This window comes from Telopea speciosissima, chromosome 5 (genome assembly GCF_018873765.1).
Source record: "Telopea speciosissima isolate NSW1024214 ecotype Mountain lineage chromosome 5, Tspe_v1, whole genome shotgun sequence".
Lineage (NCBI taxonomy): Eukaryota > Viridiplantae > Streptophyta > Magnoliopsida > Proteales > Proteaceae > Telopea > Telopea speciosissima.
In genome coordinates this window covers 58,205,576-58,270,259 of record NC_057920.1, presented here as the reverse complement: position 1 = coordinate 58,270,259, position 64,684 = coordinate 58,205,576, and the positions used below count along the sequence as shown (strand labels likewise).

At 38.8% G+C, this 64,684-nt stretch overlaps 2 protein-coding genes across 5 annotated transcripts in view; one reads left to right on the top strand and one right to left on the bottom strand.

Moving 5' to 3' along the window:
* Positions 1–3,943: 3,943 nt before the first annotated feature.
* On the bottom strand, positions 3,944–35,527 carry LOC122661356 (zeaxanthin epoxidase, chloroplastic-like). Of its 2 annotated transcripts, none has more exons than XM_043856722.1 (16): positions 34,923–35,527; positions 34,341–34,503; positions 34,055–34,129; positions 33,568–33,668; positions 33,306–33,425; positions 8,402–8,609; positions 8,041–8,132; positions 7,128–7,242; positions 6,927–7,030; positions 5,958–6,003; positions 5,785–5,849; positions 5,603–5,692; positions 4,785–4,839; positions 4,583–4,671; positions 4,417–4,504; positions 3,944–4,114 (listed from the first exon to the last, which is right to left on the bottom strand). In XM_043856722.1, exons 1-16 carry the CDS (start codon positions 35,444–35,446, stop codon positions 4,031–4,033), a joined length of 2,019 nt encoding a protein of 672 aa, XP_043712657.1. In that variant the 5' UTR covers positions 35,447–35,527; the 3' UTR covers positions 3,944–4,030. The 2 variants fall into 2 exon arrangements, with proteins under 2 accessions (XP_043712657.1, XP_043712656.1); XM_043856721.1 differs by having other exon boundaries at positions 8,402–8,613; positions 33,310–33,425.
* A 26,887-nt stretch (positions 35,528–62,414) lies between these two features.
* LOC122661512 (bZIP transcription factor TRAB1-like) overlaps positions 62,415–64,684 on the top strand; it is an 8,356-nt gene continuing 6,086 nt past the window's right edge. Inside the window, exons 1-2 of one of the 3 annotated variants that reach the window (XM_043856923.1) lie at positions 62,415–62,468; positions 62,891–64,271. In XM_043856923.1, coding sequence (XP_043712858.1) covers positions 63,060–64,271 — 1,212 coding nt within the window. In that variant the 5' untranslated portion in view covers positions 62,415–62,468; positions 62,891–63,059. Of the gene's footprint in view, positions 62,469–62,697; positions 64,272–64,684 lie in introns of those variants that run through there. The other 2 variants (XM_043856924.1, XM_043856922.1) reach the window with 2 other exon arrangements.

The following is a 64,684-nucleotide window of genomic DNA, read 5'->3' as shown; positions in this document are numbered from 1 at the left end:
GTTTTTGGAACTTCTTCCTCCCCTATAAATACAAATCGTGGAAGGGTGTTTTGGCATTCCAAAATTCTTCAAAAAAAAAGGACAAAGTCTTCTTTTCTTTGAGAAGTTGCTTGTGAGTTCATCACTCGGCCTAGGTGGGACTCCTATGGTGGGACACTAATGGAACTCTAGTTGTCTGAATTATTTATTACTATTTTAATTTTTTAATTATCAACTTCAACAGTTAATCTTCAAGTAAGTTATTCATGCTATCCTTTAATCAATTCCTACACCTTTCTTTCTTTCTACCTCTAAAACCTATTCCCTATCAGTATTCGTTCTTGGCTTGTAGACTCTTTCTTGTCTACATCATATGGCCCTTTTACTACCAAACGAAAACAACACTTTAAATCTTGAGGATTTTTTTGTCTTTTCGAAAAGCCTCATCATAAGCTTTGACACAAGTAGTTTAGAAACAAAAGTCATTCTTCTAAACTCAAATGGAGATATCTGACGAAGAAAATGGTTCACGGAAAGACATTCTGATATGTGTTGTTTTTTTGCGAACAACGTAGTCAATTTGCAAAAACAAGTCCCATGGAGACAAGTTCATGCATATGCTTTCTACTTTCCAAGACTTTAATTATCTCGGTGAAGATGATGCGAAGTCTGTATTATCTCTTTATGAGAATCTTACAGACACTACTCTCTTTGCCATTGGTTATCCTGAGGATATCTCTTCTGAATCTGAGTCCGAGAAATTTGATTCCCTCTACCAATTAATTAGTTCCATTTCACCAACTAGAACCCCCTGTATATACACCTCCTCCTTGTACCTCCATTAATCTACCTTTCGCCCTTATCCATGATATTCCTGAGCCCTATGGCAAGCCTCTCAAACTCATAGCCTTTTTTGACATCGGTGTTGTAATGACCATTATGGCTCCTTATATTCTCTCCCTCATTTCTGGAAACCCTATAAACAACCATTCAGAGCCACAAATGGACAAACTTTCATTGCTGATCTTATCTCCAAGTTTCCCATCCAAATCAAGCTCCTTCCTATTCTTTTTGTCCACCATGGAGTGAGGTTCCTCTATACCCAGTAAAGATATTTTAATTGAATTTGATATTCTTAGTCACCTTCTCTATCTTCGTTGGACTCCAACAAGTTTCTTTCTTGCAAGATATCTAGCCTAATTTGATCAATTCAAAGAACAGTTGCATACTACTTCATGTGCTAACTCAAACCTTAAGTTCCTTGCAAAATATGCCAATCCTCTTTGGCAAAATTCGGAGTTATTTATCCGTCTTTCCTAAAAAAAAAAAAAAATGAAGATGTGAACCCAACTAAAGTTAGTCATTTGGAATGAATCCTGAATATTTGACTCTGACAACTTAAAAACTCCACCAGGTTCAAGAACAGGGCCTAATTGAGCCCACTCATTCTCCTTAAGCATGTGAAGCCTTTTATGTTAACAAGAGGACAGTATAAATTAGAGGAAAATTGAGATTAGTCATCAATTACCAACTTCTCAATGCATTCCTGACTGATGACAAATTTCCTTAATCAACGAGACCTATCCTGCTCCTTTATCTTGCAAATGCCATAGTCTTTTCCAAGTTTGATCTCAAAGCAGGTTTTTGGTAACTCGAAAGTGCACTAGAATATTGGCCGAAAACAACTTTTGCATTCTCAGCCATCATTATCAATTACAGTCATGCTGTTTGGCTTGAAAACAGCTCTGTCCATCTTGCAACAGGCCATGATGAAAATCTTTGCCTTAATCCAGGCCAATGCGTTGATTTACATTAATGGCATTCTCCTCTTCTCTAAAGGTGTTGACATCTTCAAGTTCTTCAGCAATTTCACCAGCTTGTCCAACAACATGGCGTTATGCTCTCTCCGAAAAAGTTATAAGTCGGAGTACCTCAGATTGAATTTCTTGGAGTTACCAATCGAGATGGCAAGTACCAACTCCGACCATATATTGCAACTTCACTGCTCAAATTCTCAGATGGACCATTAACAAAGCACCATGTGAAACAGTTCCTTGGAATAGTAAATTACATTACTGAGTTCTTTCCGAACTTAATTGAGTATACTGCTACCCTACACCAGCTACTTAAAAAGAATGCTCCTCCATGGTCCACCGGCACACTGAAGCAGTGCAGGCTTTCAAAAGTCTTGCAGCAAATTTTTCTCTACTACAAATTCCCTCCACAGGTCTCCACATTCTACAAACAAACGCCAGTGATACTCACTGAGCAGCTATTCTGCTTGAAGAAAAGATTAGAAAAAGATCTGTTTGTGCATACTGCAGTGGTAAATTCAGTCTTTCTGAACAACACCACCACTCCATCATCAAAAAGATCTTAATAGTAAAGCATGATATTGAAAAGTTTCAATTCCATCTCATAGGTCACACATTTCAGGTTGAAATGGAAATGAAATCCTTTCCCAAGATGGTACATTTCAAACAAAAGGTCATTTCCCATGATCAACTACTCAGATGGGCAGAATGGTTTTCTAAGTGGCTTTTCAAAGTGAAACACATTAAAGGATAAAAAATATATCTTAGCAGATTTCCTCTCCCAATCCCTTCTATTTCCTCTCACACCAGGAGCCTCATCTTCTAGGTCTCCCTCATTACTTTTTCATCTTCTAACCCCATAAATCTTTGCCATTATTGACAATAAGACCATGCTCTCCAACAACCTTCTTACTTTTCAAAATACCCTACAACTCATCATTTGCAAATATGGCCACAAGTATGAATCCCTTGTTTGCCATCCAGATCTTCCCTTGCTTATCCCTTTTTCATTAACAAGTTCGTCTTTGAAAAAGAATTTTTTTGTCCTTTTCTAGCATCTCCTCTCTATGTTCAGTATTACCTTGTGCTTTCTCTTGCACTGTCTCCACCATTATCTCTATAGGTATTCCCATAATTTCCTCCCCCCAACCAACAATACTTCTGCAAATTTCTCTCTTCCTCAGTGGTGAGGCATGGCTCCAATTTCTCAATCCTTTCATGACTACTGCTACTTACATCCACCTTAGCTTCCACATGTCTCCCTCTCATTGGTTCTTTACACCACACTGATTATGATTTATTATCATCATTCTCACTCTGACGAATGTTGGTCAAGTGCTCACTTGCTGAACGTTTGGTCACGGGTTCAACTCCTGGAAACAGGGGTAATGCTGCATACATTTGACCCTCCCCAGACCCTGCTAAATGCGGGAGCCTTGTGCATTGGGTATGGCCTTTTTATTCTCATTCTAACGAATGGAAGGCTTATATGATTCACATGTGCCACCATACCCAACAGTTACTCCAGTTAATTTTCCAATAACGAAGCACAAAGGTCATTCATCTATCATCGATCAACTGTTGATACCAAAAAGCTTCAGAAAATAAATCATACCTCCAAAAAATGTTGCACTCCAATTAAAAGAATTCTATCGATCTGTTACACCAATCATTTCAACCTCAAACCACAATTTTTTCAATGGCATTGCATTCATCCCAGATAATTGGACCAATTCTATAGTCCCTATGGATGATACTGATCACCTCACTCAAAATCAAATTCCAGAATAGTTGTGCATGTCATTTCACACATCATTCGAACAGAAAGGTCATCAATGGTTGACAAGAACAAGTAAAGATGGATTGTACAGTACATACATCAGAAAACAAGCATATTGGAAAAGGGTTTATAATTGTATGTTATGAAACATGTTTTTATGTTTTTTTAATGAAGAACAATTTACATTGTGAGTAAGTGAGAAATCATCTCCATAAATTCCAACTTGAGTCCACTTGAGAAATAGATAAGGGAAGCTAAAGTTTGGAGAAACACAATTTTATCCTTTTTCTTTCTTCATAGATTTATCTATTCATTGTTCAACAAAAGTGACAAGAAACAGATCTAATCAAAATCCTTTTTTTACAAAGAATAAAAAAGAAAACTAAAGCAGACTTATAACTTCACTGGAATGAATACATGATGTACAATTTCTATAAGTCAACCATGTTTGTTGAACTCATACGGCAGAGACGAGTTGACTCTCTTCCTTCTTGCCTTCAATCTTTGGAGGGACCTTCTGCACCTTTACACGAAAGGCAGCCTGCACAAGCACTTGGGTCTTGAGATTTAAAAAACAGAATGTGCTATCATATCTCTGAAGCAACAAAACTCCATTCTATTACATTATCTGAGAGAGAGAGAAGGCACATGCAGTAGCAATCTAATTATCAATTCCAAGCAGGCACCAAGTTAAAATTGACATATGATAATCAACATGAAATGACAGACTAAGATTGATATTTCAGGTATTTGCGCCCATCTCTGACAAGACAGATGTGGCCAATAACTAAAAGAAACCAAGAGTCGTTTACAAGAACTAAATGAAGGGAACACTTTTATCACCTTCCGATCAGAACCAAACCCAATGACGTCAGATGGATGAAATTGGACTGGAAAGTTTGGGGGCACCCGATACTGCCTACCTTCATTACTGCACGGAGTCATGACAATCGAATTTAGGGAATGCAATTCAACAGGAAGTGAAAAGATCTCTCTTTATGTTACTTACTCAGTGATCCAGGTACCATGTTTACTCCGCAAATCAGTCAGGTAGAAAGCACCATCCTTATAACTGATACGAGCATGTACATCAGAAACCTGGAAAGAGAAGCCCAATTGATGAATCAGTAACACCAGAGCATATGATAAGGGAGGAGGAAAAGTCCTTTGTTACAAGGGAAATAGACACTTCTCCAGAGAGAATTACTCACCTGAGGTGAAGGTATTGTCACTGATACTACTGGGAGACTGGAAGATGGAGCATTCCTGAATTGCAGAATAGTCCACACATCATATGAAGCACTTTTACATAAAGAGATTAGAACAAAAGGAAATCTAAGGTACCCAGCTGGTAGACCACAGGTAGACCATAAGGAAAATGATTGTCATCACACTGGGCACACAATTGTCATTCAAATGGATGTTTACCTCCCAGAGTGCAAATCAAATTAGAGAGAATACTAGAAATTGAACCATTAGGATGTAAGAGCAATAGATCAAGAGGATTCTAGTCCTTGGAGAAAAACCCACCAAATAGTAGACCCATCGCATGTCCACGTGTGCCATATATACCAGTGTGTAGTGCATGAGATGGAGCTGACCATAGTGGAGTCCAGCGTAATTTGATAGTCTTGGAAGGCTGGAAGCAGAAAAGATTACAGGCAAGGGTATTTTGACCCAAGCGACAATGGCTGGGTCTGGATCAGGGTCTTTGGCCCAACTGGATTCTTGCTATATGGCATGGGAAAAGTACAAAATTAAGCACAAACTATCCTGATCCAACCTGTTCTTGATACATGGATGGTAACCATTTGGAACTAAGGTCAAGAATTTCTCCTTGAACATGAATCCAAATCCACCTTCATCTGTAGTTCCAGACATTACTTGGATAAAAATTCAAAACCCACCAGAACTAACCATTTCATGTCTGATTAATTTGCAATATAACATTTTAGAAGTCTGCTAGATGTGGTAGCTCAGCTTACTAATAGAACAGCATAGAAAACTGAAATTATTCTCACTGACATACCCAACTATGCAGGGTTTGTTCTCATCCCTAATTAAATGTATAGGTTGTATTGCCCCACTGTTTTCTCTCTCCAATGGGAAAAGAAGCCATCTTCAAAAACAAACCAGATGGTTAGAACTATGAGTCATCTGTAGCTAACTAACCAAGAATATAGTGATAATAAAAACAGCAAAGAAACATACTCTCCACCAAGTGCACGCTCCAATGCGTCATCATCCTCAAACCATCTCTGTAATTGGTCATTTGCCTTCATTGAAAAATGAACAATTTTAGCTTGCATACAACAAAGATCTCAGAGCTTCTAGTTCTACTACTACAATAATACATGCAGTAAACTGTGTTGGAATTAACATACTCTGTCTGAGAGCCGGCAGCTTTGCAGTCTTCCTTCAAGTTTTGTGCTGCAAGAAAATGATTCTTTTCAGTCCAATCTGAGATAAGAAATTTTATAACCAAATAATGAGGCAAAGGAAGAACTCATAAAGACATTCCTTTTAACCTCTGTGCACCATGCCGACTAAAGGAATGCTACCCATGGCACATTGGAAATGAAAACAGAACAGTCTATGGAGATTGGACCCTCATGGCACATGCAATAATGTATACATGCATAGGGATTTTAACTAATTTTCATCCCTTGCATATAACAGGATAAATTACTAAAGACAAGTCATAATAATAGTACCAAAAATTGTCTAGAAAATATCTTTCTTATCTTCTCCCTTTTCTCCCCTTTCCTTTCTCCATGTTATGGCAAAATGTGCGGTAGTTCAAACACTTACAATCAATCACAAATGCTACACAACCCAGAAAACATTATCCAGATTCCTGACTACTGTGGTCAGCTGCAAAAATCCTGCTTTCCCATACCACTGTATCTAGGATCATAATTCCTGTTCAATCAGTTTAACATTTTTGATATCTTCAAATGTACCTATATGTTTGTGATTTCTATCATTTCAATGTGTATAACACTCTCACCTAATGTCTGACCCCAGCACTCATGCCCAACATACAGAAAACTTAGCCGCACTGGTTTGAGACTGTGAAAGCAGAACAAATATGCTTCTAGCATATGTTCATTACTGGTTTAGAAGTTTTAAACTGAGGTAAAGGAAAATTCTGGATAAGTATTTCAAGCAAAGCTTTATTTACTATTTATACTTCATAATACTTCCGGATACAAATAAAGTAATAAATACTGAAGCAAAAACATTACTTAAGTTCCAACTTATGGCACACTATTTTATCATCGGAGGAAGTAAGTTGACACACGGTGGAAAGGAAAGACAAATGATAAACATGCAGGATCCCAAGGCCCCACCTGTTACCACCTAAGACCCAATTCAACATTAAGGGCATTGCAATGTCAATAAAAAATCTTCCACCAACTCTTCCTGGATGTGGTATCCGGAACTTTGTCAAGAACTGCATTAAGACATTTTCATCCATGATAAAGAGATGAAATAAATTCTGCTGAAAGAATAGCTATTAGAAAAGTAATTAAAAAATTTTGCTTTCATACCGACAGTGGCCCAAGCCCAACACCTAAATAGGGTTTGTAAGTGGAAGCCATTAATGCAGCCATTCTTGCCATTCCATGGATAATAGCGACACGCAATCTTCTTGCTTTCTCATAACTGAAACAAAATGTAGTTATGCATCATGTAAAGAAATATTGAAAAAAATAATTGGGGGGGGGGGGGGGGATGTCAAAATACAAAACTGCAACCCAGTCATAGCCCCAAATATTGCAATTTTTATGGGAAAACTCGTAGAGTCAGTTTTATCTTACCCAAATAATGATCAGGACGTATCCACATATTAAACATTTAAAATGGACTACTCACCACATTCCAGTACATGGTACAAAAGCTAAGATGGTGAAATCCACCACTGGTTGTCCTTTTTTTTTTTTTTTAACCCGAATATTCTCTGGGACCCGGGGCAGCCCCTGAAATTTTATTGATAAATCTCAATGAATAAAAAATACACTGGGGGGGACATGCCCGCCTTACCCCAAACCCTGGCACCACTGGTTGTCCTCACTAAAGACATTTGAAGACAAAAATCAATCCAAATAGATGGCCCAAACCATCAAATGTTTACTCCTTAATCATCCCTTTTAAAGATTGATTGAGCACTATGATTATTCTGGCCATTCAAACAAATGACAGAAAAAGGTTGTGAGCATAATCTAACCATGTCATTTTCTGGTCAGGGTTTAGATCTGTCAAATTATGTGTGCAACCCCCCTCCCTGCATATCGCTAATTGCTATCCAATGGGTTGACCATTTTTATGGTCTAAACACTCAATGGTTAAATTTTTTCCCCTTCTTTCTATAGTGTGCGTATTTGGAACTCAGGAGTAAATTTTAGATTGGAAACTTAAAGTTAATTTTGGTTTGAACTGTTTGACATGAAAATGAAAATTTACCGCTTTAGAGAAGATGCAATATCAAGTGGGGTTCCCAATTCAACACTTTGTGTCCAAGCTTTCTCAAGCTCTAAAGCCAGTTCGTAGCTATCCTAAAATCATACAGTGAATAATCCAACATGAGAACCAGAGTATTGGAAATCAGAATAAGAAAATTAAGAGTCACTCTACATTAGGATACTACAACATGTGGAAACTAAAATGTGTATAATCCTAAAATTTATAAAATAAAAGCAAAATAATTCAATCTAATTAATGCATAAAATAATTCTCATACCATTGATATTACAAGGATTCATAATCTAGGGAAAAAACTACTCCTAGGGGAGAGTCAAGGAATCAATCAAAGAAACAAGAATACCTCAATAGCCATGCATCCACCTTGACCCATATTTGGCTGCATTGCATGAACAGAGTCCCCAAGCAAGGTTACACAACCCTTTCCCCAAGTTAAAATGGGTGTTCGGTCATATATGTCACGACGAAGAATGTCACCCTCATTTGTAGCGACTATCAAGTCAATTACACCATCGCACCAGCCTTGAAATATTTTAAGCAGCCTTTCTTTTTTACCTGCCAAAAGAACACATGAAGTACATTAAAAAAAATGATAGAATACCACCCATAATTATTACCCCCTCCGCCAAAATAAAAAAGACCTCAAAATTGGATGATTCCACTCTGTTAAAAAGCATGTATGTAGACCTACATTACCAGGATAAACCAAGTCAAACTGACAACAATTTAAAAGGCAACAAGAACCTGGCAGCCAGCTGGTTTAGATTATTTTGATTAATAATATTAAGGCAAGAGTTCTCTGTGGGGGAGCGTGGCCCCAGCTTGCACACAGAACCATCATGGGGGGATTTCCACCTTTCATTGGGGGCGGGGCGGTCATTTCACCTTCACTGTCTTGATGTGGGCAGTACACTCCCCCATAGGAAACTTTTCTCCATACCACTATTACCATTTTCCCCCATTCTCAGTGATTTTTTTTCCCCTGATCCTTGGTAGATGGAAAAGAAAAGGACAAAAAAATGAGAAATAAATCAATAATAAATGATGGTTGTGGGTACCATCCCTAATTCAAGTGACGAGAACACCCTCAAAAGGAAGTGCAAAATCTTCTTCCTGGATTGTAGTTTTTTTGGGATGCAGGGCATAGCACATTTGGGTTCCACCTCCTCAAAACCTTTTAAATTTGAATGCGGATGGTAGTTCATTGGAAAACTGGGACCAGAGGGTATTGAAGGAGTGTTCGCAAATAATGAAGGGATTATCTTATTAGTTTTTTCAGGTCCTTTTTCTGTTTCTTTTTCTTTTGACGGTCCTATTGGCTTCTCAGATTCTATGACAGCAGAGCTTAAAGCTTTCATCAAGGGTATGGGCATTTTTATCGTTAATGGCTGGTGGAATACCATTGTTGAGGGAGACTCCAGCACAATGGTTAGGTGGCTGTAAGAGTCTGATGGTGTTGCTTGGCACCACATGAATTTAATCCGTAGAGCTTGCAGTCTAGATACATCTGTTCTATTTCATGTCGACTGAGGTCCGCTAACTCAGTTGCTGAAGAGTTACTACCCCCGGGAGGGGGGCTCGTACACTATCTCTGTATTTGGGTAATTATCTGATTATGCACTCCCCTGGGTGAGCTTTTGGGCTTCAGCCTACTGTCACTGTTATTTTTGTACACTGGTCGTTGTGTTGTATACCCTGTCCTGTGTATCCTTTTCATTTAGCAATAAAATCTGTTTGTCATTCATCAAAAAATACAAGTGCAAAGTCAATGCTAGTTTCCTACATAAAATAAACTATATTGGACCGGTTGATCATAACATCAAGGAGAAAGGACAGCCCATTAGGTTTTATTCATTGGGTAGCTAAATGTTCAAAACTCACTTAAATAAACTGTACTGCAGAATCAAACACATCTTGACGGAAACTGTAACTAGAGATAGAACTTAATAACCAGTCAGTCAGATATTAGAGAAGAGAGAAACAATAAGAGAACCAGAGAAAGAGACAATGGAAAGAGAAGAAGGTGAAGAGAACCAGTTCAGCGATAGAACTCATATGTATTCTATCGCTGAACCTTTGCCTTTATTTATAATAAGTCAACCAATCAGAATTACAGTCCAATAAGGAATCACAAGAAAAGAAGGAAACTAAGTACCAAGCCAGGTCTATCTAAACTAATCCCACGATGGGGATATTGCAACACTACTACCATCAACACATTAGAAAGTCCAATGGTTAATAGGGGCCCACAACTATAGGACAATACTTTAACACTCCCCCTCAAGCTGGAGCATATAAATCTCCCATGCCCAGCTTAGAACACTTTTGGAAAGCAAGACCAAAAAGAGATTTAGGAAACAGATCAGCCAACTGGTCAGCAGATGAAACAAACAGAGTAACAATCAGCTTCTTTAAGACATCTGGTACAAAGTGACAATCAATCTCAATATGTTTGGTCCGTTCATGAAACACCGGGTTCCTAGCATACGACAAGCTGCCTCTCAGTGAACTTTCTTCGGTGACTGCATTAATTGGCTAATCACACCCACAACAAAGGAAATGCCAGGGCAAGTAACAGTCAGATAAATAAGCTTCCTAACTAGTCACCTGTACTGGTGTGGATCATCAAATACTTCACCATTATCTGTGCCAAACTTCTGACGAGGATCCATGGAGTATCGAATGGTTTACATCCAAGTATACCACTGTCAGATAAAAGATCCAACACATATTTCTGTTGAGATAGGCTAATCCCTTTTCTGCTTCGTAGTACTTCAATACCAAGAAAATAGTTAAGAGAACCCAAATCTTTCATTTGAAAGTTTTGACGAAGAAAGGATTTTACCTCTACAATGCTAGATGTATCATTCCCAGATACAATAATGTCATCAACATAAACAACTAAAACAACGACCTTAGAACCTCGGCGATGAACAAAGACCGAGTGATCAGAGTAGAATTGTTAAAACCCACACAATCGAGTTAAATTTGTCAAAGCAGGCCCTAGGTGACTGTTTCAATCCATAAATAGCTTTATGTAGCTTATATACTCTATGTGAATTCTCCCCCTGAGCAGCATACTCCGGAGGTTGCTCCATATATACCTCTTCTTGTAAATCACCATATAAAAAATGCATTCTTGATATCCAACCGATAGAATGGCCAATCCAAATTTACAGCTAAGGAGATAAGAACTTGGACCAAATTTAGGGGAGCAACAGGAGAGGCCTTAAAGTAGTCCACGCCATAGGTCTGAGTGAAACCCTTCACAACCAAACGAGCCTTAAGCCATTCAACTGAACCATCCGGATTATACTTAATGGACATCAAGCGACAACGTACAAGATCCTTACCATGAGGTAAGTCAACAAGGATCCATGTTTGTCGAGAGAGTAAGGCATCTGTTTCTACGCCCATTGCCACTTTCCACCCAGGATGAGATAAGACTTCTTGATAAGTTTGAGGAATGGAGTTAGTAGATATAGATAAGGCAAGAGTATGCAAAGGAGATGGAAAGTGAGATATAGACACATAATTCTCAATAGGTTAAGTAGTTGGAGCTTTACAAGAACGAGTACCTCTGCGAAGAGCCACTGGTAAGTCAGTTGGAGCTTCAGCTTGAGGAGTAGGCTGAGTGGTGGGCGGAGCAAAAATGGATGGCACTGTTCTCTTACGCCGCTGATACACTTGCAATGGTGGAGGAGTAGAGACAACCTGGACCTCATCAAATGGTACAAGTACAGGCAAAGGGGGTTCACAATTATTATTAGTCAGAGGTATAGAACTATGTACCAGAGGAACAAAATAGTGTATTTTCAACGAAAGTAACATTAGCACTAACAAATTACCTCAGAGTAGTTAAGTTATAACATCGATAGCATTTCTAGGTTTAAGAATACACAAGAAAAATACATTTACAGCCCTGGGAGACATTATCAACCTGAGGGTGTAAAATGTGAGCAAAACACACACAGTAAAAAGCCCACAGTGGTTGAGAGAACAAGGGTAATTTGAGAAAAACAATGGAACGATTATCTACAACAAAGGAAGGCATCCGATTAATCAAATGCCATGCAATAAGAACAACATCACACAAAAAATGCTTGGGAACATTCATGTGGATCATTACAGAGCAAGCGATCAATAGTAGTAGTAGTAGACTGAATTCGCGAAGTATTACAAGCAGGAAAGGATGATCGATGATGTTTCCCAAGTTCACAAGCTTCACAATCCAGATGACTCGTAACTTAGAACCATGTGTTAAAGCTTGGATAGAGATAAATGCCCTAATCGAAAATGCCACTGGAGAAGAGAAACACTAGTAGTAGTAGTAGTAGTAGTAGTACTAGACTGATTTCGCGAAGTATTACGAGCAGAAAAGGATGATCGCTGATGTTTCCCAAGTTCACATGCTTCACAGTCTAGGCAAGACATAAATTCACAACTTGGAACCATGTGTTGAAGCTTGGATAGAGATAAATGCCCTAACTGAAAATGCCATTGGAGATGAAATACACTAGTAGTAGTAGTCTAGTAGAGGAACCAGAGCCATGGAGATAGTGGAGTCTGGCCTGCTCAAGCCCGTCACCAATTGTCCTCCTTGTCTGAAGATCCTAAACAACACAATGGGAAGGAAAAAAAGTGATAGAGCAGTTAAGAGACTTGGTCAGTTGATTAATAGATTGCAAACTTGACGGTAACTGGGGAACATGAAGAACAGAAGACAAGTTCATAGATGCAGTAGGGGAAACTACACCATGACCAGCCACATTGGTAAAGGATCCACCAGCAAGTATAACAAGAGAAGAGTTGAAAGCCTTTGTTAAGGAAGAAAACAACTCAGACTTACCGGTCATGTGAGTAAATGCTCCGGAATCAATAATCCACAGGGTGGGAGAGGTGGATGTAAGGAAAACTGAAGTACCTGTGTGGGCTAGAGTGAGTGGATGAAGATGCATTAGAGGATATCTGAAGACATTATATAAGATGAAATAAGTGATTGTAGTCATCTCGAGACACAGATCTTGATGAAGACCCTCAAGATGAGGATGTAATATTAGTATCGTCAGATGACACCTTCCCAATACTACCATCAAGCACAACAAAATTAGTTGAAGGTGGAATCCACTCTGGTTGTCCATGTTTATCTCAACATGTTTCAATAGTGTGATTGGGTTTGCCACAAAAAATATACAGTCTAAAGGGTTGATCACTCTGTTGACCACCTGTACTTCAGCTGTCACGTCCACGACTTCCCCATGGGCCACGCCCCCTCCTAAAGAGGTTAGATCCTTGACCACGTAATGTAGTCCTAGGTAGGTGAAAGACCCACTAGGAACCAACACTGTAGGATCTGCTGTGAACAAGCAGTCCGATTGGGGTAAAATATGAAATTAGGGTTATCGTTAGGGTTAGGTGAGGGTTTGAGGGTATGGTTATGCTAGGCAGGTATAGGGGAGTCTATCAGTGAAGGTCCAGTGATGGTTTGATGAGTGGAAGTGTGAGAATTCAAGGGGAAGCAGGTTAGGGTTTCGGGTTTTGAGTTTTTTTAAAAAATGGAAGTGATGGAATCTAGGGTTTAGATGTGGAATTAGGGCAAGGGGTTCAGGTTAAGTTCTCTAGGAGTAGAAAGGGACACTCGGCCAAGGTATGATGGTCAGGTAAAGGCTGGATGTTGCTGGACAGTATTCTAGGGTTTTGGGTTTTAATGGGAATTGCCGGAAGTTAGGGTTTTGATGCTAGAAAGGGGAAAAGGTCTGGATCGAGTGGAGGGGGTGTCTTGAGGGTGATGTGGTTTGAATTTGGAAGGATTCTGATGGAGGATTAGGTCTGTGAGTGAATTAGGTTATGTCCTGATTTTGACTATTTCCGGGGAAGAAATAGGGACTAAAAGGTTGGTAGGGAGAAGGGGTGAATTCTGCTGTGGTGGTAGGAATTCGTATGAAGTCAAAAGCATGCCTTTGGGTAGGAGATGCTGCTGCTATAGTCTGGGGTTCTCGTATGAGGATTCCGCCAGGACGGGGGATAGGGAGTAAGCCTTTGGTGGCTGTTTTGCGATTGCGATGTGGTGTCGTAGACGCTTTACCTTTACCTTTATCGGGAGGACGGTGCGGATTCATCTCTGCTAAGATAATCAGCAAGAAAATTGTCAATTCCCTTAATATGTACAATTTCAAAAGAATATTGATTAATGATATTGTACCAATTAATCCGACGAGAGTTAGTTTCTCATTTTGTTTTAAGAAAATCTCGAACTGCCTGGTTGTTAGTGCGAATAAGAAATTTCTCAGGAAGTAGGTAAATTCGAAATCGTTGTATCTCGTGCTCATAGGGTCGCAGTTCAAAAAGTTCCACAAACTTTTTATCAAGAGGTGTCAAAAGTTTAGTAGAGGTAACGTTGGTTAACTCATGTAAACATTTCCAACTAACTGCGAGATTATGACAGTCAGCTTTCATGCCGATCCATTGGGTTTTTATCTTTAAAACCACTGAATCACAAAGATTAGGGTCATGAATAGAGATAAAGAAATTGGGTTTGAGCTTGAACCAAACCGAACCATTAACTAGGTTGGATTCGATTCCACTAATAAGAGCGTTGAGTGGCTCTTGAAGGAATCTCTTATCGAAAATTGCAACGACAACAGGGGTGTCGATACCTTGTCGAAAAAAGCAGAAGTTCAACCTGGATGAGACCAATGTGTATGTATCTCAACTTTGGGTGTTTCTTAACCAATCGCTTGATTTGGTGTGGTTAAACAAACAAATTTCAAGACTAGCGTCATCGTGGGGCGGTGGTATTACCACAAGCTTGGTCAAAATAACGTCGAGACCGAGATTACTAAGCTTGGATAACTTGTAAACCTCGTCATGAGTAACCTCTTTGAGTTTGTTAAAGAGATTAGGGTCAAAAGAGACGTCTTCTCTCACAAGATCATTGAGAGCGGCAGATTCAAGTTGAGGCCAAATGGGCGTAATCTCGATATGGGTAGATAAGGTGAAGGAGGGGGTTCCTTTGTCTCATTTTCCATGAAAACAAATTCGAGTCGTCATCGGACGTTCATCGTCGATTCGAGACTAACTCATAAAGAAGTTCGATTGGGTCCAAACTTGAAAAATAATAATACCTCATAATTAAATTCGCTAAGAACCGAATCATTTTACGGGCATTCTTGGTTTTGTTTGGACATTCATTGGCAAAATGTCCTTTCTCATTACACAAATAACAAGTGCAATCAGCCTTGTTCTTTTTTGTTTGTGTAAGGGGATTTTTTCTAATAAATCGTTTGTGGGTAAACGACTTTCTAGGTTTAGAGGGAAAATCCTTGGGATTGTAAGATTTCCATCGATACCATTTGGTATGTTTGGGCTTAGGTTTAGAGTGCCTAGAACGATGATGAATTGGCTTTGTACCAAATTCAAATTCGTTGTTGAAGCGGATCTTTACACGACATCGTGGGAGATCTTGTGTTTAAGAGCTTTGGCTGCTCAGGCTTTAAGGCAATGGTCCAGAATATGTCAAAAAACAAAATTGATTCTGTTTCCAAGTGTATCAATGCTTTTGGAGTTGTTGATAAAAAGCTGGATAGGTAGTATGGCATAGTTCATCCCATGGTGGTGGTAACTTAGGGAAAACCTGGTCTTTCCAATATGCAGATTTTAAGGAATCTAACATTTGGTAAAGGCTCATATATTTTTTTGCAAAAGCTTTAAACTCGAGGAGATTGTTAACCTTAATTTTAGTTAAATTAAAACTGACATCTTCTGTAAGTTTTTCAGTAGCATGAAAACCACAAAATTCATTTTTTATGATTTTCGAAAATTCGACCAAAATTTTTTCGAAGTTCTTTTGATAGGTTAATAACTCTGTTTTGGCTACTTTGCCGTCTTCAGTTTGGTCAAACTTCTTAATAAATTGCAGGACATCTCCTTGGAGGGAACCACTTAGATATTCTAAGAACTTGTCCCCTTGCCAGGTGGCCATATTATTTGCAATTAGAATGGCAAAGGTTTGTGCCCATTCATTAATGGCTTTATCATAGTCCTTTATAGATATATGGGTAAGATCGAGGTATGTTCCTCCAGATGCTAACCCATACTTGTGAAGGTCATCTTTGCGGGTATAGAAACCCTCTGTTTCTGTGGAAAAAACAGTGTCGTGACCAAAAGATTCACGTTGGCCTCTCTGAGGTTGGAAATCCTCATCAGTATCCAGATGGTCATCTACGTCCATCTTACGCTTGGAACTTTCACCGACAGTGGGGGTACTATGGGAAAGGGCTTCTGATTCTGAGTCTGTCGAAGAGTCAGAAGAGGAAGATGATTTTCTGTGAATCACATCTTCGTCATCAGAAAAAACAACAAAGTTATGTGCTACAAACCTCTGTTGGTTGTCAACATAGAATTGTTGCATCATACCGAAGAGTCGGTCTTGGTCCTTTGGGTCCGTAGTAGTTTTATAACAGTTTTTCCAATGGTCCATAATTTCTTTGAGATAAAGAAAATTCTCATCCAAAACTAAGTCTTCAATAAGGGTGCTAATACATAAGAACGTCGCCCGGGGAGGGAGGTCAGGACGTGTGACCGGTCGGTTGTCAACCAGATCAGACAGAAGAGTGACAGTATCATCTAATTTTTTTGAGATTTTTTCTTGATTATCTAAAGACATATCAATTAAATAATTTAAATCACCACTAATATCGTCTGGTAATGCGTGTGTGCCATGTAGATATGGAAGAGATGGATCACCATAATAAGGGGGAGGGGAAGCCATAATAGTGATTGTTAATAAAAAAGATAATTTCCGGGGGCTAAACCCGTTCTATAGTATCGGCAGGACAAGGGTCCAAACACTCTTGGTTTTTCAAACCAGTGCTTCACAGGACATCACTACCACTACAGAATATATGGCCTTGGAAATCACAATTGATATGAACAATCAAAAATTAAAAATTTCGTACGCCACCACTCGTTAGCGGATAATCCGCCCTTGAGGGATAGTACCAGAAGATGTGTGTGCAGAGCAGGTGCTGTTGATCCCGATAAGGATCCATTTTCACACTCAAAGGGGGCTAATCCTTAGTGATCTACCGATTTGCAGGTAGTCTTCTGCTGTGAGATATGTAGTTGCCGGTAACGGCAAGGTCTAAATAAAAAAAGAACAGAATATATGAAAAGAAAATTTCATATAACCAGAATACCTTGAAGTACAAACAGTTACAAGTAGTCGGAGATGAGTTCTCCTCTTTCACTCTGCTGCAGATTGGAGAATAGAAACGACGATTTGGAGTAGATCCTCGGTGCTATTCAACGTTCGTTAGCAAATTCTATTACTCTGGGGTAGAGTAAGGTTACAGAAGATCAAGAGCGTACCAAAGCTCTGATACCAAAATTAAAAACAACTTCTTAAAGAGATAGAAAGACTAGAAAGACAAGGGAGAGAGAGATTAGAGCGGAAGAGAGATCTATCTGTATTCTATATCCTTCAGAGAAGAGAGGAGCTTCTCTTATATAAGGGACGGATCTCAATATTAAATTTAAAATCCGAATCTTGCTGACGTAGGGGGTGACGTCAGGGAATAGTGACCGATGCTGACGTAAGCCATGACGTAGGGCATCAGAGAAAAATATCTCCTGGGGTCCACAAGTGGGATCCACAAACTAATCGGATCCGTTGTTGAGTTCATCGAATCCATTTGAAAATCGGAGCGGACTGGAGAGAGGTTTTCAGCAGCCACTTGGTCAACAATTTCTTGGGCAGCCATTTCTTCCAGGGCTTCTTCGACTTCAGCAAGGAGACCAGCCGGGACATCTAACAGAGAGAGTGTCTGTAGGTTCTGGACTAGTTCATAGGAGGCGGCAGCAATGTCGCATGGGATCTCGTAATCCATGAGAAATTGAGTGACGAAGATTCGTCGGCCGTCTGAGACAAGATAACGGTACTAGGAAAATCCGTTAGGGAAGATAAGTGTCAGAGCTTCTTTGTGTAGAGCTATGAGGGGCTGCTTATACAACTGATCAGCATGGATGAAGTGGTTAGCTATGGTAGCTGCTTCGTCTTCATCGGTGATCAGAGCCGGTTCCTGAACTGTGTAACAGGACGCTGGTTGGAGGTGCCAAATCTGATATGGCTGAAAGAAGCGTTCTCTATGTCGCCATCCCAAAGTACTGGTAATGGTGAATTCGAGTCCACCAGAAAATCTCCAGTTTGCTGTTGCATGAACGACCATAGTACGGATCATCATGGGCAACTGGTCAAGAACTTGGGTACAGTCGCTTAAGAAGACTACCTGTCCAACGAGTCCCCATTCAACAGCAGCAATACTCCAGGGTTCATGTCCGGGGTAAAAGATAAGACGGTGCTGTTGATGATGTGTTCTCGTAATATTTTTGGGAAACTCCAGCATAAAGCTTTTGTAGCGCTGGTATTGTTCTTCATTACAAGAATTTTGTATTATTGGGAAGACTTCGCGAGGCAGAAGTTCCCGTACGCATTCATATAAACAGATTTTCTGAATTTTAAAAAAGAGGGGGTCTTTAAGATGGTCCTCAATACATTCAGAAATCTGAAGAAAGCTGTGTACTTTCTCCGGGGAAGTAACATCGTTCCAATCAAGTTGTTTGATTGAGTCGAGTACAAGAGTTTGCAAATTCAGTTGTCTTTGGTAAAACGTGCTGAGAGATTTGGAGAAGGAGGTGAGTGTAGTCCGGAAAGGTTTCTTTTGTCCGGCTAACTGTATTCGCCAAAGGGTATTAATGTGATGATATCATTTGGTAGGTACACCATCATGTTTGAAGAAATCAGTAGTGTTGGTCACTGATTGAGCAAAAGAAGATGGAGCAATAGCCACTGGTAGTTGTTGTACTACCTGGGAGCAGCTGGCTGGGGTCATGTTCCATAGATAATAAGGATCCTGACTGTCCTGATTTTGACTATTTCCGGGGAAGAAATAGGGACTAAAAGGTTGGTAGGGAGAAGGGGTGAATTCTGCTGTGGTGGCAGGAATTCGTATGAAGTCAGAAGCATGCCTTTGGGTAGGAGATGCTGCTGCTGTAGTCTGGGGTTCTTGTATGAGGATTCCGCCAGGACGAGGGATAGGGAGTAAGCCTTTGGTGGCTGTTTTGCGATTGCGATGTGGTGTCGCAGACGCTTTACCTTTACCTTTATCGGGAGGATGGTGCGGATTCATCTCTGCTAAGATAATCAGCAAGAAAATTGTCAGTTCCCTTAATATGTACAATTTCAAAAGAATATTGATTAATGATGGGTAGGTAATGTGATGATACCACTTGGTAGGTACACCATCATGTTTGAAGAAATCAGTAGTGTTGGTCACTGACTGAGCAAAAGAAGATGGAGCAATAGCTGCTGGAAGTTGTTGTACTACCTGGGAGTAGCTGGCTGGGGTCATGTTCCATAGATAATAAGGATCCTGACTGTCCTGATTTTGACTATTTTCGGGGAAGAAATAGGGACTAAAAGGTTGGTAGGGAGAAGGGGTGAATTCTGCTGTGGTGGCAGGAATTCGTATGAAGTCAGAAGCATGCCTTTGGGTAGGAGATGCTGCTGCTGTAGTCTGGGGTTCTCGTATGAGGATTCCGCCAGGACGGGGGATGGGGAGTAAGCCTTTGGTGGCTGTTTTGCAATTGCGATGTGGTGTCGCAGACGCTTTACCTTTACCTTTATCGGGAAGACGGTACGGATTCATCTCTACTAAGATAATCAGCAAGAAAATTGTCAGTTCCCTTAATATGTACAATTTCAAAAGAATATTGATTAATGATATTGTACCAATTAATCTGACGAGAGTTAGTTTCTCGTTGTTTTGTTTTAAGAAAATCTCGAACTGCCTGGTTGTCAGTGCGAATAAGAAATTTCTCAGGAAGTAGGTAAATTCGAAATCGTTGTATAGCATTAACGATTGCTAAAATTTCCTTTTCGTATATCATATAATTAATTTGAGCAGATGTAAATTTACCAGAATTGTATTCACATATTTGCTCATCAGAGGGACTCTTAAGAGGGCGTGCTTAACACATCCCCAATGCTCATTGCTAGCATCTGTTTCAAGAATGAGAAGATCACCAGCAAGAGGGAAATAAACTGTTGGACAAGAATTTTGTATCTCATCCTTTATGGCTTGGACTGCCTGTGTGTCTACTTTAGTCCATGTAAATGCTACATCTTTTTGTAATTTAGTTAAAAGACGTTTTTCTTTGGTAGAAAGGTCTTTGATGTAGGTATGGCCATAATTAAGGATTCCAAGAAATTGTTGGAGGTGTTTCTTATCCGTAAGTTCGGTAGGAAAATCCCTAATTTTGATAAGAATATGATCATGGAGTTGGAGTCCATGATCAGTTAGGACTAAACCTAAAAATTCGATTTGGGTTTTTTCCAATTCGACTTTCTTAGGAGACATAATTATTCCATGTTGTAGGAATAAGTTTCCAATGATGCAGAGATGCTTGGTGTGCTCTTCCCGTGTTTTGGAAAAGACAAGAATGTCATCAATGTAAGCAACACAAAAGGGGAGATTTCCAAAGATAGAGTCTATCCATCGTTGAAAGATCTGTGGGGCAGTACAGAGTCCAAAAGGCATAACCTTCCATTGAAAATGGCGGTTAAAGGGAGTGGAAAAAGCCGTAAGAGGTTTGGATTCTTCGGTTAGCTTAATTTGCCAAAATCCTGATTTACAGTCAAATTTACTGTAGATAGTGGCATTCTTAGCTCGGTGAATTAGGACATCTTTCCGGGGAATGAAGTATCCATCGAAAATAATGTTCGAGTTTAAATGTTTGTAGTTTATAACCATTCGAGCTTTACCTCGCTTGATTTCCGCATGATTGCGTACCATGAAAGCGGGACAAGAGTGTGGACTTGTAGAGGGTTCTATGAGTCCTAGGTTAAATAACTCAGGGAGTTGTTGTCAAATTCTTCAATATTTGTTTTGAGATAGAGAATGGGTTTGACGCGGATAACCTTGTGTGGATCATCCAAATTAATAGAACAAAAACGCGGACTTTTATCATAGTCCTTTATAGGTATATGGGTAAGATCGAGGTATGTTCCTCCAGATGCTAACCCGTACTTGTGAAGGCCATCTTTGCGGGTATAGAAACCTTCTGTTTCTGTGAAAAAAACAGTGTCATGACCAAAAGATTCGCGTTGGCTTATCTGAGGTTGGAAATCTTCATCAGTATCCAGATGGTCATCTGTGTCCATCTTACGCTTGGAACTTTCACCGACAGTGGGGGTACTGTGGGGAAGGGCTTCTGATTCTGAGTCTGTGGAAGAGTCAGAAGAGGAAGATGATTCTCTGTGAATCACATCTTCGTCATCAGAAAAAACAACAAAGTTATGTGCTACAAACCTCTGTTGGTTGTCAACATAGAATTGTTTCATCATACCGAAGAGTCGGTCTTGGTCCTTTGGGTCCGTAGTAGTTTTATAACGGTTCTTCCAATGGTCCATAATTTCTTTGAGATAAAGAAAATTATCATCCGAAACTAAGTCTTCAGTAAGGGTGCTAATACATAAGAACGTCGCCCGGGGAGGGAGGTCAGGAGGTGTGACCGGTCAGTTCTCAACCAGATCAGACAGAAGAGTGACAGTATCATCTAATTTTTTTGAGATTTTTTCTTGATTATCTAAAGACATATCAATTAAATAATTTAAAGCACCACTAATATCGTCTAGTAATGCGTGTGTACCATGTAGATATGGAAGAGATGGATCACCATAACAAGGAGGAGGGGAAGCCATAATAGTGATTGTTAATAAAAAAGATTATTTCCGGGGGCTAAACCCGTTCTATAGTATCGGCAGGACAAGGGTCCAAACACTCTTGGTTCTTCAAGCCAGTGCTTCGCAGGACATCACCACCACTACAGAATATATGGCCTTGGAAATCACAACTAATATGAACAATAAAAAATTAAACACTTCGTACGTCACCACTCGTTAGCGGATAATCCGTCCTTGAGGGATGGTACCAGAAGATGTGTGTGCAGAGCAGGTGCTGTTGATCCCAAAAAGGATCCGTTTTCACACTTAGAGGGGGGTAATCCTCAGTGATCTACCGATTTGCAGGTAGTCTTCTGCTGTGAGATATGTAGTTGCCGGTAATGGCAAGGTCTAAATAAAAAAAGAACAGAATATATGAAAAGAAAATTTCATATAACCAGAATACCTTGATGTACAAACAGTTACAAGTAGTCGGAGATGAGTTCTCCTCTTTCACTCTGCTGCAGATCAGAGAATAGAAACGACGATCTGGAGTAGATCCTCGGTGCTATTCAACGTTCATTAGCAAATTCTATTACTCTGGGGTAGAGTAAGGTTACAGATGATCAAGAGCGTACTAAAGCTCTGATACCAAAATTAAAAACAACTTCTTAAAGAGATAGAAAGACTAGAAAGACAAGGGAGAGAGAGACTAGAGCGGAAGAGAGATCTATCTGCATTTTATATCCATTAGAGAAGAGAGGAGCTTCTCTTATATAGGGGACGGATCTCAAAAATTAATTTAAAATCCGAATCTTGCTGACGTAGGGGGTGACGTCAGTGAATAGTGACCGATGCTGACGTAAGCCATGACGTAGGGCATCAGAGAAAAATATCTCTTGGGGTCCACAAGTGGGGTCCACAAACTAATCGGATCTGTTGTTGAGTTCATCCGAATCCATTTGAAAATTGGAGCAGACTGGAGAGAGGTTTTCAGCAGCCACTTGGTCAACAACTTCTTAGGCAGCCATTTCTTCCAGGGCTTCTTCGACTTCAACAAGGAGACTAGCTAGGACATCTAACAGAGAGAGTGTCTGCAGGTTCTGGACTAGTTCATAGGAGGAGGCAGCAATGTCGCATGGGATCTCGTAATCCATGAGAAATTGAGTGACGAAGATTCGTCGGCCGTCTGAGACAAGATAACGGTACTTGGAACATCCGTTAGGGAAGATGAGTGTCAGAGCTTCTTTGTGCAGAGCTATGAGGGACTGCTTATACAACTGATCAGCATGGATGAAGTGGTTAGCTATAGTAGCTGCTTCGTCTTCATCGGTGATGAGAGCCGGTTCCTTAACTGTGTAACAGGACGCTGGTTGGAGGTGCTAAATCTGATATGGCTGAAAGAAGCGTTCCCTATGTCGCCATCCCAAAGTACTGATAATGGTGAATTCGAGTCCACCAGAAAATCTCCAGTTTGCTGTCGCATGAACGACCATAGTGCGGATCCTCATGGGCAACTGGTCGAGAACTTGGGTACAGTCGCTTGAGAAGACTAACTGTCCAACGAGTCCCCATTCAACAGCAACAATACTCCAGGGTTCATGTCCGGGGTAAAAGATAAGACGGTGCTGTTGATGATGTGTTCTCATAATATTTTTGGGAAACTCCAGCATAAAGCTTTTATAGCGCTGGTATTGTTCTTCATTACAAGAATTTTGTATTATTGAGAAGACTTCGCGAGGGAGAAGTTCCCGTGCGCGTTCATATAAACAGATTTTCCGAATTTTAAAAAAGAGGGGGTCTTTAAGATGGTCCTCAATACATTCAGAAATCTGAAGAAAGCTGTGTACTTTCTCCGGGGAAGTAACATCGTTCCAATCAAGTTGTTTGATTGAGTCGAGTACAAGAGTTTGCAAATTGAGTTGTCTTTGGTAGAACTTGCCAAAAAATTTAGGGAAGGCGGTGAGTGTAGTCCGGAAAGGTTTCTTTTGTCCGGCTAACACAAAGGGTATTAATGTGATGATACCACTTGGCAGGTTGGCAAGAGATGGATCACCATAACAAGGAGGAGGGGAAGCCATAATAGTGATTGTTAATAAAAAAGATAATTTTCGGGGGCTAAACCCGTTCTATAGTATCGGCAGGACAAGGGTCCAAACACTGTGTTGCTTACATTAATGACATTCTTGCCTTTTCCAAAACTCGCGAAGAGCATACCAAGCATCTCCGCATCATTGGAAACTTATTCCTACAACATGGAATAATTCTGTCTCCTAAGAAAGTCGAATTGGAAAAAACCCAACTCGAATTTTTTAGGTTTAGTCCTAACTGATCATGGACTCCAACTCCATGATCATATTCTTATCAAAATTAGGGATTTTCCTACAGAACTTACGGATAAGAAACACCTCCAACAATTTCTTGGAATCCTTAATTATAGCCGTACCTACATCAAAGACCTTTCTACCAAAGAAAAACGTCTTTTAACTAAATTACAAAAAGATGTAGCATTTACATGGACTAAAGCAGACACACAGGCAGTCCAAGCCATAAAGGATGAGATACAAAATTCTTGTCCAACAGTTTATTTCCCTCTTGCTGGTGATCGTCTCATTCTTGAAACAGATGCTAGCAATGAACATTGGGGATGTGTTTTAAAAGCACACCCTCTTAAGAATCCCTCTGATGAGCAAATATGTGGATACAATTCTGGTAAATTTACATCTGCTCAAATTAATTATATGATATACGAAAAGGAAATTTTAGCAATCGTTAATGCTATACAATGATTTCGAATTTACCTACTTCCTGAGAAATTTCTTATTCGCACTGACAACCAGGTAGTTCGAGATTTTCTTAAAACAAAACAACGAGAAACTAACTCTCGTCGGATTAATTGGTACAATATCATTAATCAATATTCTTTTGAAATTGTACATATTAAGGGAGCTGACAATTTTCTTGCTGATTATCTTAGCAGAGATGAATCTGCACCGTCCTCCCGATAAAGGTAAAGGTAAAGCGTCTGGGACACCACATCGCAATCGCAAAACAGCCACCAAAGGCTTACTCCCTATCCCCCGTCCTGGCGGAATCCTCATACGAGAACCCCAGACTACAGCAGCAGCATCTCCTACCCAAAGGCATGCTTCTGACTTCATACGAATTCCTGCCACCACAGCAGAATTCACCCCTTCTCCCTATCAACATTTTAGTCCCTATTTCTTCCCCGGAAATAGTCAAAATCAGGACAGTCAGGATCCTTATTATCTATGGAACATGACCCCAGCCAGCTACTCCCAGTTAGTACAACAACTACCAACGGCTATTGCTCCATCTTCTTTTGCTCAGTCAGTGACCAACACTATTGATTTCTTCAAACATGATGGTGTACCTACCAAGTGGTATCATCACATTAATACCCTTTGTGTTAGCCGGACAAAAGAAACCTTTCCGGACTACACTCACCGCCTTCTCCAAATCTCTCGGCAAGTTCTACCAAAGACAACCGAATTTGCAAACTCTTGTACTCGACTCAATCAAACAACTTGATTGGAACGATGTTACTTCCCCGGAGAAAGTACACAGCTTTTTTCAGATTTCTGAATGTATTGAGGACCATCTTAAAGACCCCCTCTTTTTTAAAATTCGGAAAATCGGTTTATATGAACGCGCACGAGAACTTCTCCCTCGCGAAGTCTTCCCAATAATACAAAATTCTTGTAATGAAGAACAATACCAACGCTACAAAAGCTTTATGCTGGAGTTTCCCAAAAATATTATGAGAACACATCATCAACAGCACCGTCTTATCTTTTACCCCGGACATGAACCCTGGAGTATTGCTGCTGTTGAATGGGGACTCGTTGGATAGTTAGTCTTCTCAAGCGACTGTACCCAAGTTCTCGACCAGTTGCCTATGATGATCCACACTATGGTCGTTCATGCGAGAGCAAACTGGAGATTTTCTGGTGGACTCGAATTCACCATTACCAGTACTTTGGGATGGCGACATAGAGAACGCTTCTTTCAGCCATATCAGATTTGGCACCTCCAACCAGCGTCCTGTTACACAGTTCAAGAACCGGCTCTCATCACCGATGAAGAAGAAGCAGCTACCATAGCTAACCACTTCATCCATGTTGATCAGTTGTATAAGCAGTCCTTCATAGCTCTACACAAAGAAGCTCTAACACTCATCTTCCCTAACGGATGTTCCAAGTACCGTTATCTTGTCTCAGACGGCCGACGAATCTTCGTCACTCAATTTCTCATGGATTACGAGATCATATGCGACATTGCCGCCGCCTCCTATGAACTAGTCTAGAACCTACAGACACTCTCTCTGTTAGATGTCCCGACTAGTCTCCTTGCTGAAGTCGAAGAAGCCCTGGAAGAAATGGCTGCCCAAGAAGTTGCTGACCAAGTGGCTGCCGAAAACCTCTCTCCAATCCGCTCCGATTTTCAAATGGATTCGGATGAACTCAACAACGGATCCGATTAGTTTGTGGACCCCACTTGTGGACCCCAAGAGATATTTTTCTCTGATGCCCTACGTCATGGCTTACGTCAGCATCGGTCACTATTCACTGACGTCATCCCCTACGTCAACAAGATTCGGATTTTAAATTAATTTTTGAGATCCGTCCCCTATATAAGAGAAGCTCCTCTCTTCTCTAAAGGATATAGAATACAGATAGATCTCTCTTCCGCTCTAATCTCTCTCTCTCTTGTCTTTCTAGTCTTTCTATCTCTTTAAGAAGTTTTTTAATTTTGGTACGCTCTTGATCATCTGTAACCTTACTCTACCCCAGAGTAATAGAATTTGCTAATGAACGTTGAATAGCACCGAGGATCTACTCCAGATCGTCGTTTCTATTCTCCGATCTGCAGCAGAGTGAAAGAGGAGAACTCATCTCCGACTACTTGTAATTGTTTGTACTTCAAGGTATTCTGGTTATATGAAATTTTCTTTTCATATATTCTGTTCTTTCTTTATTTAGACCTTGCCGTTACCGGCAACTACAAATCTCACAGCAGAAGACTAGCTGCAAATCGGTAGATCACTGAGGATTACCCCCCTCTGAGTGTGAAAATGGATCCTTTTCGGGATCAACAGCACCTGCTCTGCACACACAGCTTCTGGTACTATCCCTCAAGGACGGATTATCCGCTAACGAGTGGTGACGTACGAAGTTTTTAATTTTTGATTGTTCATATCAGTTGTGATTTCCAAAGCCATATATTCTGTAGTGGTGGTGATGTCCTGCGAACCACTGATTTGAAGAACCAAGAGTGTTTGGACCCTTGTCCTGCCGATACTATAGATCGAGTTTAGCCCCCAAAAATTTTCTTTTTTATTAACAATCACTATTATGGCTTCCCCTCCCCCTTGTTATGGTGATCCATTTCTTCCATATCTACATGGTACACACGCATTACCAGACAATATTAGTGGTGCTTTAAATTATTTAATTGATATGTCTTTAGATAATCAAGAAAAAATCTCAAAAAAATTAGATGATACTATCACTCTTCTGTCTGATCTGGTTGACAACCGATCGGTCACACCTCCTGACCTCCCTCCCCGAGCGACGTTCTTATGTATTAGCACCCTTACTGAAGATCCAGTTTCGGATGATAATTTTCTTTATCTCAAAGAAATTATGGACCATTGGAAGGACCGTTATAAAACTAACTATTACGGACCCAAAGGACCAAGACCGACTCTTCGGTATGATGCAACAATTCTATGTTGACAACCAACAGAGTTTTGTAGCACATAACTTTGTTCTTTTTTCTGATGACAAAGATGTGATTCACAGAGAATCATCTTCCTCTTCTGACTCTTCCACAGACTCAGAATCAGAAGCCCTTCCCCACAGTACCCCCACTGTCGGTGAAAGTTCCAAGCGTAAGATGGACATAGATGACCATCTGGATACTGATGAGGATTTCCAACCTCAGAAAGGCCAACGCGAATCTTTTGATCACGACACTGTTTTTTCCACAGAAACAGAGGGTTTCTATACCCGCAAAGATGACCTTCACAAGTATGGGTTAGCATCTGGAGGAACATACCTCAATCTTACCCATATACCTATAAAAGACTATGATAAAGCCATTAATGAATGGGCACAAACCTTTGCCATTCTAATTGCAAATAATAAGGCCACCTGGTAGGCGGACAAGTTCTTAGAATATCTAAGCAGTTCCCTCTAAGGAGATGTCCTGCAATTTATTAAGAAGTTTGACCAAACTGAAGACGGCAAAGTAGCCAAAACGGAGTTATTAACCTATCAAAAGAACTTCGAAAAAAATTTGGTCGAATTTTTGAAAATCATAAAAAATGAAATTATTGGTTTTCATGCTACTGACAAACTTGCAGAAGGTGTCAATTTTAATTTAAATAAAATTAAGCTTAACAATCTCCTCGAGTTTGAAGCTTTTGCAAAATAATATATGAGCCTTTACCAAATGTTAGATTCCTCAAAATCTGCATATTGGAAAGACTAGTTTTTCCCTAAGTTACCACCACCATGGGACGAACTATACCATACTACCTATCCAGCTTTTATCAACGACTCCAAAAGCGCTGATACACTTGGAAACAGAATCAATTTTGTTTTCCGACATATTCTGGACCATTGCCTTAAAGCCCGAGCAGCCAAAGCTCTTAAACACAAGATCTCCCCCTGTCGGTGTAAAGATCTGCTCAACAACGAATTTGAATTTGGTACAAAGCCAATTCATCATTGTTCTAGGCACTCTAAACCTAAGCCCAAACATACCAAACGTTATCGATGGAAATCTTACAATCCCAAGGATTTTCCCTCTAAACCTAGAAAGTCGTTTACCCACAAGATTTATTAGGAAAAAACCCCCTTACACAAAACAAAAACAGAACAAGGCTGATTGCACTTGTTATTTGTGTAATGAGAAAGGGCATTTTGCCAATGAATGTCCAAACAAAACCAAGAATGCCCGTAAAATGATTCGGTTCTTAGACGAATTTAATTATGAGGTATTATTATTTTCTGAAGTTTCGGACCCAACTAAACTTCTTTATGAGTTAGTCTCTGAATCTGACGACCAAACGTCCGATGACGACTCTGAATTTGTTTTCATGGAAAATGAGACAAAGGAACCCCCTCCTTCAGCCTCATCTACCCATATCGAGATTACGCCCATTTCGGCCTCTGAACTCGAATCTGTCGCTCTCAATGATCTTGTGAGAGAAGACGTCTCTTTTGACCCTAATCTCTTTAACAAACTCAAAGAGGTTACTCATGACGAGGTTTACAAGCTATCCAAGCTTAGTAATCTCTGGTCTCGACGTTATTTTGACCAAGCTTGTGGTAATACCACCGCCCAGTCTACAGATGACGCTAGTCTTGAAATTTGTTTGTTTAACCCTGACCAAATCAAGCGATTGGTTAAGAAACGCCCCAAGTTGAGATACATACACATTGGTCTCATCCAGGTTGAACTTACTGCTCTTTTTCGACAAGGTATCGACACCCCTGTTGTCGTTGCAATTTTCGATAAGAGATTCCTTCAATAGCCACTCAACGCTCTTATTGGTGGAATCGAATCCAACCTAGTTAATGGTTCGGTTCGGTTCAAGCTCAAACCCAATTTCTTTATCTCTATTCATGACCCTAATCTTTGTGATTCAGTGGTTTTAAAGATAAAAACCCAATGGACCGGCATGAAAGTTGACTGTCATAATCTCGCAGTTAGTTGGAAATGTTTACATGAGTTAACCAACGTTACCTCTACTAAACTTCTGCCACCTCCTAATAAAAAGTTCGTGGAACTTTTTGAACCGCGACCCTATGAGCACGAGATACAACCTCGAGTGCTTAACTGGCATGACATTAAGTTACCTAGTGAATGGTTAATTACTGAAATTTTGGATACCCCTCAAAATATTAGAGAAGTGCAAACACCAACGTTTGAACTCCAATCTTCAGGTAACAATCTTTACTTTAAAAGACGAACACCTGCTCCTAGTATGCTATCGGTTAATAGATCTTCCACGTCTAGCCAAGGTTCAACATCATCTCGAACCTCAGCAGCTACTTACCCTTCACACTCCTCAAACCCTAGGCCCCCTTTGCCTAATTATTTTCCTGCCTATATTCCTCCACTGTTTTTTAAAGGACCGCAAAATCAAGATTACCCTCCTTCTGATAGAGACACTGATTCAGTTAGTGTCGTAACTATCTTCAACCATTACATTTCTGATGGTTCTGATATAACTTTTGCGACTAATCAAAGCCCAAAAAATTATACTTATGTCCAAGGACATTTTTCTTTTCCTGGATTCCAGCCATATACCCTTGATATCCTTATGGATACAGGCGCCACCGGCTGTATTTGCAAAAACAATGCAATACCTGGCCATTACTGGCAAAAGATGGATGCTCCTGTCTTTGTCAGCGGCATCTCTGGACCCTCCACTACTTTAGAATATAAAGCTCTAAATGTCCCTATTATCTTAGGAAGCAAAGAATTTCTTATCCCCAAGATCACTTGCTTTCCTTCTATGCATGGTGATTTCATCTTAGGCACTAATTTTCTTTTTAATTACATGCCAATCACCATTCTCCCTCGTATCTTTCAGATCCAGCACCCTACTGGCCCTGTTGAGTTAAAATTACTCACCTCTCATTCTTCTCAATGTGATAAAGGTTTTATTCACGAACCTATTCATGTCACTGTTGAGGAACCATCTCACTGGCTTCTCACTCTTCTAAAGCCCAATTTTAGTGACTTTCCACTTTTGTGGTGGGATAAAAGTCCGCATTTTTGTTCTATTAAATTGGATGATCCACACAAGGTTATCCGCATCAAACCCATTCTCTATCTTAAAACAGATATTGAAGAATTTGACAAGCAACTCCCTGAGTTACTTAACCTAGGACTCATAGAACCCTCTACAAGTCCACACTCTTGTCCCGCTTTCATGGTACGCAATCATGCGGAAATCAAGCAAGGTAAAGCTCGAATGGTTATAAACTACAAACGTTTAAACCAGAACATTATTTTCGATGGATACTTCATTCCCCGAAAAGATGTCCTAATTCACAGAGCTAAGGATGCCACTATCTACAGTAAATTTGACTGTAAATCAGGATTTTGGCAAATTAAGCTAACCGAAGAATCCAAACCTCTTACGGCTTTTTCCACTCCCTTTAACCGCCATTTTCAATGGAAGGTTATGCCTTTTGGACTCTGTACTGCCCCACAGATCTTTCAACGATGGCTAGACTCTATCTTTGGAAATCTCCCCTTTTGGGTTGCTTACATTGATGACATTCTTGTCTTTTCCTGGGAATTTGAAGAAAATAAAGGGGAAAATTAGGGTTGGGCTGTAGAAGGTTTAGAAGAAGAAGTTTGGGGTTGGGAATGTCTCAAACTTACTTGGATATGCAGTGAACAATCGGCAGCAGCAGAACCTTGATTAAAAATTGAAACTTTGTGAAGAAAACTTGACGGAGAGGTTGTACGAATCACCCGGGCTTCACACCGCAAGGTGTCGATTGCATCACACACCAGTCCCACCTTGCTTTGATCATACACAAAGCAGCCTTCACAGTGGAAGAGAAGCAGCAGCTTGCACAAGCAGAGGTTTTTTTTTTTTCAAAAGTGGAGAATGAATGTGCTCCACAAATTTCATTAATTTAAATAGGCTTAATAGCCTTATTCCTACTCAGCCTAGAAGTCTAAAGGACCCGTAGCCGACTTAACTAAACCCACACTCCTCTCAAATTCGTGGGAGTATGGTGTGGATCCAAAAAAAAAAGAAAAAAAATTACATATTAAAATAAAAGGTGACTCAAGTCACTTAAATTGAACCACTGGTTCAACCAAGTTGGGCCAGTTCAATTCAAAAAACATAAAAACGCTTTTAAAAAAAAAAAAAAACTAAGTATGGATCACCACTACTTGGACAGCAGCTTCCTATTCTTCTTCTTCTTGCGGATGTAGTGCTTCAGCTCTGCTTCACCATGACTAGCAACAAAAGCAGAGCTCTCTTTAGGAGAGGGAGTGGTATCTATTCTTGAAGTAGTGGTAAGGCGCTAAAGACATGCAAAAGAGTCATTGAGGGATGACATCTTTTCCCGGTAAATAGTTGACTCTTGATGGACTGAAATTCAGTATAGATAGAACTCTTCCTGTTGAAGTTGTAATTGTTCCAAATTGGTAGTGAGAGGCTGATGGATAGTGAGCAACCAGAATAACATAACCCCTTGCACTTGAATTTATAAGATGCTAATAATAGTGCTGGATCAACTACTCTATAAGCAATTATGCATAAAGATAACCAAGAAATCACTTGCACTATAAATTAATGATAGGAAACCAATCAGACTCCGAAGTACAGCCACCAAAATATGGCATTTATCAAAATGTCTAAATTTAGTAGCCAACAACTGATAAGTTTTAGGCAAATAGTGTATCTAGGATCAGCTTTCTTAGGTAACAAAATTAATTAATCATATGGCATCTTTTCTTCTTTACTGTATGAAAATAAGGAATGGTGGCACACAAAAAAGATTGGAGCCCCAGCTTACCATCCAGCCAAAATGCTGTAGACTTCAAGCAGCCATAAAACAAAGACTCAGATAGATTGATTACAACATGAGTCGGAAATATGATAGATTCCTTCCATCAAGTAATATAAACAATTAGAAACGATATAAGACTGACTGTACAGATAGACATATACAATATGCTAATCCATCTGCGTGTACTCGTACACCCTTTTGTCACTCTAGGACAATATACTTTTTGTTAGCTTCTGTATGGTAACATTAAAAAAAAATCTGTTTCTGTTGTTTTTGTGTTTTTTTGGAACAGAAATGGAACAAATCCTGTATGTGTCGCCCGGTCCATTTTTTTGTTTTTTTGTTCTTTTTTCGGATTGGACCGGTAAAAAACAGTTGTGGCACAGATTTGAGAAACATAAAAAAGTTGTACCAAAAAAACAGAAACAGAAAGCTGGGAAAAAACGAGCATGAAACGACCACCACCACCTCTACCTCCACCACTGCCACCACCACTTCCTCCTCCACCACCACCACCACTGTCACCAAAAGATATGCTTCTGTGAAGATGCATTCCATACATGTGTTCTGTTTTTCTGTAACAGCAGAAACAGTTTTTTTCCAGGTTTACCATATAACATTTGTTGGTACAGAATGACTCCAATAGTCCAGAAACAGAAAAAAAAATGTTTCCGACTCAGAACCAGTTTTTTGAAATAGAAACATTGCCATATAGAGCCTAAGTTACCAAGTGGACAGCATCTTCACCCTCTATATCTGAGGAGGCTAACTTCATATTAGTTTTTTTTTTTTTTTTTTTTTTTTTTAAATTAATCCTGCAAGTTACTTCCTCTCAGTTTCTGGTATTTGGTAAATTTCCCTGTACTTTATAGACACAACCAAATATTATTAATGGAGTAATAGGATCCAAATTAATTTTTTTTTACAGAATTCAAGAATAAGAAGAATATTTACCATTGGGAGCATCAACCCCACCAGGTGATTCCTTGTGAAATGCATACCACTGCATCTTTCCAGCACCCACATCAGAAGAAACAAAGTATTGTTTGTGACCCAAAAATACGCGGTACCTTCATGACAAAGCTTATATGTTAAGGAGTTACTAACAAACTTAGGAAATGATAGTTTAACTTTTGAAGAAAGAGACACGGCCTAAAGAAGTCATGCGGATGCATGGGTTACCAACCAATGCATAAACAGAAGAAAACATACCCAACAGTTTCAATATCTGGGGGCACAAAATCTGCAATACCAGTGTAACAAGTGTAACCTGAATACGTGGCATCTTTGGGTCCAAACAAATTCTTCCTAACCTGTTTATGAATAATGTTATTTTCTTGACATTTCAAGATAGAGGAAATCAAAGAATATACTAACTAATTTTGTTAAGGTAAAATTATACATGCCACAAGCAATAACCCAACCCAAAATCTGAGGGTCCTCCAAGGAGATCTCCAGTGCCAAAGCAAAGTGACTGGATGTTTAAACCATTTCGGGAACTTTTCATGCCTATTGATTTTCTACTCAAGTATTTTCCCTCCACCCAAATTAATGAGATGGATCATATTATATAATTGGATAAAATTATTTCTGACATAGGAGATCAAATGGGTGTAAACCATCAGATAGTGGATCCTTAAACCCCTTGTATGTGCCATTTTAAGGCTCAGTGGACAGGCATGCTAGATTACACTTCTACCTTTGACCATATGCCATCAGCTCCAACCAGAAGATCACCATCATAACGTTGTCCGTTGTCAAGCACCACTGAAACCTATTGTGTAAGCAGTGAAGTAAGAAAGATTACAACGTGGATTCTGGGCCATAACCTTAAAACCTTTTAGTGAAAAATTATCAAGTAAAGGAAGGGAACCAATTTGCCATCTCCACCACTTCTTCAGCGGGGAGACAGCATCCAAAGTGCCTTCTTTATATATATTTTCAGAGGTGGGGAGGTGTGAGGAAAAGCTTGACAGCTCAAATACCTTATTCCCGTCATCCTCAAAGTCAACAACATTACATTCATTCATAATGACATCTTCACCAACTGCTCTAGCCAGGATTTGTTGCAGAGTCATTCGACTAATAACTCTCGTGACAGGAAGCCCTCGTTCCGCTGCAGGAGTGAATGTATCAAACTTGACGTACCTGATGACCAACTATGAATTACTTAATGTAACAAAATCTGATGTTCATAAGAACAGACAGACAAAGAAATTGATTGATGATACTGAACACCATATAAAACTTTATATTTCTTAGAGTAATTTCAGACAGTAATGATCAGTTTACATTAGCTATTAAACTTGGATATGAAAGAAACTTCAGGGAGTCTTCCTTTAGTTTTAAATCTAAAGACAGAAACTTTACTGTATGTGTCTGTTCTGATATAGACTGATCTTATGAGATGCATCATTCTTATGCAGGATTACCTTTTAGGTTATGTCTTCCCTAATTGGTTTATAATCGATCAAAAATGGGTTCAACAACAACAAACGAGTTTTATCATCTGGGCCCAATACAGCCCTAAATCCTAACCAGAAAGAGCTCAAAAAGGAACAACTAACCAAGAACCAGAGATCCCATCGACTAGTCCATTGATTCGGTCACCAGTGATGCAGCCAGCATTCAAAATTTCCTCAGCAACCTCATAATCGATGGCCTCCAAGGCAGCCAATGCATTGCTTTGAATCTGGATTGGGCCCCTGTACTTCCCTTCCCCTCTAATAGCACTTGCATCCTTCTCAAATACCAACACATCAAAGCCTTTCCTCTTAGCTGCCAGAGCAAAAACAAGCCCACCAATCCCACCCCCAGCCACAAGCACACGAAGCTGCTTCTTCTGTAGTGGTCTGTCTCCACTGCCGGCGCCAGTATGAGTAGATGTGGTGGTGGTCGCAGGGGATTCCAGGACAGCCCTCACCCTAGTCTTTCTCTTCCTCTGCTCTAGAGCTTTACTTCTGCCGCAGTTGTAGTGTAAAGAAGGCAGGAACTCTTCAGAGAAGTCTTTGGAAAAGGAAATTGGAAAGTGGGTTCTTGAGAATGTCCTTGAAGGATGAAGATAACTGTAAAAACCTGCCGATGAAGCCATGGCTGTTCCAACAATTGCAAATTCAAAACCCAGTAATTGTTCGAGCTTAAAAACAATGAATTAAGACCCTAAGATGGATCTACCCTTTTTCTTTTTCTTTTCCTTTTGGGTTTTCCAAGTGAAATGAAGTTGCAGGAAGGAGAGAAAGAAGAGAGGGAAGTGGAAGAAGTTACAGTAGAAAAGAGAGTTGTTGAGAGAGAAGTCGACAAAAGGGTGGGCCAGCAACCATTTGCAGCCAATCCATGGATTTTGTTCATCTTTCTTCTGCTCTTGTGCTCCACCAATTAGCTTAGATTCAAATTCCATGTGTCAATTTCAGGTTGCCACTCTGCTTTGCCGTGGAAAGTTTTGAGCCAGATGTTGATATTCTATCAGCCATACGCCAATGCCTGCATATCCGTTACCCCCAACTATTTGAAAATCTAGTTATCTGGTGTGAAGACCGAAAGAGGAGAGGTTGTATTCGGTACGACGTTCTCATGTCATCTCCCATACATCAATCAATCAGATCCGATTAGACGTTCTTGAACATGTTGATTCACCCAATCAGACCCAAGCAACGCTCTATGCTCACCCGTGTGCCCTCCTGGCTCCTGGTGAGGGCCCAAGGTTCTCTCTCTGCCTTCTTTGCTTGAAATTAAGATTTTCTTCCTTCCCCAACTTGTTAAAGCATTTCTCTTGCGGTTAATACTCATGCTATCTTCTTTGATTCTACCTTATCCATCATATTTTTCTTTTACAACCAGCCACTCTTTCTCTTTGGGTCATGTTTGGGTCAATAGCCCACATTCTTAGATAGGCGATAGAATCATTTGGCCATTCACCCAATCAGACCCAAGCGACGCACCATGCTCATGGTTTTGTAACCGCTCTGAAACCACTTTAAACGCACAAATTTTTTTGACAATTAGCCCATGCAGCATCCGTGTGCCATCTTGGTGAGGGCCAAAGGTCTCACACCTTCTTTGCTTGAAGCTCCAATATTCTTCCTTCGTTGATCCAGGGCTTGCCCTGGTGGTTTGCTACTCCCTTGGGAGAACTGCTTCAGGAGTTTGATCCGTGGTTCGAGTCTTCTTAGCGACACCAAGTCCACAATTATTTGCTTTCCAAGAAGTGGAGACCATGTGGGTACCATATTGATCCCTTGTGAGTCTTCTCTTGCCTCCTTGTGAGACTTTGATGGCCAATAGGCCCTTGACAAATGCACAAACAGAAAAAAAAAAAAAATATATATATATATATATATTCTTCCTTCGCCCACTTATTAAAACATTCGTATTGCTATTAATATCCATGCTATAATCTTTGGCTCTACCTTACCCATCATATTTTTCTTTTTCGCTTGCCATCCTTAAGGTCATGTTTGGGCCAGTGACCCACATTCTTACATAGGCGATAGAAATTGTTGGACCATTCACCCAATCAGACCCAAGTAACGCCCCATGCGGCCATGCTCATAGTTTCGTAACCGCTCTGAAATCACTTTGCAACGCACAAAAGAGTTTTGACAGTTAACCCATGCGGCACCCGTATGCCCTCCTGGTGAGGGCCTGAGATCCCCGTCTTCTTTGCTTGAAGCTCAGATATTCTTTCTTCGCCCACTTATTAAGCATTTGTATTGTCTTTAATATCCATGCTATCTTCTTTGGCTCTAACTTACCCATCATATTTTTCTTTTTCCGCCTGTTGTCCTTAAGGTCATGTCTTGGTCAATAGCCCACATTCTCACATAGGCAATAGAAACTATTGGACCAGGTATACATAAAAATTTTCAACAAGTTGATCAGTCCCGGGCGGACCTGGTGAAATTTGTAAATGTCAAGGAGAGAGGGAAAAGGTTTCCTCATCTCGCATAGCCATGAAAACTTCTTTGTCTATGTAACAATTCTGACTGTTGGATAATTAAAAATTAATCTAAATTAACATCATGTCAAATTTCTTAGTCTATGTGTTGAGTATTTCACGCTTTGTATTTTCTACCATTTTCTATAGATTTCAAGTACTTTGTATTGCCCGGGTGTATATTTTGTTCGCACGTAAATTTGACATGTAATTAGGGGACCTTGAAATATACTTTTCATATAATTTCTGCCCATCCAACATTCCATGTGACTCACGTAAATTGCAAGATCATGAATTTCCTTGCACTTGCTATACTAGAAACCCTATAGCCAATAGAAGGTCTCTATTGTGGACCCAGTGTTGTTGATTGATTTTTCTGGCTTTTAATCAGATAACTACCATGAAATCCATGCAATGTAGTATATCTAAAGAATGCATATGCATAGATGAAAAGGAGAATTTAAAAGGGGGAGGAAAAAAGCAAAAAATAAAAAATAAATTGGTGGTTACAAGGGAAATTAAAGGGAAAGAAAGTGAAATTTTTAAACCTAAAAAAATATTTTTGTCACACACACTTGAACGTTGTCATACAGACCCTAAAGTTCACTTTACTTTGCATCCAAATCCCTTAAGTTTGAAAAGCAAATTTTAGTAACATGTAGATTACACACCGGAGGTTGGTAAGAACTGAGGGACAATGCCCCCTAACCTAAGTGGACCTACCAGCGAAGCAACTGGTAATTGATCGGGTGAGGGGCATTTGGTTTCGTGCAACGCCCCCACAACAGGAGGCCTTATCTGTCAATTTTGGAGTTGCCTCTAAGATGGTTGTTGTGACCAAAGCTATCATTCTTGGGGTGTCATGATCTAGAGTCATATACATATAAATGGAATAATTACTCACATACAATATGAAGGGCTTAAATACCCTCAATCTTCTAATTGTGTCTCATCTAACTTCCTAAAAAGGTAGTGGAGGGCACATCATAGATTTCTCACTCTTAATTTTAAAGAATATATTTACAATACAAAAGGAAAAGAAAAAAACACAACTTAAATTTGGGCACACCTTACTTACTATGAAGCAAAAATGTCATTTATATTGCATATTCATCCTTCAAAATCTATTAAAATACAAAAAATACACAAAATAAAGTTTAAGGGGAAAAAAATTGATACTTCATTCCCAAGCCCCAAATAGATTTGCTCAATGTAATCACCCTCCCATAGTCCTTGCATAAACCTGGATTTTCAATAGGGATGTAAACGGATCAGATTTGGCTCGGATAGTGCTATATCTGCATCCGCATTCGATTAGCTTCGACCGGATTCAGATAGTGTTAAATGGATACGGACACAGATACAGATCGAATATTTTATCAATTTACATGTAAATATAGCTTTTCGGGTATCCGCATCCGTTTAGCTTTCGGACGGATTCAGATAGTGCTAAACGGATACGGACACAGATACGGAAACGGATTTCGACTATTCCTTTACACCCTTAATTTTCAATGCTTCCACTTGAAGAATTCCAATGAGGCTAAAGCTTAATATGTGAGCAAGACACTTTATATCAACCAATCTGATCAAGCCACACCTTTTCTAGGTACTCATACAATCACAATATATATGGTGGGACCAGGTCTAAGACATTACATAGAATTCCAATGCTATCAAAATGTAATAAACCAGTTGATCACACCAATGGGCTAGTGAAGTTTTTAAAAGTTGATATAAGAGGAAATGTTTTCTGGTCTAGGTGATCAAAGAAAGTTTATTGGTTTACGCAACAATTCAAAAAATTGGATTCAGACTTAAATTGTTGTGCTTGGTATTTATTTTTCGAATGCATTCTAGGTCGACGCTAATACATTTCAAGAAATCATATCAAATGTAGCTTTAGTCTTCCACCTATGCTCTTAATTAAACATCTGGACTTACTATTTATTTAATGTATATTTGTCATCTCATATTCTCAACTTTGGCATTTTTGTGGGTCCCAGGCACTCCCTAATATCTCAACCCTAAATCATGGTTAAGGAGAATGAACTATACAACTTTATTTTTAAATCGTTTGAAATCGTATAATAACCTTTTTGAAATTAAGGTTAGATTTGATATGATTTAGAGTGCATTATCAACCTAGAATGCATACCAAACATAGTATTATATTCAACTAAATCCTTTGTTTTCTTAAGTATTAATTTGCATGTACACCTATGAGGTAGTTTAATTTTTTGAATCGACCTAAGTAGGAGTGTCAAAATGTAAACCAAACTGGTCAAATCGGACTGAACCAATCCTTGTTTGATCGACTTCGAATTGGGGTATATATTTTGAGCCAAACCAAAACCAAAATCCAACTGATAAGAAACCTATAACAGCCCGAAATTCATTAAAAATATATTTATTTCATAATTAATATATACATGCATGTTAAATCAAATCCAAATCGAACCAAAACCGAAACAAATCTGATTACAAACCACTAATCGAAACTTGTAAGATCCCAAAACAAATCAAACTTTTCTTTATTAGTTTGGTTTCAAATTCACCATTGTCACACAGAAAGGGTTTAACCCAAAAACCAAAACTGACCCGAACCGACCGATTGAAATCCCTTGACCTAAGCTTTTATAAGATGAGTGGACGGTGGTGGGAACAGTTTTTCCCACCGACCATTTACTATTGAGGCAGTGGAGAACCCACCTTCGCATTAAGCATTATTTTCCTCTCTCTCTCTTTCTATTTTCCCTTTATACTTTACCTTAAAAAAAAAAAAAAGATTTCCATTTATAAATGGAGCATAGATGAGGGCTTGGGGGTCCGGTTTTGGTAAAGTGATCGAAGTCCATAATCTAGATTAGGTTTCATGATGGTCCATAATCCAAAAAGAATAAAAGATATTTATTTTGAACCACCAGAAAAAAAAGGAACCCAAAGAGTTGGGAAAGTGACCATCCTTTGTTTTGCTGCCATGTGTCTCTAAATCGATTTGGCTATCCTATTACCACACGCAACTAGTGGGACTGCGAAAATATCCATTTTTAAAGTCACAAATTGGGTGGTCCTTGGTGCAACGGTTAGTCGTTATGAGTTTGAACAAGAAAACAATCTCGATCTATACAAAAAGCAAAAGATGCGGGAGAATGGTATGTATCAACCACATGTATATTTGTAACATAAATTCAATCATTTATCTTCTCTTGTAATGGCAATGTCATCCATGTATGTCTAAGAGTATTAATCGGTTCATTTTCGGTCATTCAGTTTGATTTCGGTTCAGTTCTATGTCTTGATGGTGTGATTTGAAATCGAACAAAGAATCAAGTCGGTTCTGGAAGTGGAAATCGAATTCGAACCTGCTTGGTTCTGTTCGGTAGCAGGTTTGGATTCGGTTACGGTTCTAATTTGATTCTCCAACACGGTTCAATTCTGTTACTGTTGTTGCCTTGCTGTGTTCTCAAGAAACTCCATTTGTATAAATAAAATACTCACAAAAACCTTAAAGGAATCAGAAATATTAATAAATAAATAAGATCTATAAATGGAGAACAATCCACAGTGAGTTCTCCACTTATAGATCTTATCTTTCAGCTTACCCATCAATAAAATCAAAGAAACACATCAAAATTATAGTTCCAAAAGGAAAGGCAACACCATAAATATAGGGTTTTGGATTTAAGTGTGGTATTTGGTTCGGTTTCAGTTAAAACCGACGGCTTTTGAACTAAAACCATAACCGAACTGAACTAAACCAAATTAAATGCTCATATACCAAAAACAAAACCAAACCGAATTTATTCGATTCGAATCAGTTCGATTAATTTAGCTTGATTTTAGGTTTGGTATTCGGTTCCGATTTGGTTTTGACACCCTTATGTATGTCCATGTCCATGCATTTCTTGATGGTTGAGTTGAAACTTGCCATGTGATAAGAAGCCTTTGGGTCTATATGAAGAAAAGAGGTTACCCATGAATGTGGAAGCATTGCTCTTAGCCTTAAGCCTATGGGGTTGGCTAAGTCTTTGCCTCTACTTACATTGAAAAAAAAAAAATCGTTTTGCAAGGTAGGTAAAATCTTTCACTCAAGAAAAACCCAAAAAAAAGAGGGGGAAGACAATTCTTCAACAATGATCTTTCCTGTCTCTAGACCATTTGGATTATGGATCTTGAAGAAGCATGCTATATACTCTTGTTTTTTTCAGGGGAGGGGGATTGAAAGAAGGAAATTAATTTTATCTATGTAGTAGATAAGAGTCGAGGACCCTTAGGGGAATTTTTATCCTCTCAATTACATTGCCCGTACTTCATGTCAAGTACATCTAATAGAGGAGGTGGACCCCACCTCAGACAGTGTGTTCGGGCAGGGGGTAGGATAGTCATTTCTGTCTCCTCTGTTCGATGTACTTGACGTCAAGTACGGGTAGTGTAATTGAGAGGATAAAGATCCCCCTTAGGGAGCCATATATCAGTTTTCAAAAGGTCAAAAAAACTACTTGGGGGTTCAAACACAAAAGAAAAAAAAAAATTTGGTGAGAAGATGAAGCATGAGAATCAAGCCAATTTGCAAACACTATTTTTCTCACGAAACCGATGTTGAAGGCGGACTCATCTCAATTGCAACAGAAGCAATCAACAATCCTTCAGAAGTGACATGTACTACCATGGAAGATGATGGTGGGGATCATACAAAGAGTAAATAACAAGAAGAAATAATAAGATTATGATGGTCATGATCAATTGCGTTGGATAAGGCAGTGTGGAGGAGTCGTTATCGTCTACAGTTCTTGACCGGTGCGGTTCCTTAGTTCCTCTCACAAGAGGGGGGTGGGACCCGCCTGGAGCACCTGACCGAATAGTGCCCAGGTGAGGTCCACCCTCCTCTTGTTAGAGGAACTAGGGAACCGCACCGGTCAGGGAACCGTACATGAAAAGAATTCCAGTGTGGAGTGCCCAGAGTTCAATGGCTAAATTAGTAATAATGCCAATATATTCGGAGAAAGCATATATGATAGTGCCTTGGGAGTCAGGAATGAATCCCACCAATTCCCGCGTAACCAAGTTTTATTTTTACTAGTCATCCGTATCAAATTTAACAAATCCGGCCAAGGAGAATGCAATGATAAAAGAATCAAAATTACAAGTAGAAAGAAATTCATCAGTAAGAAAAAAAAAATGTACCAAACGATATGAGTAGGGTAAAAATGTTTAGATTGAAGGAGGAAGTTGTTCCTAACTTTCCACATACACCATAGCCAAAGTGGAAGATATGTTTTCATATAGATACCCTTTCCTTGCTTGTGATTAGTGGAGAGTCCACACTTTATTCCCTCCTTATCCCGATCTTTAAAAATACATGTAACCTTCTTCTAGGGGGGTGCACGTTTGGCCCTGTCAACCCGAACCCGCCTTGAGCCTGGACTGAGATACGTGGCCCTGAGGACAGGTCAGGGCTAGAAATTTTTAGCCTTGAGTCAGGAATGGGTCGGGCTAGGATTGAGGCCTCGGGCTGAGCCTAGCCTGACCCTAAGGGCGTGTCGGGGTTGGATTTTCCAGGCCCTGAGTCAGGAGCAGGTCGGGCCTGGGCCCAACTAAGGGGACTCAGGGTTGGACTAGGGTTTTAAAAAGCACGGCCCAATCCGACCCTATTGTAGCCCTACCTTCATCTTTGACCATTTATCTAGATTATGTAAATGGGTCATCCCAATGGGTTCCCCCAGTGGATCTGTATTTGGGCTCATGGATAAGGATTGAATTAAGGAGTTTGGGCTTTACAAGTTACGACTCTCCCAAGATATTCTTGGGCTTTCAGATTATGGACCTTGGAAAGTAGGTTTGTCCATAATCAGTCCATATAGCTTGGGTTTTAAGAATTGGGCTTCTTGTTTAGAGAAAAGGCAGTGCCAATTCAAGTGTCCTTTATGAGAAAATGACATGTCATTTAAAACTTAAAATTCTATAGAGCAGTAATGCATATTCATTAAGATTTTGTCTCATTAAGGCTGCATTTGGTATGCATTCTCGGAATGCATTCTGGGTCGATTTCACATTCTTAAAAGATAAAAACAACTATTTTTATCATTTGAGAATGAAATATCGACATAGAATGCATATCAAACGTTGTCTAAGAGTTTGATGTTCCATTTAGAATGTGCAGTTCTAGAAACTCTCCCAAGATAGTCTTGGCCATTTCCATCTTTCTAGAGGGTGCGACAATCATTACACACGCCCATGTCTAAGCGCAAGGGCGACATGCACTACACGATCGGGTGACGTTCTTTCTCTTCCTTTTTTTTCTTTTTTTTTTTTGGTTCTTTTTTAAAGTGAAGTCAAATGTGGACATATTTTGTCCTTTCTTCATCATATCTTATAAAGGGTTTCTCTAAGAGTGGTTTGTTTATTACAAGAGTGGAAAATGCTTGGTTTTTAATTTGACCTTTAAAGTGAGACGACGCATTGGTCACCCTGCAGTTGCACTTATCCATTTTTTGAATCAGTGTTTGGAAGCAGTGACACACGTAGAAAGAAAGAAAGAAGAAAACGTGGCGGTTTAGATTAAGTACGCGTGTTCATCTCCTGGACCTTGAAAGTGCGGATTTTTTATGCTCTCCCAAAGTACAAGGGATCTTCTCATGTGGATGCCGCGTTAATAAAAACAATAAAAATAGAAAAAGGAAAGACAAAAAAAAAACGGATTTATTATATGAAAAGGACGTATCTCCACCACGTGTCCCAAATCTCAATTGGGATTTTTTTTTTGGGTAAATAATCTCAATTGGGATCGTGAGAGAAGATTATTTGGTTGGGTGTCTTCTACCAAAAAAAAAATATATAGTGTTTTTGAGTGTTAGAAAGAATTAAGTGCGTCACTGGCCTCATTGTGGGATTCAGTTTTTTATTTTTTATTTTTTGGGTAATGGGATTCTTATTGAGAGAGGTATCGAATACAACCCATGGCATCTGAGATACACCGATCTTAGAGAATGGACTTCAACCAATCTATCTTACTCGTATTTGATAGGACCTTTCGAGCCAGGGCATCAGTTACAAGATTGATAGACGGTGTGAAATGTAAAGAAAAGCTACAATGTGAAAAGAAAGAACATTGAAGTTGAATGTCTAGAATAATAGGGGCAGCTGATAGTGGAGGAGCAGTAGTTTGGTTTCAGAGCATATTGATTAGCTCTTGACTAAGGGTTTTAAATGGTTCGGTTTATTTTAAATCATTTAATTAAATGATCTTAATTTTGAAATCATAATCGAGCCATTTATTAAACTGTTTCATAGTTTCGGTTTAAACTATTTTGTTCGATTTTGGTAAACGGTTTCTATTTAATTTTGACACATTTATGTACATCTAAGAGTGTTAAATGGTCTAGTTCGATTTAAACCGCTAATTAAATGGCCTCATTCTTTAAACCATAATTGAACCAGTTATCAAACGGTTTAAACGATTCGATTCGGTTTGATTTTGACACCCTTAGTCTTGATTATCAGATTCAACTTGAATGTTCAGAAGACCACCAGCTTGCGCTTGAAACAGAGCATTCTAGACAGCAATTGCTTCTTCTTGGATCACTAATTGAAGATGCAAAGGCTCTGAGAAGGCTCAAATGTGTAAACATATATGGTCTCGAAATATGATAACAATCCCTACCTTGGACTGAACTTGGGGGAGAGAGGCATCACAGTTAATTTTTGTAATTCGTATAAGCGGTGGAAACCAAGTTGGTGTTGGCCAAACAACGGTCCAGGGATCAAACCATGGTTCTCTAGGGAGACTAAGATATTTATCTTTAGGGTTTTGCACGCCCTGGGTTAGCCCATGGTGTCCCATGGGTACCCCATTTTAATTTTAGGGTTTCCCATGGTCGCCCATGGGAACCCTGGTGCATCCCTATTAGGGTTTCTCCTTCCCTATTGCATTCCATAAAATTAATTATCACAATAGGGACGGAGAAACTCGTCTCTAGTCCATCACATGGCAAGAGGGATCCATCCCATACTCGAATGCGCAGCGAAAAATAATCGATTCGAGTTTCTTTCGCATCCCATAAATATTAATAATCAATTAATAGAAGGAATTAATAAAGAACTGCTAACCTGGTGAGCCTCAAGTGTTGCTCCTCCAATAGATAGTGGTTCTTCCTCCAATGAGTGCTTCAAGCAAACAGATCTGAACCTCCAATGGTGCTACCAAGGTTCTACACGCCAATCCCAGATGCCCTCAAACTCCTCAGCACAGATCTAGGGTTTCACAAACCCTAACTCTCAAACACAGGTGAGAGAAGTAAGAAGAAGAATAGAGATCACAAGAGGGAGAGAGAGAAACCAAAAATGTAGGAGAGAGAGTGTCTGCTCCAAAAACGTGGAGAGCTCCTCTTCTACGTATTTTTGGTCCCCTATTTATAATAATAGGGTTTAATTAAATCCTAGATAGATTTAATAGAGCCCTAGTGAGAGTTTGACTCTCTCTCTCTCAGTCTGGCAGTTCTGTTTAAACTCAAAGTGCTACACAGGTGAAGAAGCAGAATCTAATAGGAAAAGTATTAATTAGATTCTTTATTTAATTATTAATGGATAATTACAATTAGCACCAAATCCATTAATTAAATAAAGAGCCAATTAAATTAGCAAATTTCAAATAACTCCCTATATGATAACAATTTATCATATACAACCCCCCCACTAATCAACACCATCATTATGGAATCTAGGGCATGTACACATGTACTGCCAAACCCCAATCCATAGTACATGTCCATATAAGAGCGTCTGTGCATCCGATTGGGTCCCGCAAAACTCGATAAAACACTTTATTTGAAATAACTATAAATAATGTATTATTTTATGTAAAATAAATTTTGCAAAACCATTTTCAAAACGGTACTGGATCCAGATTCTGATCCGACCATGCACAGACAGTCTCTATCTTGGTGTTCCCCAATCGGGCAGTGGTGACTGTGTTGGATAACTCCTTCACTCACAAAGTGTTCACGCATTCCCAGAACACCGGCTTTGACTCGCTTGAGTCTCAGTCATTGATGAACCAAAGAATGCGATCACACTTTGCAGTGACAGGGTTCCCTCAGGTACAGGGTGTCGGTGACACATGTCTATCCCTTCCTACATCTGGTAGTAATACATGAGGGAATCGACAAAGTAGATTCTTCGCCAATGCACACATCAAACATGTGAGCACTCGCATTTGTACCCTGACATCACATGTCTAGGCATACCCAATGCGACGACCATATGATAAGGGTGCCCAGCCCAAACCCTAGTCGTGACTACCATTTTAAGTATAACTTACGGACACATAATGCTCAAAAAGTTTATATCGCATGTGACAATATTAAACTAAAATGTATAAATGTTCAATACAAAAGTGAACCGGGTTTGATGGACACACACTTGTCCAACAGTTGGAGGCACTGAAGCTGTGTCGGTCACATTTGGTGGTCTCTGGGAAGGAGCAGAATTTTCCTGGAATTCCCAATACGCTTGCTTAGTAGATTGAATGACTTCACTTGGAGGTCTGTTTCTTAAGTTGAAAATCAGATCATTTCTAGATAACCAAATTGACCAGCAAATAAAAGTGGATAATGAGAGAGCTTCTCGAGCCGATTTCTTATCCTTTGAGAACAAAGGAGTCTAACCTTGAAGCCACAAATGAAGTTTTGGATCTCGAGGAGTGAGGTAAGGCAGAGATCTGTCAAACCAAATAGCTTTAGCGTATGGGCATTCGAAGAGGACATGGTCAACAGATTCACACTCAGCTCCACATCTACGGCACGTAGGATCAATTGGGATTTGACGGGAATTTAGACCTCAGTAGTGGTGTGACCTTGTGCACAAGCTCTCCAAAGAAAATAATTAATCTTTGGGAGAGTAGAAGATGACCAGATTCCAGAATCAGGGACTTGGGGACCATTGGTGGGGGCGGGAGGATGAGGCCTGAAGTGATTCAGCATATTGCTTTTGGTTGGACAAGTGATGGTAGGCTGATTTTACTGTGAAAATTCCTGTATTTAAGGGCCCCGAACTCGCTTACCTCAGTTGGGAAGGGTCGCACGTTGATTTTCAAAATAGCTTGAGCATCTGATGAGTGGAAGCAAATGCTTCCATGCGCTGGCATCGGGACCATGCTCCCAAAACGAGAACGTTTTCCCTTAAATTTCTTATCATATTAGTAATGTTGTTTTTTAGATGTAATTTTTATTTTACTTTTCAAATCCAAATCCAAATGCAAAGTAAAATAAAATTTAATAGCCAAGCATAGAATGATTTGGAGTTAAGTGATACAGCCATGAGGTAAAAATGATAAGAAAATTTTCTTTATTAGGTTTGAAATTTTCACTTCTCTTCTCTTTAATTTCTCTTGCAACAAAACAAAGCTTTAAGTACTTCTGAAATTGAAAAAAAAAAATCTAATTTTCAACATTCATGATAGTAAATGTATGACAATATTGTTTTCTATTCCGCCATGAGAGAAAAAGAGATGTAGAATATTTAATTTTGGGATAAGTGAGAAATGATTTGAATTCGTCATATATTAAATTTTAATCTTAAATCAATCATTTGCTTTTTTATGTAATGGCATAATTTTTCATGTATGTCCATTCACCGCTTATAATCTCATAATCTCATTCAGTCTCTTTTTGAATTTTAATGATTTGCTGTGTAATATGGGCAACTTTGATTGAGTTGAAGCTTGACATGTGAATAGCCATGTGTCGCCTCATTTGAGTTGCCATGTTAAGAAAATAATCCATAATCACAAAAAATCAAATGTCACCCCATTAAGAAAATGATCAATTTGGGTCACAAACATAGACATTTAGATTGATTGTTAAGATCGGGTTGATTGGATGGAGCACAGTATGGTCAAAATGGCCTTGGAAGATTTTCATAATATTCTTACACATTAAGAATATGTATTTAAGATGTTTTCGAAAGTTTGTATTCTAAAACATGATAGGATTATAGGAATCGAATTTTGGTACCTCATAACTAAGCAATTCAGGCTAGATTAGCGAAATGTGATATTGATGTATTAGACAACTTACTTTCTTTCCTTGGTTTTTAATCTAGTTATTTTTTTAAGTTTAAAAAAAAAAAAAAACAAACAAAGAGCATTGTAAATGAATATCTATAATGGGCAAAACCTAAACTGATCGAATTTCTTCTTTACAAATGAACTTGTTCTTGGAGCTATATCGTGCAATTAGTTCCTTGAAAAGCTTTATAGTTAAATCCCTTCAAGAACTTCCTCTAATCATCAGATTGGGTTGTGAAGGCATGACCAAAATTTTCTACACACTACTCAGTAATTTGTTAGCGATGGTCTATGATTGAGTTCTTTTATCCCCAATCTTCACGGACACTTCTCTCCCCCTAATCCCTCTCCAATGTAATATCCAAAAGTTATCTCTTTATTTTTTGGGAGCTCGTTTTCTATGAGGGGAGCGTAGATATCATGTGCGTGCGACACCTAATGAAATCATGCACCGGCATATCGGATTAGAATTTTCGCCTTTCATAAGAGGTGAGACCGTGGGAAGGTCAATTATTTCCCTCCGCCTGATTTCACATTCCCCCCACTCTACCCCCATTCTCATTTATTGTTTTTACTGGCAGGTGAGAACTGACGAGGGACAAAAGTGGGGCCTTGGGGGTAGGGGTGGGTCAGAGATCAAAGTTAATTTAGGGATTATAAATTAATAGAGGAGAAACAAAAGTTGAAGTCTGTTTTTTTCTTTTTTTCCGAAGAAATAGGAAAAAGATTGTGTGTGTGTGTGTGTGTGGGTGTGTGTGTGTGTGTGTGATGGTAATTGACCCATATGTTTCACTTTTTTTTTTTTTGTTGTTTTTGTTTTTTGGCCCATATGCTTCATACTAAGTTACTAACTTTATGGATCATATAAAAAGTATAAAGGTAAGAGATCCTTGCCTGGTTGCTGCCTCCTACATCAATATAGAGAGCAATGAGATCGAGTGCACGTAGGGGCATCAACATGGATACGATTTTTATTTCATGCAAGTGGGGTGGTAGTTTTAGGTGCTCCTATGTCTAGGTGCAGGATCCACACGATCAGACTTCATTTTCGATCCCTCCTCCAATTTTTCTTTTTTATTTGATAAAGTGTTTTCCCCAAATTCCAATACCAAATATTGTGTAGAGACCTTGGTCGGTATGGGGTAATCTGTTGTGAGTCGTGAGTCGTGAGTCGTGAGTCGTGACCCGTGATGAGGTTGGTCGTGCGGTTTTTGCAATGGCTGATGTTACAAGGAATGACAATTGACAACATACTTCAGGTGGAGTTGCTAGCTATAAAGACTGGTCTTTTTAAGGCTAAGGCCTTAAAGCTCCCTCAAATTCAGGTCCGGTCAAATTCATTAGTGGCAATACAAATGATTTTGGGCCACTACCAAGTGTCGTGGTTCTCAATTGGTTTGTTGGGTGACATTCATGAACTTTGCGACTGTTTTCGGAACTGTATTTTCACACACCTTGTTAGAGAGATAAACTCATGTAGTCATGTGCTGATTTTCTGGCTGGTTATCTCAGCACTTGCCAGGAGATTCACTTTTGTACAGATTGCCTCCCAAACACTCTTTCCGGTTTAATGAGGAATGATGCTAATGGGAGGAAATTCAATAGGATGTAATACTCTGTCTATATTCAAATTATACAAGCTCTTTTACTTCAATATTGTGTGAGTTTCTAAAATTGAGAAAATTAATTTTTGGGAAAATCTAATTGTAACTACATTAGTTACAATTAATTTCTAAAGGTAAGGGATCGCAACCTGCATGGCTTGCACCAACATGGGGGCCAATGAGAATGCATACAAGGGTTTCAATATAGATGAGTTTTTTTGTTTTTTTTTTTCTATTTCACATGGATAGAGGAGTAATTTCACATGCTCCTGTGTATAGGAGCATATTCATCAATCATGTTCTTTTTCCCAAATTCTGACATCACATATTGTGAGTTTCTTTTCAAAAAATTAATTTTTGAAAAATCTAATTATAATCACATTAATTACAATTAAATTTGTAATGTGAGGTCAGTCGGTCTATTTAAGGATGTCAATCGGTATGATTTTGATATGATACACTACACATACATCATACCAATACCGTATCAAATACCAAATTGGTACAGGCATCTCATAAAGATATGTATCAAATCAATTTGGTATTATTCGATACAGTATCAATATAATCTAATATATTTTCAGTATTATATTCATATCGATACTTTACCGAAAACCAACTCAATACAGGTATTTCATACCGATATCATATCGAATTTATTTGATACATAATTCGATATAGATAATTCGGTACGAAAACGATTTCAATATTCAATACTTGATACACACTGACACCGTGTATTTTTATTCCAGATATCCTTTTCAGTTCCCCAGAAAAAAAGGGGAAAGAGGAGGAGGAGGAGGAGGATCCTTGCCGGCTCTAACGTGAAAAGTCAGCCTATTTTTCTAATGCTTTTGATGCAGTTGTCCTGTTCACGGACGAAGGGTTGGTTTGACTCGTAGATTGCTTTGTGCTATGACCTCAACCTCACGTGTCCTCACATCTACATTATTTTTTCTTAATCAAATTGCTTTTGTCTATAATACGTACACTCTTTAAGTCTTAAGCATTGTTTAAGAGTATGGGATCAAAGATGAGATCGGTTCTCATCAGTTGGATTTGGTTGAAACCCTAAAAATTAGGAATTAGGAAGGGAAGAAAAAAACAAATATTTCCAATTCCTCAAATCATTGTAAGAAGGAATAATTGATTGCAAAGGACATAAGATAGTGAATTAACATGTATGTGACATCCCAATGAACTGAAGGATATAACACATTTATTAATAATTAAAGAAACACATTTGAAGTTGTTCATAAAGAACAAAAACACAATTGATGAACAAAAAACCCTAATTAACCCCAATTCTCGATCCTGAAGCTCAAAAGACCCCTCAAACTCTCTCTGCACTATTGGATCCTCCTTTACAAAATTGGATAGTTGAGACCTATGATTTTCAATTTTTCACGTTCTCATCACAAGTTTTTTGTAGCAACCATGACTCTCGAAATAGAATCTTTTCCTGTGGAAATTCAATTGATTTGATTTCAAAGTATTTTGATATTCCTTTCGAAATTAAGTAGTTTAGACCTGAGATATTCAATTTTCTACGCTCCCATCACAAATTTTTTTTGTTGATGAATGATGGCTTTAGAACCAAAACCTTTTGATTGACCTGATTTCAATATTATTGGATATCCCTTCAAATTTAGGTGGTTTAGACATGAGATTTTCAATTTTCCAAGTTCCCATCACAAATTTTTTTCAGCGAGCCCAATGATGACTCTACAAAAAGAATATTTTCATGTGAAAATCATATTGATCTGATTTCAATGTCGTTGGATCTCATTTTCAAAATTAAATGGTTTAGATTTAGGATTTAAATTTTAAAGATTCCACTCACAAATTTCTTACTAGTCAATGATAACTATCGAACTAGAATCTTTTCTTGTGGGATTAATAGATCTGATTTCAATGTCATCAGATCCCACTTTCAAGATTATGTGGTTTAGACCTAAAATTTTTCAAATATCCAAGTTCTCATAACAAGTCACTTGTCTAAAACCGTTCCTATATAAGCACTTTTCATGACAGTAATAAAACACTACCGCTACCTAGAATCTTTTGTCAACGATATATTTTTTCCTGTTGCTAATTGTCTATAATAGGTTTTCTATGGAAGATAAAAAAAAAAACCTCCAGCTAAAAAAATTAGTTGTCTCACCAAATAATTAATCCTTTTTATTTTTTCATTAAAACATTCTAGTGGAATTTTTTGTAATTATGAACTTTTATGTAGTTAAAACATGTTTGGTTAACACATTCAATGATCTTCCTTACGTGTAAAAATAGTGTTCTCAAATATATGAGTAATAAAATATTTGTAGGATGACATTTTGTGTAATTTGGTATAATCAGAAAATATATATACTTCTGGTAATATGCATCCATATGCTTTTCTATTCTCTTTTCAGTGGTAGAAATACCTTTTTTTTTCCCAACTTTACCAGACAACAATATTGTTTTTGTACAAAAATATTCCAAATGAACATATACACAAAAAATATTTCTAACTCGAAAATACTAATTTGGAATAGAAACATCTACATACAGCCCCTTAAGTGATAGAGACTAGCATAGTAGCATGTTTGCCTTGACATGTTCGTATTTATACAATTAAGGGAGAGAGTTCTCTCAGCAAACGGCATAGAGGAACACGCAACGTAAAATATAATCGCGTTATAATCTATTTGGTGGAATGATTTTATACATAAGAAGACAGCAGGTCATTTCATGTGAAAAAAGAAATTAGATGAAGAGAGAGAATGCTCGCCTATCCTCCTACAATAGGCTAACATGTTTATTGGAATATATAGTGGCCATTCAATCAATATCAGGAAAAAAACAAAGAAAAATCAATATAAAGATGTTTGATTTATAAAAAATAAAAAAAAAAACTCAATAAAAGTATAGGCCCACCTATAAAATGGGATATTTCAGTCGTGCATACAGGTGTTGGCATACTTTTCTCTTGGGTAACATAAAAGTAAACTGTATTATCCTTTTAAGAGTACCCATTAAGAATTGTAATCCTTGTTGATTTCCACAAAGAGGGAGAAAGAAAGAAAGAAAGAAAGGGAAAAAAAAATTATTTAAATTTTATGTATAAAAGATTGAGTTTCAAACCTTGTTTACCTATCGAGCACCGACCGACATGGTGGATAGTTTTGTAATATTAATTGTTTTTCAAATGATTGAACTTGTCTTGGACGTTTCATAACTCATATACTCTACTTATTAATGTAAGTCTTATCAATACTTTTATAATTTTTTAATCTTTAATTAAGATAAAAAAAAATCATCTCTCAACGTGCAAGGTGCGTTTATCTTAAGAGAATATTTTTTTTTTCTCACCTAAGGTCAAGAGAAACTTGAAGTATGGGGAAGGTCATAAATATTTGGATATGAGTGTTTCTTCATCCATGGTGAAGTGAGAATCTCTTAATCCATGGTTTCGATAGTTGCTAGATTGTCTTCAACCATAGTGAACATAAACTTTCAATTAATTGTACCCTTTATTGCATGAAGTGCAAAAGTAAGGAGTTTCAAAAAATCTTATCTATAATTGGAATAAAAATGATGGATGAAGAGATTTTTAGTTCACTGTGGTGAAGGAACATTATCCATTATATTATTATTATGGTGGAGAAACGTTGTCAGGCTGCATAGCATACGTTAGCACCACCCTGTGTGGTTGTGTCCATATCTCTCCTACATTTTATGAACGACATACACATATCTGCTCCTTATTGTGAAAGGAGAGAGAGAAACACAGGGAGGCACTAATGTTTGCTACCGAGCAGGACAAGGAATCCAATTCCTATTATTTTATGGGCAAGAGATCGTTGCTTGGTCATGTAGCTAGCCCTGCACCAATATGTGGACCAATTAGAGTCAACACAGGGGTATCCACACGGATGGGATTTTTTTTTTATTTCAAGAAGAATTAGGTGGTAATTTTGTACGCTCATGTGTCTGGGCATAGAAGCTACACGGCCAAATAACATTATTTTTGGGGATCTAGATCCTCTACGGCCTGGGCTGCCCCAACAGCCATGCTGCGTAGACATAGAGCCACCGGCCACGTGCAATGACCGACTTACCTCTGCCCGAACGCCTTGTCCGGGTGAGGAGGTGGTCATTGCGCGTGGCCCTGTGTCTGTGCAGAACAGGGCCGTTGGAGCAGTGCACCGTAGAGGATCTGGATTGGATGAAAAGACTCCCAAATGTATAAGGAGACTATAGATTAAATAGTGGCCGATGAAGGATTAAACTCCCAAGAGTTAGTCCTACAAGCTTTTCTCTCTCTCACACACACACACACTTGGGACTTTGATGACCGGGTCTGAACCTTTTGTGCTGATGCATCACAGCAACAGTGGCTTCATCATGAATCTGTGGTTGTTGGGTTGACCAAAGGCTTAAGCATGGTGTACCGTAGTTGTGCTTCAATGATCGACCAACTATTGGAAGGAGATAGCTCTCTACCTCTGTCTCTGATGGTTGCTTAATGCTTAGTACAGAGCTCATTTTGGAGGGAGTCGAGACTCAACAGGGAAAAAAAAATAAAAAATCATATGATTAGATGAACGCGTGTCAACAAACATATGTCTCCAAATGTATATATATGTACCCATGGATTGTAATCATCCAAAATTGATTTACTTGTCAACATAAAATTGATTTACTTGTCAACATCTCTCTCTCTCTCTCTCTATGTGTTTGTGTGACACATTATCAATAAAATAGGTAAACATAGAATAATTATCACCTCTAATGCGTGGGCACCTCCAATTCCTCTAATAGGGGGAGTGGACCCCATCTTAGATAGTGTTTTTCGAAAGGGGATAGGGTGATCATTTCCACCCACCATGTGAGGAATTGGAGGGGGCAGCAAATTGGAAGGGACAACGATTCGCTAAACAAGCCAACATACATAGAAGGATCAATTTTTCCATCAGCCATAGTTAAGGGTGTCAAAATTTCTACCAATAAAAAAGAGAAAAGTGTGTCAAAATCAAACAGAAATTGAATCGAGTCGTTTACACCGAAACGTGAAACCGTTTATTAAATGGTTTGATTTTGGTTTCAATAAGTAAAACCATTTAGTAAATGGTTTTGATTTCAATAAGTGAAACCATTTAATAAACGGTTCGATTCTGGTTTTACTGAAAATTCCTTGTGCCGAATCGAACAAAACCAAACCGATTACACCGAAACTGAACCATTTAACACCCTTAGCCATAGTAGATTGGAATCTATTTGTCAAGGGATAAAAGATGGGCGTGAGTAGAGAATATAATTCCTCTTCAATGACTACACCCATGGATGGTGTGAAATTGATTACGAAAATTAAAACACTTAAATGTCATTAGAGAAGATATGAATTCGTGAGTAGGAATGGAGGTATTTTGGAAACATATACTAAAAACCTTATATTGCCATGTACTCTTTTATTGGTATGCACAATTTGTAGATTTTCAAAAGTTTATTTTGAGAATTTTGTCACATCTAACCTAGCATATATTTGGGTCATAGAAAACTCACTTTCTCACTGAGCTATCCTTCCTTGGACGACCATCAAGGTAACTCTTGCTTTTCATTTTAAATATATTTTTTATTCCTTTCTCCAAAAGAAATATATTCTATCTTTAAAAGGTTGGGACTTAGTTGATTTTTTATTATTATTATTTTTTTTTTTGTCTTTTAATTTATTGTTGTAAAAATTTATATTCAACCTATCATTTCTATGGGCAATATAAATATCGGAAGCAAAGAATTTAGGGTTACTTGTTATTTTCAACATAACTAAGAGCACATTGACATTATTTATCAATTTAAAAAAAATATATTCTATCTTCAAAAAGTTGGGACTCAGTATTTTTTTATGAATTTTGTTTGTCTTTTTAATTAATTGTTGTTGAAGTCTATATACAACCCGTCATTTGTATGGGCGAGCAACGAATATAGGTTTACTTGCTATTTTCAACATAACCAAGAGCACAATGACATTATTTATCAATTAAATACCGTTTACACTAATGAATACATTTTTCCAATAAATGTTTACATACAAGCCAACAAAAAACCTAAATGGTGGAAAAAGAAAACCAAATACCGGCCCTTGAATAATATCTTCTAAATATTAAAAATATTTTTGGTTTGTGCTCCCCCCCCCCCCCCCTAAGTGACAAATATGTATGGCCCTTTTGCTTTATTTATGTTGATATTATTTAATTTTCTAAAGTTAAACAATATTTAGAAGGAAAAAAAAAAACCTATTTGAGTTAAACTTTGCCATGGGGAAAGAAAGCAATATTAAAGATATATTAACACTTTTTCGGATTATGTTCCAGAATAATGGATAAAAACAAAGTGACTTTCTTTTTTCTATTATTTTTTGGGGGTAGAGGGGAAGGAAATGGAAGAAAAATATCGAATATATTATAATAAGACTGAGTTTCCCTTCGCCCATGGTGAAGAGAGAATCTCTTAACTAGTAACATTTTTTGGCTATCAGATGGGAGTGTAGAAAAAATAAAGAACATTTTGGACTGTTTTCTAGTAAAGGTAGAGTAATTATGACCCTCCATCTTTAGGTGAGGAGTATACACATGGTGAAAGATATTTTTCACATGCTGGATTATACAAAATTAGATGAATAATAATCTCCATGTAATAGAATCTTCAACTCAAACATCTATTTTTGAAAAACATTGAAGGTATTAGAGAATATAATTTACATAAACAGACAAAAATTATAAAACATATAATTAATACATGTAGTTAACCAGCCATTCAGCCAAATATTTGATTCTCTAAATCCAATCTAATTGAAACATAAGATCTCAAACACTTGATGAAACCATAGACTATACCAATGGGCGCGAAGAACATGGAGCACATCTTCTCAAAAGTGCTCAAGTTAAATCTTATTTATTGTGTAATGTTCAATTTCTTCAAAACAAAAACCACGATCTTGATCTCAGTCGAATGATTAGAAGTAAATCTCATGTTGATCCAGGGCTTGCCCTGATGGTTCGCTACTCCCTTGGGAGAATTGCGTCTGGAGCTTGATCGATGGTTCATATCTCCTTAACGACATCAAGTCCACATTTACATGATCTATCAAAATGTCCCCAATACTAAATTAACCCGGGCTCTCTTTAGAAACTCTATCAAGATTGATTTTAACCCAATTGGAATCTGAAGTGGACTACACGATCTCCAAAGTTCTTAGTACCCTAAGCAAACTGGCAGTACTAGCAAAGAAGGAATTTTTCATATAAAGCATTATTGTTTATTATATTTGTATAGTTATTGCTAATATGGTTTTTATAAGTTTTGAAATATATTTTCTTGATTATTAATGAAAGCCTTCATGTCACCTTTTTCCAATAATTTTTTTTTAAAATAAACCATTACTCATAAAAACCTATATTTATGATACAAGGCAAGAGATCACGGCCTATGCCCCTACACTGCCATGGGACCAAGGAGAGTGCCTGCAAGAGCATCAACATGAATGATATTTTTTCATTTCATAGAGAGGGGAGGAAGCTCAAAGGCCACACGACCCGATATCATTTTTTTGCCATATGATATTTGGACATTTCAAATTTAGTATAGGTTTTGAATTTAAACAAGTTTTTGGACAAGATTTTGCTACTAGATATATTTTTGCTCAGACTTAATTTAATCAAATAGACACCTAGACATTGGGTGTGGGGTCAAAATTTTACTACCTCAATGGTCAATAATAGGGAAATAGTATTTATTTATTAATTATTATTATTATTAATTTTCATCTCACTCAGGGATTCCCATTTAATTGAGACTTTGGGATAAGGCCATAAGGGTAAGTTAAGTCTTTTTCCTTTTTAAGTAATAGACTATGCTATAGATAGGTAGACACGTCGGTGTCCTCTACTGTCGAGCTGCTCCTACTGATGTGTGCATCCCAAATACAATAAGGTGGTGAAAAAACCACCTTACCTTTTCTCGAGCGTCTTACCCAAACGGAGATATGACGAAACGCATGAAAATAGAGGCAGGTCGGGAGTAGAGGATCCAGATCCATAGATAGGCAATACGACTCATCAATAATCAACTAGCCGCCCTGCTTCAAGTAAGACTTAAAACATCTCGATGCTCGACGCTTGATTGGTCAAAAAAAAGAGGCGTGTGGGTTTTCTTTTTTTGGAACACAACCACACAGCTTTTCTTTCTCTCATCCGTGTTTGTTTTTCTACTTCTTTCATGAAATCCCTCTTAGAAGATGAGAAAAATTGGCAGAGCAGTTCTCACTTATCAGTCAGTAGCCACTGATGAAGCAAAGCGTTTTAGTCAATTAAGATGGCGTACGTTCTTTCTTTCTATTTATACACTGACTACCCTTCACCCTTCTTCACCCAAAACAAAGAAAATAGGATTCTTTGAATCTTATTTTAGACCAATCATGATAAGATATGACGTACAATTCTATCTCTCTTTCTCTCTCAATTTGTGAGCAACCGACTTAATATTGTGTTCAGAATTGAATAAAATTATTTTCTAGCCCTTTTGGTGAAGGGTATTATGGTAAATATGTAATATAAATATCTTATCTTGATGTAATGTGGATATAAAATATCTTATCCTTTAGAGGGCCATTATTTTCGGAATACTACTGGTATGTGAAATCTGTGTTCAACCCACAGAAGAGTGACAAATAATCCCCAATCCATAATCCATTTGACCTTTGTAACAATGTCACGTGCCATCTCACTTATTTGTCGTCACACCTTTGGAGTAGTTGTAGAATCCATTAATGCTCTTATTATTATTTTTATTTTTTAAAACTTTTTTTTTCGGGTAACCTACAAGAATCATGATTGCCAGTATGGGATCTTGGATGGGAGCATCAGCAAGGTTTTAAAATTTGGAATCGAGAACGGAATAGGTTAGAGAGGATTATGATTCAAATCGGTTCAAGAATTGAAAATCTAAGCTATTTTATGGCGAAAATCGAATCAATTTAGGAATTAGGAATCAGTTCATGAATTGATTCAATTCCAAATGATTTATAAAAAAAATGACTAAGAATTGATCAATCCGATTTTGATTCAGGAATCAATGATTAGAAACGGTGGAAATCAGGATCGGTGTCTGATGATTCCAATCCGAATTGATTGATTCCCGATTCTTAAAGCCATGAATTTTATAACAAGGAAGAGGGCATCTAAAAGGCCAACATGTCACAGAAGAGAGAGAGAGAGAGAGAGAGAGAGAGAGTTAATTGCAAATTGAAATCGTTTGCTGAAATTAAATCAAACCATTTAATAAGAATCGATAAATCTTTTATTAATTGGCTTGGTTTTGTATAAATATGCAAAATCGTTTATAAAACGATTCGGTTCAATTTTGAATTGATAAAACCATTGATTTTAAATTGATTAAAATTGATATGATATTAAACCGATTATATATTTATATGGGCTCATGTTCTCTGTGCCGCAACGCAGGCTGTACCAAGACACATGGGTCTATCGCTCAGGGAGGCAGGGTGGTCATTGCGCCCATGCCCATGTGTTTGGGCACGGCCTACGCCCCCGGCATAGAAAGCATTCTCCCTATTTATATATACTAAACTGATTTAAAAAATGGGTTAGCCCTGGGATTCTATATACACTTTCTAATGTTTTGGAATAGATGTATACTATGTAAGGTTAATTTAATCTATTTTTATTACTTAAGCTACAATTTAAGTCTAAATGTTGTTATAAAAAAAAATTGGGAAAAGTTTTTATACACGGCTTACATGTGAAAGGGTCTTTCACATAGAATTGGAAAAATCATAAATTCTCATCCATTAATTAATGCCTTGAAACTCCCACCCTCTTACAAACACGGTTTGCACGATCGTGTATGAAGACTTTCTCCAAAAAATTAAAGTCTAAATGTTGTGGTTCAAACCCAACAAAAATGTGTTTGTTCATAATTAGGCCCAAAATTGTTCACTCGAATCGACAATAAAATTTCCAACAAAAAAAGAAGGCCAAAAAAGAAATTGTCAATAAAGTCGAAACTGAAACTAATAAAACTGTTTTAACTATAAACATTTGACTATAATCATTTATTAATTGATTTTGATTTGAGATATTAGAAATATTTAATAAAGGCTCAATTCTAGTTTCTACCTTTCATATCTTCTTGAATCGAATTAGACTAAATTGATTAACACCTTGTGAGAGAGGCGGCAACATGTATAGCCTATTTCTTTTAAGGAGAGAGTGTATGAGAGGTGAGAAAGCGAGCAATATATCCAGCATATATACTTTGAGGAAAAAAAGACGTTGCGTAGCATCCGCTGGAGCCTCTCTCTCTCTTCTCCGATGAAATTTATTATCTACTCTCTATTATGGGATGATAGAGATAGACACACGGAGGCTCTAGCATATACTACACAACTAGATAAAGAACTCAATCTCATATAATTTTTGCTAAAGAGTTTCGTGCATGAGTGCATGACCGTGAACCATTGGTTAGGACAATGGACCCTTGAAATACCTAGACTACCCCCTCCCCTATTTTATGAATCGTCAGTGGGGCTTTCAAGGCAATATATATAACCGTTACCATTTTTTAAGGAAAAAAAATTGTAATAAAATATAAAAAAGTAGAATATTAAGATTTTTTTTGGTTAAAAAAAATAAGGAAAAAAACTCTTTCTGAGAGTTTGGCCTATGCCAACACTCCCATGAGTCCCTCTCTCTCTTTCCTTTGTGAAAAGACATCTCTACCCTCTTGTTTTGAGGAGAAGATAAATAGTCATTTAAGAGTGCTAGCGTAGACCACACTCCTCCACCGAAAACTACTTCCCATAAAAATAGGGAAAAGATCTCTGTCCGGGAGTGTGGCCTATGCCAGTGATAAGGCATAGAATCACCCCACCAATCAGATGCTGCCATCTGGCCGAGCCGAGGTCAATCCAAGGACCGACCTGAACCGAGGGAAGTCGGGCCGACCCAACTACCGACAAATTTGAAATTCTATCTCCAGTGTGCCAAGCATCGGCACCACCGGGCGCCACCCAAATCGGCCATCGACTCCGAGCCGACCTCACCGCTATCAGTAGAGGCCGAGGCCGAGCTCCGACTCCGACCACTTTGGCCGACCTCCGAAGCCGACCACTGTGGCCGAGCCCTCCACAAAAGCCATTGTAACGGCTCGCCAGGAATCGCGGAGTCACTTCAGCACAATCTGAGAATCGTGGGATGAGGATCGAGCCACAATCCTATCACGATACCGAATCACACTCCCATTAGGACTCTTACCTTAATAAGAGTCCGACCCCGAAAATAATTCTTCACTCCACTCTATGCGAGAGAGCCTTCCAAGAGAAGAACTCCTACCATACTAGGATTCTCCCAACCGCCTCACCTCACTCTATAAATACTCAGGTGTGGAGCTCAAACGCTCATCTCACTTTTACTAAGCTATTGCACTATTGCACTGGAGACCTGACTTGAGTGTCGAAGATTCCTAGGCCGAAGCCACACCGGCTCTCTTACGCTCACTCGATTTTTTGCAGGCTCATCCGTGGGCGAACCGCACGACGGAGGTTTTCACACGCAACAGCCAGCACTCCCATGAGTCTATCTCTCTTCTCCCCCATATGAAAAGACACATCTGCCTCCTTATTTTAAGGAGGAGAGATAGACACATGAGAGTACTAGTGTAGGCTACGCTGCCGTATAGAAAACTGCTTCCCATAAAAATGTTAAGATTTCCAATTTGAAATAAAAAAAGTATCAATTTCTATTCGATTCGAATAATCGAATTTTTTTCAGAATTCGTCCATGGAGAATTTTACAAGAAAAATACTTTCCATTTTTATCTAAGGAGCTGATATCATGTACTGGCAATGGAGGAAGGAATCCCTCTGTTCATGTGTTTGACACAGTTAATTTCAGATATGAGGAATCCAACGATCAAGACGACAGGATAACTAGTCAATTTTGTAAGAGTCAATGCTTATGCAGGAAAATTCTCTACACTGCCAGTGGAGGTAGTTTACTGGAAATTTTCTTCTCTTAACTGCCGGTACGGGAAGGGCAGAGAGAGTGGCGTACATTTAGGTTGAGTGTCGGTCAAAAGCAATGAAAAATAAAAATAAAAATAAAAATAAATGGAAAGGTCACCATCTTCACGGTTGTCGGAAAGCAAACGTGGACGGCTGTGATCCTTCCATATAGCAAAACATGATTGGTCGATGTCACATCAATTTTCTAAATCTATTGTGATTGGACCACGTTGCGTTAATTTAGTGGTTCTATAGACAATATTTTCGATTATTTAATTACCCTAAATCGAAGCTCGCTTTCTTAAATGCCGACTCGTGGAGAACATAATGGACACTTGGCGTCTTTAGCGAACACTCGAAGGTTGAAGGAAGAGAGAGAGAGAGCGGCAGAAACACCTCGCGAAGTCGCAGGAAAAGAAGCAAAATAGAAAATAACCGAAAAAACAGGTAAAAAAAGAAAAAATCTCTCTGTGTCTGCTCTTTCTCTTGCTCTCCTTCTCTTCTTTTTTTTTTTTTTGATAGAACAGTTTTAAGAAAATAAAAATAATTTTTTATTTTTCTTCTTCGGATTGTAAGGATTTTGTTGATTTTGATCTTCTTATTGCATTTTGATTATCTATTATTTTATTCGTTTTAGAGTGGGATTTTTGTAGTTAATTTTTTCTTTTTTCTGATTTTGTTTGTAGTGGTTGGTGAATTCAGTCGCGGAAAGTAGAAATGTGAATGCGTTAGGTTTTGTAAATTTTGTTTTGATCGTTTTTTCATTAATTTTGAGCTTGGAATGAGTTTAGTCAGAACTTAGGAAGTTCCGTCTAATTTGGATCCCTTTTTTTTTTCTGAAAATTTCTTCTGTCTGAATTTTGATTCAGCTCTGAGCCTCTGAGGGTTCGTGGTTAGGTGAATTTTGATTTAAAGGCGAAGAAAACGAGAGAGTGAGAAGAAAGGACTTACTTCTTTTCACTTGATCTGGCTCCAATTCGATGATTATGTAAACTTTGGTCAGCTTGATTGCACAGCAGAATTGAATATAAATTTCGAATGGGATCTCATTGGGAGTTCAAGAACATTGCCGATGGACAGCCGCCAGAAGGCTTCGTTGGTGGTGCGGGAAGGCCACCAGGAATTTTCCCATTGGCACGACAAACTTCCATCTATTCGTTGACCTTCGAAGAGTTTCAGAACACCATGGGTGGCCCTGGGAAGGATTTTGGCTCTATGAACATGGATGAATTTCTTAAGAACCTATGGACTGCTGAGGAGACCCAAGCCATGGCTTCCACTTTTGGTGGTGCTGAAAGTGGGTTCCCTGGAGGGAATCTGCAGAGACAGGGTTCTCTAACTCTGCCTCGGACGCTTAGTCAGAAGACTGTTGATGAAGTTTGGAGAGACATGTTTAAGGACAGTAACGGCACCAAGGACGGGAGTAGCAACGGAGGATCGAATTTGCCGCAGAGACAGCAGACTTTGGGGGAGATTACTCTGGAGGAGTTCTTGGTGAGAGCAGGGGTTGTGAGAGAAGATGCTCAGACTGCCGGAAGGCCAAACAGCACTGGGTTTGGTGGAGAATTTTATCGTCCGAATGACAACGGTGGTCTTGCTCTAGGATTTTTACAGCCGAATCGGACCGGTGGTGCTGTCGCTAGCCGGATTGGGGAAAGTAACAATCCACTTCAGAACCAATCTCCTAACCTCGCAATAAACGCAAATGGGGTCAGATATCCTCATCAGCAGCCGCAGCCGCAGCCGCAGCCGCAGCAATCGCCACAACCTCAGCTGCAGCAGCAGCAGCAGCAGCAGCAGCGGCAGCAACAGCAACAGCAACAACATCAACAACTACAGCAGCAACAGAAACTCTATCCTAAGCCAGCGCAAGCTACCATGGCATACGTTCCCCCACTGCACTTAGCAAACGGTGCCCAGCTCGGTAGCCCTGGAATGAGGGGTGGAGTTGTGGGAATCACCGATCCAGGAGTGAACCAGGGTTTCATTCCGGGTGGAGGGATGGGCATGGTGGGTTTAGGAGCTGGTGCTATTACAGTTGCGTCAGGATCTCCCGCTAATCAGTTGTCTACGGATGGACCTGCTAGGAGTAATGGGGATACATCTTCCTTGTCACCGGTTCCTTATGCGTTCAATGGAGGTTTTAGAGGGAGGAAAGGCAATGGTGCTGTGGAGAAGGTGGTCGAGCGGAGGCAGAGGAGGATGATTAAGAATAGAGAGTCAGCGGCAAGATCACGGGCTCGTAAGCAGGTGAATTTTCATTGAAAGCGTCATTGGACACTGTTCCCGTTTTCTTCCACTTATATGATCTAGTTTCTTAAATTAGCCATTTAAGCTTCTTTAGAAATTAAAACTTTAAAACCTGGTCAAAAGTATTCTTTTGGGTCTCCCAACTGGGATATATTGTTGTCTACAAAGTAATGTAAAATTTCATGATCAAACTAGCTGAGGCTACGTGGAACTCGACTGCATGGATCCAACAATGGATGTGCGCCATATGTTGGAGGATGAATTTCCATCTCAAATATTTTTGTTATGTGGTTGTCTAGGTTATTTTTTGTGGCAGTATCACTTCTTCTGATGCTACTGATCAAATCCTTTGACAAGCGAGTTGACTTACAGCATGAAAAGTGTGGTAAAGCATGAAGATAGAATGTAAATTA

What these genes read in the sequence shown, in the direction of transcription:
- LOC122661356 (XM_043856722.1), bottom strand. Translation starts at nt 35,446, where the DNA reads ATGGCTTCATCGGCAGGTTTTTACAGTTATCTTCATCCTTCAAGGACA. An exon ending in GATGGGATCTCTGGTTCTTG is followed by an intron (nt 34,504 to 34,922) that starts GTTAGTTGTTCC and finishes GTTGGTCATCAG; the next exon opens with GTACGTCAAGTTTGATACAT. An exon ending in ATTGCATCTTCTCTAAAGCG is followed by an intron (nt 7,243 to 8,040) that starts GTAAATTTTCAT and finishes ATTTTGTTTCAG; the next exon opens with TTATGAGAAAGCAAGAAGAT.